The sequence below is a fragment of the Monodelphis domestica genome, chromosome 1 (assembly GCF_027887165.1).
Source record: "Monodelphis domestica isolate mMonDom1 chromosome 1, mMonDom1.pri, whole genome shotgun sequence".
NCBI classification, from domain to species: domain Eukaryota; kingdom Metazoa; phylum Chordata; class Mammalia; order Didelphimorphia; family Didelphidae; genus Monodelphis; species Monodelphis domestica.
The window spans coordinates 485,760,008-485,832,096 of record NC_077227.1 but is presented as its reverse complement, the minus strand read 5'-3'; the positions used below and the strand labels follow the sequence as shown (position 1 = coordinate 485,832,096).

At 38.0% G+C, this 72,089-nt stretch overlaps 3 protein-coding genes across 5 annotated transcripts in view; 2 read left to right on the top strand and 1 right to left on the bottom strand.

Moving 5' to 3' along the window:
• Positions 1-6,471, top strand: part of SS18L1 (SS18L1 subunit of BAF chromatin remodeling complex) — a 63,525-nt gene extending 57,054 nt beyond the window's left edge. Inside the window, exons 10-11 of the mRNA XM_001368306.4 lie at positions 139-266; positions 2,503-6,471. Coding sequence (XP_001368343.1) covers positions 139-266; positions 2,503-2,529 — 155 coding nt within the window. The 3' untranslated portion in view covers positions 2,530-6,471. The remainder of the gene's footprint in view (positions 1-138; positions 267-2,502) is intronic.
• Positions 6,472-14,786: 8,315 nt separating this feature from the next.
• LOC100026305 (creatine kinase B-type-like) lies at positions 14,787-26,932 on the bottom strand. Its single transcript, XM_056817229.1, is given in 4 exon segments — positions 14,787-14,896; positions 15,964-16,296; positions 16,299-16,476; positions 26,810-26,932. Coding segments are annotated over 4 exon segments (744 nt in total).
• Positions 26,933-39,233: 12,301 nt separating this feature from the next.
• Positions 39,234-49,659, top strand: MTG2 (mitochondrial ribosome associated GTPase 2). Of its 3 annotated transcripts, none has more exons than XM_056812879.1 (7): positions 39,234-39,412; positions 42,545-42,754; positions 45,421-45,568; positions 45,909-46,024; positions 47,390-47,612; positions 47,928-48,062; positions 49,123-49,659. In XM_056812879.1, the coding sequence occupies exons 2-7, from the start codon at positions 42,551-42,553 to the stop codon at positions 49,515-49,517; spliced, it is 1,221 nt and encodes a 406-aa protein (XP_056668857.1). In that variant the 5' UTR covers positions 39,234-39,412; positions 42,545-42,550; the 3' UTR covers positions 49,518-49,659. The 3 variants fall into 3 exon arrangements, with proteins under 3 accessions (XP_056668857.1, XP_056668860.1, XP_056668859.1); XM_056812882.1 differs by having other exon boundaries at positions 39,311-39,412; positions 47,390-47,608; positions 48,027-48,062; XM_056812881.1 differs by having other exon boundaries at positions 39,407-39,683.
• The last annotated feature ends 22,430 nt before the right edge of the window (positions 49,660-72,089 follow it).

The window sequence follows — 72,089 nt, the reverse complement described above, 5'->3', positions numbered from 1 at the left end:
GGGTTAAAGAAGTACAGATATTCTCTACAGAGGATAAAAGTAACTTGTATTTTATGAACATATATATATATATATACACATATATATTCATGTTGTATAATTTTTGTAATAATTCCCATTTCTCGGCTCTTTTCTCAGGTCCTGCACAGGGAGCTTCCTCACAGTATTCTAGCTACCAGCAGGGACAGGGGCAACAGTACGGAAGCTATCGAGCTTCTCAGACAGGACCGTCTGCCCAACAACAGAGGCCTTATGGTTATGAACAGGCAAGTTTTTCTGAAACTTTCCATTTTAATGATAGAGTTTGCAATTCTCTCAGTCCTCTGCTAACCACACCCAGAAAGCTGTTATAGAAATTTATCTTGATCAAAGTTAGTTTTTAAAGCATAGATACATGCAGAGGCAGTGTGACTTAGTGGAAAGAGAACAATCTTGAAAGCTGGGAAGACCTGGGTTCAAATTCTACAGTGGAGGGGTAAATCTCAGCAAATCACTTAACCTCTCAGGATTTTAGGCAACTCTTTAAAGGTCCTAGACTGGAGTGACCAAAATAGACAAAAAAATGTCCTTTGGCCACTAGTCAGCCTAAATGTTGTGTCCTTGGCATTAAAAAGTTTGTCGGTTCACTTCCTCAAACACAAGTAGTTCTGATGGAATCTGAAAAGAATAGTGGATTGTAACTGAATTTTGCCTTAAAATTTAAAACTAAGGGCTTCTGGTAGTAAATGAGTTTTGCAAACCAGAAGACATTTGCTATTGACTGGCAGCATGCTGACAAGTTAGAATGGAAAAACAGGACTCAAGTATCCAAATGACTTACTAATTTTTAATTATGGTAGAATGAATATACATGATTCAGATCAATTCAACATTAATTAAATAGCTGTTTAGTAAGAAACCCAATGTTTGAAATTGGGGATATGAAGCCCCAGGATAAAACAGTTTCAGATGTCAAGGAGCTTACATCCTTTTAAAAACTGCATTTTTTTAAACCCTTAACTTCCATCTTAGAATCAATGCTATGTGTTGGTTTTAAGGCAGAAGAGTGGTAAGGGCTAGGCAATGGGGGATCAAGTGACTTGCCCAGGGTCACCCAGCTAGAAAGTATCTGAGATTTGAACCCCGAACCTCCTGTCTCTAGGTCTGGCTCTCAATCTTCTGTGCTACCCAGCTGCCCTCAAAAAATTGGATTTTATTGTTTTAATCAACAAAAATTTTCTCCCCAAATGAAAAGAAAAACAAAATCCTTGTAACAAATATGCATATTTCTATTCCTAAACCTTCCATAGGATTATTACTAAAATTATATCAGAATTCCACAAGCTAATTTATTAACAAGTAAAACAATAGAAACAAACAGATTTTAAGGTAACCACCTGACATCCTATAAACATTAATTTAGTCTGTGTTTAAGAAATATGATTTTATTTTTTAAAGGGCAAAAGCATGGTTAAGAAAAAATCTAGAAAGCTGTTTTAGGCTTCAAGGATTGTTCTTATGTCTGTGTTGCAGGATCTGACATCTAGTTTTCAGTCAGCAAGCATTTATTTAGCACCTACTTTGTGCCAGACATTGTGCTAAAAATACAAGTTAAAAAAAAAAAAGCAAAAGGCAGTTCATAGTCTAAAGGAGGAGACAACATGCAAACAATTATATACAAATAAGACATTTCCAGAATTATTTGGAGATAATCAACAGAGGGAAGGCACTAATATTGAGGAGAATTAGGAAAGACTTCTTTTACAATGTTAGATTTTAGTTGAGACTTGAAAGAAGCCGTGAGGTAGACATGAAGAGAATTCCAAGCATAAAGGACAATTTCATTGGGTTTTTTCCAGGGTGACCCATCTCTAAAAGATTTACACCAAACAAATTCATAATATAATGATTTCTAAATCAGTGTCAATTAATGATTTAGAAAAGGAAAGTAATGGCTGTTCATTCAGGCCAACCCAGGAGAACAGTGGTACAAAATGCCTGGGAAACCTGATTTATCATTGGAAGGTGGTTTGGTGAATATACAATCTCGTTAAGAGTTAAGCGATCATAAGGGATATTTTCATCAAGTTGTGATAGCCTGGTAGGTATTCTTTTCTTCTAACCAGATAACTGAGTCAGTTCACGAGGGTACCATCTCCCTTGTATTCTACAGGGGACACCGGCCAGGTCTTATTCCCCATCACTCCTCTAGAACCCTCAAGGTACTCTTGCCTTTTCTCATTTCAGTATCCTTTCAGAAGAAACTACAGTTTCCAAGTTTGCAAAATAGTTTTAGGTCTCCAGCTTTCAAGTGTCACTTTAAACTCATTGGTAGCATAGCCATAAGCCACATCATAAGATGGATCATTTCTTGGAAGGGGATTTTTAATAACTAATTCATTCATATTATATGCTTTTGGTGGGCTTCAGTCAAAGACAATCTCGAATTCCATTGTAGTTAGGGACTTAGAACCCTCTTTTCACTGACCACAAAAATATAACCTCATTCCCATTCTCTTTTAGGGCCAGTATGGAAATTACCAGCAATAAGGGACAAGTGTCCTTGTTGGATTCATTTCAATACTACGTCCATCTTTGGAACTTGATGTACAGAAGGTTTTGACTACTTGTAATATGTCGGTTACCCCTTAGCACAAAGCAGCGTCTGTATGTGAACAGTGTTCATTTCATGCCGGTTATGAAGCAGTGCACTATACTGGTAAAAAGACAATGCTTTAATGGTTTGATATATTTGGTGCTGTGTATAGTATTGTATGTTGCTACAATGCAACTTTTTTTTTCTTTTCTCCTTCCTCTTCTTCCCATTCTTGATGTTTCTGAATAGCTTTAGGGGTCATTTTATCATCAGTTTTTTGTGCCCATTTACGGGAAACATCTAGGATATTCTGCAATCCATGTATTCATACAAACAGACCTTAGGTCTAATTTCTCTATTCATCCTAATGTAGTTTAGGAACTTCTGTTTAACTGAATGCAATGCAGCTTGTCCGTGATTTATGGTTGCCTCTCAAACGTATGCCTCTTAACTATACTGCTTTAGGGGCAGGGGCATTCTTTGTGGTATGTCCATTTCCATGCTACACAATGAAAAAGATAAATATTTCATTTACTGGAGATATTATAAACAATACTTTCCAGTGCTTACTAATTAGATACTCATGTCTCATTCTGGTTCAGTCTAGCTGAGAAGCTCTACATTTTTTTGTATTAAAAGGTAAAGAGGGATCAAGTATTCAAGAGTCTGAATCCATAGAGGTATCTTAGTGAACAATATAAATTGAGGAGTATGGTATGAAGGGAAAGAAAAGGGAATTCTTTGGGGATTGGTCCATTAGAAGTTAGTATTGCTTTTGTTCTGTGTTTATCTAATAAAACATTTCTGGCATTTGCATTTTTAATGTGCTAGATCTACATTTATAAATATTTTAAATATTAATGCCAAATTTTCCTGTCAAGTGGTTAGTTGTTTTTTTGTATATTATTTCTTCTAGTTCAGATCTCTAGGCAAATTTTGTAGTCATAATTAAAGATGTATTTCTGGGATAAGTTTATTTTGCCTCTTTTCCTACAGGGACTTATTTGGAATATAGATCAGGCTTTAAGAAAAGGAATAAATATTTCCCCTTTAACAATTCATGTTCTATTTTGGACAAATTAAAAAGTAGAAATTTGTGAAAGTTTGTTTAGTGAATTGTAGCTAATTTAATTTCTAAGTGAAAATTAAGACTGAGATCCTAAAATCTGTATAAACAATAGAGGAACTCATTTTGAACAACTTTATTAAAGGAAAAATTTGAATAAATGTCTAATATCATATGTTTGAGATGCGATCAAACTTTCCCTGGATAACAAAACTTTTGCTTAACAGGAAAAGAGAAATAACTGGGGAAAATTACTTCAACTAAACACAAATCTTTATAGTAGAACAAAATATAACCTGAAGGAAATGTCATCTTTTTTAATATGTGTTATTCTGGTGAAGATAGTCTTTTTTATTGTTGTTGTTATAGGTTTTATATTTTGAAAACTTGAGTAAAAAATAGATATGACATATTGAGGCATATACATTTGTTTTCCTAAAAAAAAAAAAAACCAGTGGATCAGAATCACAGAAATTTAGAACTAAAAGGGACCTTAGAGGACATCTACTCTACCCCTCTTATTTTACAAATAGAGAAACCGAGGCCCTCAAGAAGGGAAATGACCTGCCTTAGATCACATAGAAAATTCGTGGCAGAACAGGAAGGAGAAGCTTAGGTCTTCTGACTCCCAGACCAGTGCTTTTCCTTTTGTTCTTCATTGCCTCTCAATCCACCAACAGATACATCAATTGATAAAATTGATCAACAAGTAGTATTTAATTGCTTTGTAAACATGTGATGAAATGAAGAGAAGATTGTTTTTTTCCATCCCGAATCTCTTCATATCATCTTTGATGGATCTAGTGGCCAAAAAAAAAAATAGTTCTCTTCTTAAAAGGCCACACACTCTTGGTCTCTTTTCATTATACTCATTAGATTTTCCACTGGTAATACCTCCAGTTCTCCGTTGTGTTATCTCCCTAGTGTGGGATATACACAGTTGTATATAACTCAACTTAGTACAGTTAAAGTGATTTGTCAGTATAGACTATGACAAACAGATGTCATCAGCTTTGAGAACTATAAATCTTAAGGTATTAATTTACTGAGTTTATTTCAGCACTCCTCTGGGGCTAGCCTCTCGGCAGCTCAGGTTTAAAAGCTCTAACTTAGTATTTTAGTATCATATGACTTCGAATTAGAAGGGACTCCAAATCTGGGCTTCTCTGCTTCCAGTCATTACAGCCCAGAGCTACTTCACAGTACCAGGAGATCCTTTTGGGTTTGTAATAAAAGCCAGTACCTTGGACTTCTTTATCCATGCTCCTTGCCCATCTTAGCTGTCATTCTTAACGCTTCCATTTTACTTTCAAAGACTTTCCATGACCTTCCCCAAATCTCAGAAAAGGAACAGATCCCAGAGACTAACCTCCAACCAAAGCTGGGATCTTCTCTTCAGCCTCCTTGTCAGATAGTTATCTAACCCCTTCCTGAACACCTCCTGTGACAGGGAACTTATTCACCTCAAATTTCAATCCATTTCTTTCTTTAGGCAATTTGCTAGAAAGATATTTGCTCTTCCTTTATATGTTGCTTTTTGTTTGTTTTAACATTATCTGTATTAAATGTTACTTGAACTCTGCCATTGCTAAATTAGCAGTTCTTAATAGCTAAAAATTATATGAGCAGTTGAATTAAAGGGATCTATCCCCTCTGGTAGTGTCATTTCTTTCCCTTCATTACAATTCTAATACAACCAATTTGAAAATTCATTCAAGGAATTTGAAAATTCCCGTTGAAAATATTTAAAGTTTTAAATAGCAAAGAAGATGCAATTTATTTTGTTCCTTGCCAGAATGGAAATATGCCTCTTATGTACATTTTTAAAGTACTAAAACAATACTTTTGAGACAAAAAGGACATTTAAAAAACATTACCACTACTGTACCAATTTGAAATGTCTTACATTAAGAATTTCTTGAATGTTGTGTATATATTTAAAAGAGCACTTTGGAAAATAGTTTGTACATTTATTTCCTAATTTATACATGATTTTTTGGTGTTAATATTTCTAACTGTTAATAACAAAATGTTTATTTAATGTGTTGTCCATTTTTATGTATTTTTGTGGGAAGGAAAAGTAATGCCAGCAATTCTGACTTTTTCATCAATTGTATCACAACTTCTGTAATATTGAATGTTTTAAAAAGGCTTAGGCTAAAATGACTTGATCGTAGAGTGTGTTGATGGTACTTTTTTATAAACCAATGAAAGACTTGATTGAAGACCAGTGAAGAAGCAATTGGGGGCTTTGGGAAATGGATGCCCATACTCACCCCTTATTGTCTGACATATCATAATACATTTGAGAAATGGTGGTGACGTTTTTTCAGAATTGTTGAAAAAAAAAGAGACTGGTATGCAAAGATCATCATGCATCCTAGTTTTGTGTTGAACAGTGTCTTTTGATGATATAGCTTTAGAATTTTGCAAATATTATTAGGAACTCATTTCAAAAGCCATTGTTAAAGGTATCATGGTGGGAAAAGGTTTCCTAAAAGTTCAAAGGAAGCCTTCATATGTCTATATGGGTAGAGACTAAGTGAACCTCTGATTTTGTCAGATATTTTATAGAGACGAGTCTATAGCATCCATTCATGATTGTAAAAAGAGGAAAAGTGTTTTCATTTTCATTTGAAATTTACAGCCATTACTACATTCCTGTTTACTGAACAAATCCATTTAGTCTCTGTCAATTGTGAGTACAGTACATTTTTCAATAATCATCTTGACTGTTAATTTTTTTTCTGTCAGATTTGAGTTCAGTGTATAAATGAAGTTTATGCTTTTGATGTAACCTATTAATAAACTGGTTCTTCTAAAAATCATATTTAATGCCGTATTATGTGGTTTCTATGAACTTTGATAGTTTCAATTTAACTCTCAATATGTTGTTCATCAAATCACGTTCAGGCATCTGTTAGCCTTGTTTATTACTTCTCTGTCTACAGCAAACAATAATACTTCAATATACTTAATAATACTAAGACTTCCTTCACATTGTAAAATTGATCCTCATAGTATTCAAATCACTAGAAAGCAATTTTAACAACACAAATATAGAAAATACTTGGAACACTTAAGTATTAGTAATAATTGTTACCTGTATATATCTAGATGCCAAAACAATGCCTGATACTACCTTCATAGTTTAGAATTGCTAAGATTTGGCCCACAAATATTTTAAAATATTGATTTAGATAAAAGATACAAAAACTATAGTCTCAACAGGACAGTATCTTTATAAAGTCTACATGCTGTTTGGCTTTTAACTGGGATTGTTTAACTTGTTGGTTTTCCAATTCGATTTTAATTCAATTTGATAAACATTAACCATCTATGATGTGTTTAACACTGTACAAAGCACTGGAGATACAGATAAGAAAAAAGAAAGGCAGTACCTGTCCTCAACAAGCTTACAATCTAATGGGGGAAAATAACACACAAAAGAAAGGGGGTCAATAAAGGAATATCTGGTGAGACTATCATGTTCTATGGAGTTCAAGCCAAGCAGAGCTGAACAAGCAAAGTGGAGAGTTAGCTAGAAAGTTCAGATATAGGTTTCTTTAAAGGAAAGTTTTAGGAGGAATTTAATGCCCAACCTTCAGCCCTCCAATAAGAGGAAGAGGAGGCTGCAGGAATTGGAAAGGTAGCTGTATGAACAATTTGATCCGCTCTCTCTTATAATAAATACAAATTTTCCCCTAAGGACTACTTGGGCTGAATCCCCAAAATTTTTATATTTTGTCTCATTGTTGTCATTTTAAATGAAAATATAAAGTGTTTCTATGGTTTGTTTTTTGACATGCCCACACTTTAGGGTAGAGGTCCCCAAACTTTTTACACAGCAGGCCAGTTCACTGTCCCTCAGACTGTTGGAGGGCCAGACTATAAAAACCTAACCCTATCCCTAACGGGGCAGCAGTGTACACAGTGCGGAATCCCCTCCCCCAGATCGCTGCTCACCATGCTGACGTCTTCCATTGTGCAGCCACATAATCCTTTGCGCAGCACCTCATTCTAAGGTACCACACAAAGAATTATGTCACCAGAAGTAGTACTGTATGTGAGTGAAGCCGTGCTTTGAGGTGCTGCCACATACAGTGCTCCTCTCACTGACCACCAATGAAAGAGGTGCCCCTTCCAGAAGTGTAGTGGGGGCCGGATACATGGCCTCAGGGGACCACATGTGGGCCATAGTTTGGGGACCCCTGCTTTAGGGTATAAGTTATTTTGTCTCCAATTAATTTTGAATCTTTTCTTCAGTGTTCTTTGGTTGAATATATTTATTGCATTGTGATCAGTAAAGGATTTGTTTAATATTTCTGTTCTGCATTTATTTGTGACCTTTTTATGACACAATATATGGCCAGTTTTTTGAAGGTGCTGTGAACAGATGAAAATTAGTACTGATTTCTATTCCCATTCAGTAATCCCCAGAGGGATACTAGATCTAAATTTTCTAACATTCTATTCAAGTACTTTACTTCTTTTGTTTGTTTAAATTTATAGAAAAAAAGAAGAGTAAATTTGAGTTCCCTACTCTTATGGTTTCATTAAACATAAATGTACCAAATTTAATTAAATTTTTAATTAAATACATTTTTCCATTAAGTATCTAGATACTATGCCATTTGGTAAATATATGTTTAGTACTGTTATTCATTATCTATGGTAGTTTTCAGCTAATTGTAGTATCATTGATTATTTCTTTTAGTTACTGTTTTTGTTATTGCTTTGTCTGAGATCATGATTGCAACCCCTACCTTTTATGCTTCACTCGAAGCATAACAAATTTTGCCCTAACCCCTAATTTTAATTCTATGTGCATCTTTGTGTTTTGAGTATATTTCTTGTAAACAAAATAATGTTAGATTCTGCTTTTAAATCCATTCCGCTAACCTCTTTCATTTTAGGGGTGAATGCATCTCATTTGCAATTATGATTTTTAATTACATATTTCCCCCTATCACTTTCTCCTAAATGCTTCCTTCTGTTTACTAACTTAAAAAAAAAATAAAACCCTTACCTTCCATTTTAGAATCAATACTATGTTGTGAAGGCAGAAGAGTGGTAAGTAAGGGCAAGGCAATGAGGGTTAAGTGATTTACCCAGGATCTTACAGCTAGGAAATGTCTGAGGCCTGTCTTAAAAGCACTGAGCCACCCAGTTGCCCCATTAATTCCCTTCTCAGTTCTTTTTTTCATAGCTCCCATATCTTTTTCAATTTTTTCCTCTATGCTCTCATTTTATTTATAAAACCATTTTTGTTATAATGTTTTTTCCCCAATTTGTTGCTTCCCTTCTAATTTTGGTTATATTGGTTTTGTTTGTACAAAACTTTTTTAATTTAATGTAATCAAAATTATTTATTTTACATTTGGTAATATTTTCTATCTTGTTTGGTCTTAAAATCTTTCCTTTCCCATAGATCTGACAGGTAAACTATTCTATGTTCACCTGACTTACTTATAGTTTCCTTCATATAATTCATTCACCCATTCTGAATTTGCCTTGGTGTAGGGTATGAAATGTTGATTTAAACCTAATCCCATAAAACCATTTTTAAATAAAAAAAAGTTATCTTAATTGCTTTCAGGAATTCAGGTTGCCTTTGTGCCCAAGGTATGTTTTCCTTTGAGACTTTGTTTATAAAAGTTTTGGTATCATTCCCTACTTCTAGGGTTGCTCACTGATTGTCCCTGCCACCCTAATAGATCTTTATGGTGGAATTCTTTTTTTTAATTTCCTCATTCCTCATTTCATAGAGTCAGATTCTGAACATTTCTGGATCTGGGCTGAGAGTTTGTCCTGTTGGTTTCTTTAGTTGCTTTCTTGGCAGGTTTCTGGCCTGGGCTTGGGTCTGCCCAACATTCTTAGCTTGCCCCTAGTTGGAAGCCACAGAAAACTGCTGCTGGACTCAAACACTATCAGCTAGCTGGAAAGATTTGCAGGTTCATAGTGACAACTGCAACCTCCCCTTTAATCTAGATGACCTGCACTACTTATTCTGCTATAAATTTCAGACTGAGCTAGAGGCTGGAACTGAGAACCTGCTCAGGTCCTGCAGGAAGAGCCACATAAGCCACTATTTGCTTCTGAACGTTTTACTCAGTTACTACATAGCCTCGAGTCAGTACTCCCTCACCCTATACCACCGATCTTATGCATTTGTCCCCACCTCAGTCTGCCCTGCATCTATAACCAGGAGCTGGGTAGTGCATCACACTGTTGCTGGCTGGTCCTGATTCCTATGTCCTGCACAAGGTTGGGGTCCCCCTGGATGGATTATGGAGCCCTTCTTTCTCTGGTGAAAACCTCAGTCCTCTCTTATTTTTTGCCCACAGGAAAGCTCCTATGGTACAAGGCAGACTCTGCTTCCCAAATCCACAAACCTCTCTCTTTCCCCCTGCTGAAATATGACTGAAAACATTTTTTTCTTAGATTTCTTGATCAAAACTCTGTCTAGTATATTTTCTAGATTTTTTTTGGAGGTGGCCTGAAGGACAATAGAGAGCATAAGGTGAGAGTGAAGCATTTGCCACTAATGATTGACATGCAATAAAGCATGTTAAAGTTTATCAAGGACATGTATAAAACCAATGAGAAAATGGCTGGTCATGTAGTCAAAGAAAAGTAGTACAGATTGGGTCCCAAATTTTGTTATTTATATACATAAAACACTTTTAAAGTCCAGAGGTGTATAGGATAGTGACTAAAGAACTGGACCCAGTCAGGAAGAGATCTGGGTTCAAGATCTGCCTCAGACACATACTGTCTGTGACTATCCTAGGACTGTGTTGGGATTTCTTGGCTATTCTTCCTGTTACTTTGCCATTTTGGCTCTACCCCATGCTGTTTCCCACAGAGGAACCACAACAACTATCTTGAATATTTTCTGTAATCAATACATGCTTCCATAAAAATGTGAGTGCCAAATATGTACTTCTATAAGCATGAATGCCAATAGGAGGATGAGTTTTTTCACATACAATTCTTCATAGCAGACCACATCATCACAGACAAAGAATTAACTAAGAATGTTGGAGGTATAAGGTTCTGCTGTTTACAAATTTAATTTTTTCAAACTGTATTGAGTAAAATGTAACCTTAAGGACCTGCCTCCATTCGTATTTTAAGGATAAGAGAAAAGGAGACATGATCTCCCTGACTTTCTTTAAAGCCCAACTAAAATCCTACATTCTACAGGGAAGCTTCTCTAACTCCTTAATTCCAGTGCTCTCTGCTTTAAATTATTTCCTATTTAACCTGTATTCAGCTTTTATAAACATGTAAACTCCTTGAGGGCAGAAACTATCTTTCATTTGCTTCTTTTTCTATCTCCAGCACTTAGCCCGGTGCCTGACAAAGAGTAGACACTGAATAAATGTGCATTAAGCCAATGAATTAATTTTATTACTATAGGGAGGTCATAGAGGAGAAAGCCTTCTTTACCAGTGCAGATTGGCACTTTCTCTGGCACATATAATCTTAGAGAGTTGCCCAGAATACTAAGATATTAAGTAGCTAGTCTAGGGTCACATAGCGTGTGCCAGAGGTTGTTGGGACTGGCAAGGAAGGCTTTGGAATTCTACAGATTGACTGACAGGAGCTGGAGTGGCAGTTTGAACAACAAGGGATTCTGGGAGAGAACCATTGGCTGGGGGCATTCTGGAGAGTGCTAGGTCTTCCGTCCCAGGACTGAAAGGTGAAAGGTTCAGTTCCTGAGTGGCTGAAGGATCTCCCCCACCCCCCAAGCCAAAAGAGAAGACCCAGATTTCCTGCCTTTAATTCCTGAAGCTGTTTTCCCCAAAGAAACCCATCTACTTTTTCCTCCACCAGCTACCAAGAATCACAGACCCAGAGGTAGTGCTGACCAGGACTCTCTCTCAAAACTTAAGAGCCCAGTCCTCCTGGTTCCTCCTGGTCTCTCCTTGCCTTCCCTGAACTGATTTAAGATTTGGTCTTTAGGATATACTAGCATAGAGCTCATAAAGAGAGCAGTCAGTTGGGAAAGGGACTGAGGCGTTTGTGGGCTTGGGCATTGGCCTCTCCATCCAGCTGCTGTGGGAGTAACTTGACAAGGCAACCTCCTCCCATTTTCCTTCAACCTTATTTACCCTATTCCATCAATAAATCCTTAGTTCACAAGTCAGATTTGGTCTGGCCTATCTCTACAGCAGGAAGGGTGTAGGTGATTATGGACAGGTCTCAAAGCTTGAATCCAGACTCTGTGGCAAGGCCGGGCAAGGTCTGCCACACAGCTCCACTGAGGAAGGTAAATCATAAAGCTTCCTCAGAAGTGGCTGACGGGAATTGACATCTCATCCCTTCAGCTTTTGCTCTCATAGGGACTCAAAGGGTATAATCTGTTTGATATCCCTTGAGAAGAGAGAGAGGCATTCATCTTTCCTTCTCTCTGGAGTTTATTTCAAGCCCCTGCTCCTGTTCACCCTAGGGAGGGAGAGAGCCTGCCATTTTTCCCTCTCTCAACAGAGTTTACCTTATCCTGTTTTCCTGATCACTTGGTCCTCTCAACTTCTCCACTGATACTACATCCTAACCAGTGAAACCAACCATCAAACCCTTCAATAAAAAAAGAATCCCCCTTCTTTTTTACAAGGTGAAAAGTAAACCCATATTCCTGGTTTAGTGGCTAGTTCTCTATCCATTGTACCATGCTGTCTTTTCCCAAATATATTAAGATTCTACAAAATTCCTTGACAAAGTAATGCAAAGAAAACTGTCCAGTGATACTTAGGTTAGACATGACAGGAAGCTATATGCTCCCTGAAGGTGTTCATCAGTGTCATGGAGGATATCCTGTAAAAAGGCTCAATGGAAGAGGAATTCTCTATAGATGATAAAGTTCTCTAGATTCTATCTTTTGCAATGGACATTGATTTCATCAGAAGCCAGATCCATTCAAGAACCAAAAGGCCTCAGGGGGAGGGAGAAACTAAGATGGCAGAGAAGATACACAGACCCACCTGGTCTTTTCCAAATTATCCTCCAAAAAAAACTATGATATAACTCCTTAATACAAATCCTGGAGCAGCATAAGCAACAAAACTATGGGGAGAAATAATTTTTCAGCCAAAACAACTTAGAAGGCCCACACAAAATATCTATTGCACTGGAGTGGAAGTGGAACAAAAAGGAGCAGGTCAAGGTGGCCCCACCATGGCAACAAACCCTAGGGGTGGCTACATCAGCAGTAAAGGTTTCTGGACTTCTCAGTTACAAATGATAAGGGGGGGATGGGTTGGAGAACTTCTCAGAAGGAGAATACAAGGAGCCCTTTGCTTGTTCTGGGTGCAAGACTTGTTGCATTGCCCATTCACAAATCCAGGTCACAGTCCTAGGGTGAGGTCTCAGAATGAGGAAGAAGACTAATACCCCTCAGTGCTTGCAGTCACAGGGAAGTAGGGGACCCTGGTCACAGTTCCAAGGCAGAAGAAAATGCTTGTGATTATTCACAGACCAGGAGAATATTAAACACATCTCTCCTTACATCGTACCACTTTAGAAGAACTGAAAGCTTGTAGATCTCCAGAGCTATCTCTCAATACAGTAGCACAAAGAACCTGAAGTTTGGAATAGTACTTCCTTGACCCTACTTATAGAGCAAAAAAGAAACAACATAAAAGGTTCTTTTGGTGACAGGGAAGTCCAAAACACAAACTCAGAAGACAACAAAGTCAATACTGTTGCATCCAAAGCCTCCAAGAAAAAGAATTAATGGGGGAAATCTCAAAAAGGATTTTTAAAGTCAAGTAAAAGATTTTTTAAATCAAGTAGAAGGAAATTTGGGAAAATAAATGAGTGATAAAGGAAAACATGAAAAAAGAGTCAATAGCTTGGTAAAGGAGGCACTGAAAGCCATGATCAGGAGAAGAGCTTAGACGTTATCCTTCAAGAATTTGTCAAGGAAAACTGCCCTGATATTCTAGAACCAGAGAGTAAATAGAATTTGAAGGAATCTACTGGTCACCTCCTGAAAGAGATTCCAAAAGGATAACTCCCAATAATGTTATAGCCAAATTCCAGAACTTGCAAGTCAAGACAAAAATATTGCAAGCAGTCAAAAGGAAATAATTAAAATACAATGGAGTCAACAGTCAAGATAGCAAAAGATTTAGCAGATTCTACATTAAAGAATCAGAAGGCCTGGGATATAATATTCCAGAGGGCAAAGGAGCCAGTACTTTAAGCATGATCCATTCAGCAAAACTGAGCATAATTCTTCAGGGCAAAAAATGGGCATCCAATGAAATAGAAGACTTTCAAACATTCCTGATGAAAAGAGCAGAACTGAATGAAAAATGTGACTCTCTACAAAATACAAAACTCAAGAGAGGCATGAAAAGGTAAATAGGAAAGAGAAATCAAAAGACATTCTATAAAGTTAAACTGTATATACCTACATGGGAAGATGATTCTTGTAATCTCCTAAGAATTTTTATCATTATTGGGGTGTTTAGAAGGAGGATACATAAAAAGAGGGCAAGGGTTGGATGGGATGGGATGATATCTAAAAATAATAAAATTAAGGCATGGAGACAAGGAATGCATTGGGAGAAGGGGGGAGGGGAAAATATAATAGGTAGGTAATCTTAGAAGAGGCATAAAAGAACTTTTACAGGGCAGGGGAAAATGTAAACCTGAATCTCATCAGAATTAGCTCAGTGAGAACATACACAATTATTGGGGTATAAAAATCTATCTTATGCTATAGGAAAGTAGGAGGAGAAGGAAATAAGAGAAGGGTGTGGAGTTGATAGAAAATAGGGCAAATAGGTAGTGTGTTAGTCAAAAACTAAAGGGGAGAAATAGGTTGGAGAGTTATATATAGTAATCATAAAATTTAAAAAAATTTACAAGAAGTCTAATAAAGGTCTAATTTCTTAAATACATAGAGGAATTCTTTAAATATGTAAGAATACAAGTCATTCCCCAATTTAAAAATGGTCAAAGGATATGAGCATGTAATTCTCAAAGTAATTAAAGTCCTCATATCCTTCTCTACAGCATGATTAGGTGGACTATATCCAAAGCCCCCAGGGTGCCACAGGCAAGATAGGATGGTGGTTATTCATTTGTCTAACAAATTAGGAAGTGGCAGAATGAGGGGTTACTGATTGCTCATTTCTGGGCTGGCATGAAATCGTTGATGGACAGGCCCTGCTCCAAACACTTCTCCATCTCTATAAGCAATTTCATATCATCCACCACCTTCTGGACTAGCTCCAACTCTGAGAAGCCCAGTCAGCATTAGAGATATCAAAGACATCACCCACAGCTGCTGTGTTTGCACCCTCTGTTCCCCTTTTCTGCACCCTCAGCATCTTCAGCACTTCCCCAAACTTCTTATGCTTGTCCAGGTGGAGAAGTTTGATGTGGACACCAGCATATAAACCTGTGCACTGGTTAGGGTTTGAAATAGAAAGGGTGATCTGTGTGACACTATTTCTTGTTGCTGCAAAGACTGATGTACTCTAGCTTAGTGACTAGAGAGAGCTGCTAGTATGGGGACACACCTGAGGGTACTTAGTTACAATGGAGATAGAAGTACTTTGAAAGATACTGAGAGATAGAGAGAAAAATAAAGGAATACTGCCACAGGGGAATGCTCTGGTGTTTGTCTACTGATCCCTATTGATGGCTGATAGATCAATCTATTTCCTAACCTCCTCCTCCCTTCACTCCCTCCCTTCCCCAACCCTCTCCCTCCCAGTTTCTTCTTGAAGCCTTTGGCTTCCTCCCCCTTCCCCTTGGACTATGATATTTATGAGAAAAAACTTATTCCTTTCTTTTCTCAGGTAAGGGGTTTATTGGGATAACAGGACAAGGAAACTGAAGAAAGAGGGATGAGGGTTTCTCTATAATAAGAATTTGAGGGTTTGGGAAAGTAGTCCAGTAACAACTGTGACAGAGGGACAGTTAGAGAGATGGAGGACAACTGTTTAAAATCTTTTCTTCTTCACAAAGCCACCAAGGTCTCTCATCTTAACTCCAGAAGCACCCCCCCCCCGTCCCCCAGGGTCCTTCAGTCTGGGACAGAAACTAAATAAGATCAGTTCAGCTTCTTCTCTCTACAGCTAGGCTTGCCTCCTTTCTTGGTCAGTCACCCCCCCAGAGAGAGCAGAGATTTCTCCCTGGTCAGAGAGCCCAAAGCCAAGGTCTCCCCCTCACAAGCTTCAACTGCCTCTCCTAGGAACATTCCATTTGGAACCTTCTTCTTGATTGACAGACAGGTCCCCAGCCTTGGTTCTTGCATCTTGGCTTGTCCTGTAAAACCTCTCTCTCTTCATGTCTCTACCACAGGTTCCACATGAATTCATAGTCTTGAAAAGGTTTTCTGTCTTCTGCATGGAGATGATCCTCAGGTGATCCTCCTCATTGATCCACACCAGGAAGGTCTTCCTGTCATTGTGCCAGATGCCCCTGCCATCAGGCCAGTCTTGGGACATACCAGATGCCAAGAAGAGTGGGGAGACAGGCTTGTCAAAGAGAAAGTAGTCATCCATCAGTTGCTGCTGCTCCTGCTCAGTCATGTTCAAGGCAGAGTACTTCCCATTCAGGGCACCCTCTAGGCTAGTCAGAGTTTCCACAGAGAGCTTCTCTATGGCATGGTGCTCTCCTCATCTACGATGCCAGTTTGAACACAAGAACTCAACACATATTTAGGGTCCAGATCATCACCACCCTGTAGATAGTCAGAGTTGGGGTCAGTCTTATGCTTATTCAAAGGCTTGTAGCCTCCATGTCTGTCCTCGAGGATTGGATCAAATAGCAACTTGAACACATCATAGCTCTCTTCATCTCCAGCCCACTGTCATGATGAATGGTGTATTGATTTAGAATCTTGAGCCTTAGACTACATTTCCCACAATCCCTCTTTCCTTTTCTTGTTTGTGCTTCTCCTTACATGGATTGGGGTTTGGAGTTTCCATTTCTACCCATGTAGCTCTCTGGCTTATACCAGTGTGGAGAAGGGAATATTTTTTTTTTTATCATGGCTCTGTTTTTTTTTATTTCTTTCTGCTCTAAGTGGATTTTAATAAATAGTATTAAAATAATACTTGGAGTGTTGAATATTAATTTTAATCTTTACATTTTTGGTGACCCAGATGGGACTTTGGAACTATGAGCTGGCTCGCCAAACTGTTTGGATAGGATTTTGGATAAGGAAAACACAAGAGGAAAAAACATATTAAAATCTACTTAATTGTTTTGGAAGGGAAAGGAATAAGGGCTTAGGAATTTACTTATGCTTATTCTTATTTAAAAAACTAACTAACTATGCTAACTAGGTTACTAAACTAAAATTTAACCAAGTTCCCAAATCTTACTCAGCAGGGGTCCAAAAAAACAGTTTGAGCCAGGTTCTGTTGTTACATGTCCAAGCAAGTCCTGATGTCCAAGTGAGAATGAATGCTGCCAACAGCTAGATATAGGAAACTTTCCTCAGTTCAACATAGGGAAAATCCTCTTCAGACCTTCCTCTTGACTTCCTCAGGAGCCCAGAAGGAAAAGTCCATTGGGGCAAGATGGAGTCTTCCCAGATCCTCCAGCTCAGACTCCCATGTGACCCTTGGTCACATGCCACTGTCAATCATACCTAGGTTTGTACTTTTCAGTTCTTTCACAGTTTTGCAAATTGCAAACTTTTCCATCCTTTATCACAGAACTCAGAGCTGTTTTTTTAAAAGTCAGCAGTTTCTGCCCTGGCTGCACTACCAGAGTGCAGCTGCTTCCAGCAGCTGTTAGCAATTGGCACTAAAGCACCAGCTTGCCTAAATCCCCGACGGTTTAAAACTGCTACTGGTTTGCAACCAAAAGCTGATCTTCTGCTAGGAGTTTTCAAACTCTGACTCCAGCCATTCAGCTGCAGCTCATTCCTTTAGCTCTCCTTCCACCTTCTGAGCCTCCAGCAGCTGTGATATTTTCCACCTGGTCCTATTGGTAGCTCTCTTACTGCCCCAGCTGCCTGAATGTGTGGTATTTGGTGAAGAAGCCACTCCTCACCCATGGTCTGGAAAGCAGTGTGATTGGCTATTCCTGCCTACAGCTTGGTCAAACCCCAGCTAAGTGGCAGGCTCACTCCTCCCCCACTGCCTCAAACTGCTACCTCAACCATGGCACCCTGGGCCCACCCCAGTGCTGCTAATGCTCCTGTGTCTGCTGAAGCCTAGTCATGCCTGGCTTGGCCTCTCTTGTAGCTGGCACACCACCGAGCTTTCTGTCTCTTCTGCCGACCGGCTCCTGTTCTAGTTGGTGAGTATAATCTCTTTTCCCCAGCCCAGCCCAGAAGGGAAGCCCCCTTTCCCCACTGGGCACCTGGTTGCCTATTAGCCTCTACTAGACTTTTTGCCATGGCAAGGCAGGTCCTGGCCCTCTTTCAACAGCCTCAGCCCCCTCCTTGCTTTACCAAACCTGCCGTATTCTGTCTCTTTCAGACCCCACCCAATTTTGTAATCATATCATCTATTTTGTTTTCTGACAGTCCCTAATTATACCCCTTACTGTGAAACTCACCCCTAACCACACCCCTAACCCTTCCCAGTTGTAGTGCTGCCTCTTGACCACTAGAGGTCAATATTGAGCACTGTTTTTTTCCTCTTTTTTCCTCTTTTTTTTTCTCTTTTTTAAACCTTTTACCACTTAGCTACAGTGGTTGTTTGCTGCCACTAGAGGGCAGCAACAAATAAATAATTAAATTATTTTTCCCCTTTAGGAATAAAAATCCAATAAAATCATGAAAAAATAATAATAAGGGTTCAGCTGGTGTGGAAGAGGCATGAAGGAAGAGAGAATTTCACGCATGCAAGACAGAGAGTAAAGGACCTCAGATGTCAATCAAGAAAGAACTTTCCAAATAGAATGTTCCCAGGAAAGTCAGTTGGAGCCTGGCCAGAAGATAAACTGAGAGACTGTCTTGGCTTCTGACCAAGGGAAAGACTGGCTTGGCTTCTGACCAAGGGGAGATTGCCTTGGTTTCTGACCAAGGGAGAGACTGGTTTTTTTCCTGACCTAGGCTGAGGTTTTGGTGTAGCTGATGTTGGTGATTGATCGTTATATACTGGGCTGATTAGAAGAAGACAGAAGAAAATCACTTGTACTTCATATCTCCCTGACAGACTTTGGGTCACAGCTGTGACATGATTGACATTTCCCAAAATCTTCCTAACCCTCCTTATAGATTAGGGACAACCTTATCCTTCTCACCTCAATTTCCATCCTTGTCCTATTTTTCCCAATAAACCTCCTTAGTTGAGAAAGAGGGGAAAAGTATCTTCTCTAAATCTCACAGTTCACCTTTGAGTTACATAGAAAGGTGACTGACTAATAGGGGCATGGGTGGAAAACTGGGAGGTGAAGGGTGGAGGGTAGGAAATATCTTGATCTATTAGCCATCAGTAGTGATCAATAGGCAACCCCAGAATATCTCTCTCTAATAGTATTTCTCTATCTCTCAGAAGTATCTCTCTCTATTATAACAAGGCACTCACAGGTTCCCCCTAGTATCTCTCTAGTCAAGCCAGAGTATATCCTTCATTGTAACCAGAAATAGTTCCACAGATAATCTTTTCTATTACACTGGGTAGCTCAGAGACTGAAAGCCAGGTCTAGAGGCAGGAGGTCCTGGGTTCAAATCTGGCCTCAGACACTTCCCAGCTGTGTGACCCTGGGCAAGTCAGTTAACCCCCATTGTCTAGCCCTTAACACTCTTCTGCCTTAGAACAAATACATAGTATTAATTTCAAGATGGAAGGTAAGGGCTTTAATTAAAAAAAAAAGAATAAAATAAAAATAGTGAAATACCCTCCCTTACTCTACCCTACCCCTTATAATAATAATAATTTAAAAATAAATCAATTAAAAAGACATTATTTTTTACATTTTTGATCAAAATTCTAAGCAGCATAAATACTATCATGAATGAAAGCCTTCTGCTTTTTGCCCAATTGGAAGCATGTAAGATTCTGAATTCCCTCCTTCTCCTTGTACTCCTAGGAAATTTTATTTTTATGATCTTCAATATTAAGACAAAAATGCTACTATACAAGAGATTAAAGAAGAAATGTAGGCCAACAGGAAAATTCAATCAAAAAAATTTCAAACACATATATGATCTAATGAAAAATTCTGATCCCATCCAAAACAAGTCTGAATTTTGCGAGCCTGTTACTGAACCACAAATAGGACAATCCTCTTTCTCCTGAAATGGAGATGAGACACCCTTCTCTTATACATCAGGTACAGGTCCTTTGTTCTCATACTCTGCAACATCTCTCTCATGCTCTGCAATTCCTGGTTGATCTTACCTCCCCTAATCCTTCTTCTAATCCCCCATCCTCTTCTGTCCCTTCTCACACACCATGACCAGCCCCAACCCCAAAGAAATCTTGTCCTACTACAGTACCTGTTCCTACCCATGTTGCCTCAGTATCCCATAGTCAACCTCTAAGGGACCACAGCCATTGAATGATTTCTATGAAAACTATTTCCCCTTAAGGGAAGTGCCTGAAATAGGATGCAATGGGGATGTGGTGACCCTAAGACACCATATACCTTTCATTCCTCAAGAAATTAGAAAACTGAAATATAATATACCTAGTTTTGCATGTGAACCTCTTGTGGTGATCATGAAAATGGCTGATATTTTTTATCAATATGATCCATCCTGTAAGGATGTTGAGAATTTGCTCAATGTTTTTCTGAAGGAAAGTAAGAAAAATAAGATCATCTCTCATGTTAACAAGGTTTGGGGGCATGGTGCAGCACACTGGTCAGGTCAGGATACTGCATGAGATTATAACAGTCCCAAGGACTGGTTGCAATTAAATTGTTGTAGGGAAGCAATTATAATAGCTATGTGTGAATGCCCCAAGGATACAGAAGCATGGTCAAAATTTGAAAGCCTTAGACAATCCAATGATGAAACACCTCACAATTCATGGATAAGCTCATTGAGCTTGGGGGTCAGTACCTAGACCTTGATATTTCTAAAGACAAAGATATTAAGCAAATAAAGAGACATTTTGTCAACAGCTCTTGCAGGGTGGTCTATGATTATTTTAAGAAGCATTGCCCACGGTAGCCTCAGAACCTTGAAGAGTTGAGGAACACTGATGCTTATGTCTTTAAAGGCCAAAAAGAAAAACAGGAATAGGCTAACAATGTCATAGAAACCTTGAAAAAACAAATCAAATCTTTAAAGGATAGACTTGATAAACAAGACAAGGGGCATGATGCCCAACCAATGGCACTAACCCCTCTCCAAGAATCTAACTATCAGTCCCCTACCTGCCAATTCTGTCAGAGGAAGGGCCATGTAATTAAGGAATGTAGGACTTTGTTCCAGGCAGTAAGAAACAATATCTACTGGAAAAATTATCAAAGGAACAATTATAGAAATAATAATTACAATGGTAATTTCAGAAATCATAACTTTAGGACTGACATCAGTAATCCTAGGGACATAAATCAGGCACCTGACAACTCGTATCAAATGACCCCACAGCAGTAAATTTTGAGTGGAGCTCATTCCTGAACCATCCAGGGTGCTACTTCCCCTCAGCAGGGAGCCCAAGGTACTACCCAAAGATTATGAAGGTGTGTGTGTTTGGGGGGGTGCGTTGGGGCACAGGAATCAGAGGATACAACCTTTATTTTCCAGACACTGATGTCTCACTGCCCATTGTCCCTATCCACTGCCTCCCCCCCCCCCCCCACTGATGAGCCCCATGTAACATTAAAGTTTGGTAACACCTATTATGATTGTCTTTTAGACACTGTAGCTTCCCGGTCTGTATTGAAGAGTACACCTGATTTGGATTGCAGTTCCATTGCCTCAATAAATATTGTGGGGGTATCAGGGATACCCCTAAAATTCCCAAACTTTCTCCTAGAATAGTGTCTGTAGGACCTCTTAGTGTGGAACACTCTTTCCTCTTAATACCTGGCTCCCCTATAAATTTGCTGGGGAGAGATCTTTTATGCAAGCTTAGGGCCACAATAACTTATTCTCCAGATGTCTCTATGATACCAGAACTGCCTAAGGAATCCTTAAATTTACTCCCTGTACTTCTTTCAGATACTCATGAAATGAAGGAGACTCCTATTTTTGAGATCCCAACTGATATACCTGAGTCTCTCTGGGTCACATCATCTTCTGATATTGGCCTACTTAAATCGGCTGTCCCTGTCCAAATTCAAACAAAATCTAGCCCACCTCCTTCCATTCCTAAATACCCTCTTTTGAAGAAGGCAGTTGATGGCATTACACCTGTAATAAATTCATTGATTGACCAAGGTATCATAATTCCTTGCAAATCTGAATACAATGCACCCATCCTGCCTGTTAAAAAGCCAAAAATAGTGCCCAATGGCAAGCATCTCTATCAATTTGTCCAGGATCTGAGAGCTATGAACAATCACGTTATAAAGTGATATCCTGTAATTTCTAACATAAATACTGTTATTTCTTCTATTCCTAGTACAACTACAGACTTTGTAGTAGTAGACTTGTGCTCAGCTTTCTTTTCTATACCCACACATGAAAACTCCAGGCATATCTTTGCTTTCACCTGGAAGGGCTCGTAGTGGACATGAAATCATATGCCTCAGGGATTCATGGACAGCCCCATCCTGTTCACACAATTCTTAAGGGCTGATACAGATGCCATAAAATTTAAATATAGCCATTTAATTCAGTATATGGATGATTTACTCCTGGCTTCACCAAATGCTGAAGCATGCCAAGAGTATAGCAATCATCTCCTCTTAGAGCTACATAAGAGAGGCCACAATGTCTCCAAAGATAAAGTTCAGTGGTATCTCCCCAAGCTATAATATTTAGGCTTCATCCTGACTGCTGGTTCCTGTTTAATTTCTCCCAAGCATATTGAAAATATACAAAAGTTAAGTGCTCCTACCACTAAAAAGCAATTGAGGGCAATTCTTGGAGCAACAGGATTTTGTCAGCAGTGAATCCCTTGCTATGGGGAAATCACTAAGCCCCTTGTAGTACTCATGAAAAACTTGATCCCTGAACCACTTAAATTGGAAACAGAACACCTAATAGCTCTTTCAAATTTAAAACAAGCTGTATTGTCTGCCCCTTCTTTAGGCATACCAAGTTATGATAAACCATTTACCTCATATGTCCATGAACAAAAAGGGGTAACTTCAGGTGTTCTAACTCAACTTTTGGGACCTGCTCAATTCCCAGTAGTCTATTATTCAGTCCAGCTTGACCTAGTCATTGACAGAACATCATCATGCCTTAGAGGAGTGGCTGCCACAGATTTATTGGTAACCAAACCTGCTGATCTGGTATTGGGATGCCCTCTGACTATAATTTCCCACATGAGGTCAAGGCATTGTTATTAAGACATAGGACACAGGAATTTACTGACCAAAGGATTACTAGGTATGAGATAACCTTATTGAATAATGAACATATCACACTAAAATGCTATGGAGTTCTTAATCCTGCAACCTTGTTCCCTGATTTACCAATTTCTGGAGAATCTTTACACAATTGTACATCTTTAGTGTCCACTATTGATAAACCTTGTAATGATTTACTGGATACCCCTTTGGATAATTTGGATTTGATATTATTTACAGATGGTTCTTCATTTATGGGAGATGGCATGCACTATACAGGAGCTGCAGTAGTGACTGAATTTGATCCTCTGTGGGCAGCTTCCTTGCCCTCAAATGTAAGAGCACCACGTGCAGAACTCACAGCTTTGTAACATGCCTGTATCATTGCAAAAGATAAAAGAGTCTCAATTTACACAGACTCCCGCTATGTCTTTGGCATATATCATGCTATTGGCATGCTGTGGCTTCAGAGGGGATTCTTAACATCAGCTGGAAAATGTATTACCAAGGCAAACCTTATTACTGAACTTCTTTCTGCCATCCAGCTCCCGAAGCTATAGCTGTTGTTCACTGCTCTGCACACACAGGTGGCACTGACCCTGTCTCCAGGGAAAATAGCCAAGCAGATTTGGCAACCAAACTAGCAGCTTTAGAAGGACCTGAATTAATTATGCCACTAATAATTACTGATAAGATGGGTCTATCCCTTTCTTATAATGACAAGGAAGTAGAAAAATTGAAGCAGAGATTCAAAGCAAAACAGATTAATGGAGTATGGGTATAATCAGATGGCAAACCCTTGATCCCTAGAGCTTTCTATAACCAGATTTCTCTCTTCCTTCATTCATAAACATGGCCATTTTGTCATCCAAGGAATTGTAGACTCTCTTAAAAGAATATGGATAGCATCTGGAATAACTAAAATTGCCTCCAAAGTATGTACAGCTTGTCCTGCCTGCCAGGCCTTTAATCAACACACCTTTCAAGGAAAAGACTTTGGTGGATGTTCTCTTGCTTACACACTATTTGAGCATCTACAAATTGACTTTATCTTTATGCCAAAACCTGGACAGTATAAATTTTGCCTAGTCATAGTTGATCAACTGACCAGGCGGCCTGAAGCATTTTCTACTCCTCATGCCATAGTGGCTTTTGTTGCTAAAATCCTTTTGGAAGAAATTATTCTTTGTTTTGGCCTGCCAACACATATTGATTCAGATAAAGGAACTCATTTTACTGATTTGGTCTTATCTTAAATTTATTCATGTTTGGGGATAATTCCTAAATTTCATACACCATATTATCCCCAGAGCTCTGGCCAAGTTGAACAAATAAATAAAGAATTTAACACCATGACTGGCAAATTGTGCAGAGACTCATTTAAAGTGTCCTAACATTCTACCTCTGGCCCTATTTTATCTCAGAAGCAGACCCAGAGTTGATTTGCACATCTCATCTTTTGAGATCCTACTTGGACATCCACCTATTCAAGCACATCCATTACCCCTGCCTATACCTCACTGTTAGGAGGGGATACAACCTTTGCTATATATATAAGACAATTACAAACAAAACTGAAAGAACTGTATAACTCTGGAGCTGCTGTTCAAGCAGGCCCCATTGATTTCTCCCTTCGTGATTTAAATCCAGGTGAGAGTGTGTACATAAAGAATTTCAAACATACTGGGTCGACTGAATCTGCTTATGATGAACTAGGTCCTACTAACTACACCAACAGCCATAAAAATTGGAGAGACTCATGGATTCATTGTAGCCATGTAAAACAAGTACCTTCTGTTGATGATGAATAATTGCTTGCACTGATTGAATTTGACTATTGATTATGACTGGACTTCCTTGTTGCTGAATTTGTACTGTTTTGTTGCACAATTTGCCTTATAGGGCAATACATGTACTACAAAGAAAAAAATCTGTAGTAGTGACCTATATTGACCTGATGTGCCTTTTGTAATATTTTGGTGCTTTACTATTTTTTTTCTTGAATGTATTATTGCTTTATCTACTTCATTTACACTCACATTGCTTTATCCACCTCATTTGCACTCACATTGTTTTGTTTAACTTATTTGCACTTGCACTGCAGATCATGTTAAGTCTAAGAGGAAATTAACCTTTTTTTTTTTAAACTAGTCTATGCTATACCTCTGTAATTATGAAATATATATAATTTTAATATTTTGTTTTCTTCCTATGTGTCATAGAATATTTGATTTTTTCCCTTTCTTTTCCCTTTTTTGCTTTTGACAGACATCACTAGTATTGAAAAGGTTTTTTTAAACTATTTTTACTTTTTGCAATAGAATAAGCTAAGATGTCCATTTACCTAGCATATAAAAAGCATACCCAAAAAGCTTTGGACTATGGCAACCTGCCACTAGTTATTTAACTATTTAACTTTTACTCAATGACTATGTCTAATCCAAGGACAAACAGACCACAAAAGAGCACAGAACTTGACTTGCATAGTGCCAAGTGAGCACAAAAAGTTGAAAGAAACCAAGCCAGTCATACAGGGATTGATGACATTATGCACAAAAAGCACAATGACTTGATCATGTGTGAGACTCGAGGTTGCGGCTGTTTAACATGTGTTAAATGAAGGAATTTCTTGTACCGCACTCTATATCAAGAATATAACATTGATTGTTCTGGCTCCATTATCCCAAAAAAGCAAAGAAAAGGGTTGAACTGGGGAATTCTATTTCCCATTTGTCTTGAGATCTAGTCTCTTTTTCTATTTTCTCTCTGTTGTTGTATGCTTATGAGACATGGATCACTACAAGAACCTGTTGTAATTTATGATATTTTTTCTTTTTTAATTTTTTTTCCTTTGTTCCAGAATTTTTCAACTTTTCTTTTTATATTTTATATCTGACTCAGAGGTTATTTTTTAAAATTTCTTTGATTCCTTGAGGTTTTTGATACTTGGTTCATATGTCTTATGACTCAACCATGTATCCCTGTGAAATTCCTACATGTATCCCTGTATCTTCCTCAGGGGGGGAATGTATTATTATTTTCCTCAGGGAGGCCTATGTTATTCTTGTAAACTTTGACTTGAATTTGAGCCTAATTTAGAACAAGAGACTACCTCCCAGAATCTAGAAGGTGCCATGAAGATGCCTGCAGAGACCACACGCTGCATCAGAAGATCCAGATTGAACTTTGAGATATGGTGAATTTGATCTTGGGGGGGGGGTGTGAATGCTTTGGTTTTGAATGTACATTCTTGTGCCAAAGGGGACTTCCCCCTAATTGGCTTTTTGCCAATGCACCTATTATTGGTTTTGTTCCTTTTCACTTTTATTTTCCTCTTATCCCCACACTATTGTAATTTCCCTTTAAAAACTGTAATATTTGTATATACCTCTAGTTCAAATTATAAGTTAGTTATGTTTTCATGATCCATTGGGGAGACTGGTCTCCCAAAGAATCATGGGGGGATGTATTCATTTAGAATCTTGAACCCTAGACTACATTTCCCACAACCCACTTTTCTTTTCTTATTTGTGCATCTCCTTACATGGACTGGGGTTTTGAGTTTCCATTTCCGCACACGTGGCTCTCTGGCTTGTACTATCATGGAAAAGGGAGCGGTTTTTTATCCTGGATCTGTTTTTTTTTTAAATTTCTCTCTGCCCTAAGTGGGTTTTAATAAATAGTATTAAAATAATGCTTGGAGTATTGAATATTAATTTAAATCTTTACAGTGGGTGCCCTGGGTTGTCCACTCTGGTCTGGATGACCTCATCCAGGGTGAAACCACCAGGTGTGACCTTATCTGGTAGTTTTTCATAGAGCTCTGGAGTCAGTGCCTTAGTCCTGATTGTTGGGTGCTCAGAGGTTGGGGCATTCATTCTCAGCAGCATAGTGAGACTTCTGCATGTTGTGGCTATTGGAGAATGGCTTGATGGTGGGAGGCAAGGCTGCGACAGAAGTTGCAGAAAAGTGTAAATATCAGAGGATGCTGTGGTGGCAGTGATGGTAGCAGCTGCTGCTGCCTTCCCAGGCCACCTTCACCAGAGCTCAGTCACCTAGTCCAAATCAACCATTCTTGAGAGCAATTTGAACCTATGCCCAAAGGGTTAGACCCAGAAATAGCATTGCTAGGTTTGTATCCCTAGGAGATTAAAAAAAAAAAGATAAAGGACCTATATTTCAGAAATACTTAGAACAGTTCTTTTTAGGGGTCAAAAATTTGGAAAGTGAGGGAATGCCCATCAATTGGAGAATGGCTGAATAAGTTATACTTTATGATTGTAATGTGTAAACCTTAAAATTTCTTAGACTTATAAATGTTGGAAATTTCACCATTGGGAAATTTCATACTTGAAAAATTTCCTATTGATAGTGGGTCTTGGCTATTGGAATGTGAACCCCATTGGCATGGGAGGTTCCTCCTCCTCCCTTCTTAAGATTACTTTAGGACAGAAACCTTTTGCTGAACAATGGAAAGGACTTTGACCTATGCTTAAGCATAGAACAGGAATTTCTTTGAGTCATGATTGATTTTAGAATTGATACAATGGAGATACTTGGAATGACAGAACCAAGTCTTGGAAATTGCAATCTTCACCCTACTCAGTCCTAACAGGATTTAGGAAGGGCTGCAGCATAGATCAAAATTTAATTATTCCAATCTCTACCCTACTCAGGGTAACAGGATTTAGGAAGGGCTGTAGCAAAAGATCAGGATTTAATTATTTGAGAATATGACCTTCAACAGACATGTGCAAAGCCAGAGACCTCTGGGCGGTCCTGGGTTAAGCTAGAGCCACCATTGACACAGGGAAAATGATGGACAGTGATTGGTAGATGTGAGAACTGAGGGGAGGGAACTTGGATGGTTTCCTTAAAGATAGAGGGGTCTGAGGATTGGGGTGGTTGGTTGGAGAGTTTTGGCTCTGAGTGGTTGGAGAGGTGCTCTGAGAAACTTGCTCTGAAGGAAGCTGGAGGTGGAGGCCCCGGAGACTTTTTCTCCATTTTGGTCACGTGAGTAATAGGGACTGATCTCCTTTCTTTGCCCCAGCTATCTAAGGGCTTGGGCCTTTTGGCCCAGCCTAAACGGAAGGGGTATTTAAGCCCTATTCCCTTCTATCCCCTTTCTCTCTCTCTCTCTCTCTCTCTCTCTCTCTCTCTCTCTCTCTCTCTCTCTCTCTCTCTAATTCCTTTCTTCCTCCTGTTTGTAATTAAACTCTATAAAAGGCTGATGGCTGACTTGAGTTTTCATTTAGGAATTACATAGCTGAATTCCTTGGCGACCTTAAATTAATATATATCAGTCTTTTAAAGTGATTTCCTTGTCACAAATAGAATACTATTGTCCTGTAAGAAATAATGAGCAGGAGGAGCTCAGAAAATTTTGAAAGGACTTAACTGAGCTGAAGCAGAGTGAAATAAGCAGAACCAGGAGAACATTGCACCCAGTGACAGGAATATTGTACAATGAACAACTATTAATAACTTAGCTAGTCTCAGTTTACAATGATCCAAAATAATCCCAAAGAAGACATGATTTTAAAAAGCCAGCTGCTTCTAGAGAAAGAACTGATGGTTTCTGAATCCAGACCAAAACTAACCTTTTTCCTTTCTTGATTTTTTTTTTGGTTCAAGTTCCTTCCACAAAAGGATTGCCATGGAAAAAAAATTTTTTACATGATTGCACATTTAAAATTTTTATGAGATTGCTTACCATTTCAGCAGGGAACAGAGGGGAGAGAGGGAGCAAAAGAGATTTTGAAACAAAATTCTTTTTAAAATGTTGGAAACTTTTTACATGTAGTTGGAGAAAAATTAAATTAATTAAAAAATAATCAAATAACTCAAATAATCAAAATTTAGAAATTCAAGGAATCAAATCTATTATAAATTTCTCTGTCTACATGAGCAGCCCATTTTCTTCTTTGATTATACAAGTCCATGATGAAATCTTTTATTTGTTTTATTGAATGTTAGCCATTACTAGCAAATGTTGCAATTTACCCTGTGCTTTCTGTTGTCTTTCAAGTCACCTAACATTTTGATTTTTCTGAAATTGTGATATTCCATGATTTAAAACCACACAATGTCACTGGGATATTTTTTTCCATTTGTACTTTGGTATAGGGATCTCTCAGTGAGAAATTTTCCTTTACTAATGCAGACCTGTCATCAGCTTATAACTTCTAGAATGAGAAAATTAGATAAGCATACTGAGAGATTGCCTGACTTGGTCAGGATTACACAATAGGTAACAGGTGGAATTTGAATCTGCTTTTTTGACTCCAAGGCCAACTCTCTATACATTTATTCCATACTTCCTTGCTCACCAGAAGAATATTGATATTAACACTAGGATCAGATATATCAACTGATGCAAAATATTATAAATTTTTTGAAGTAAATTTTTTTTATCCTACCATCTTGTTTTTTCTTAAAATAAAAAAAAATGCACTGTCAATTAACATAGCTTGATCCCCCAGGTATTTGTAAATTCTGGTCCTGGTGTTAAAGAGTTGGCCATTAGTGTAAGGACCTGACTGGCATCTTTGAATGTGCTGAGCAACTTCTTACTCCAGCCTGAATTTATTCTGCTAGGTAATTTTGGCTCAGCTCATTATCTATCTTGCAGAACTGCCAAAAATGTGTTTATTTATAGACTAACTCAGTGAACATCCATATGACAATATCATAACCTGAGAAATAAGTTTGTATTTTTCATTCACTTGGTCTGTGTACATTGTGTAGAAAGTCTGGCTAGGAGCTGTATAACAGAGCATTGCAGCGCAAGAAGATGCTCTGAACCAGGACAAGAGGCTCTCATGCAGGGTAAGTGAACAGGCACCAAGACTGGCAACTTTTTCATTCATTATGTAGTTCTGGGTCACAGATTCATAGTGGGCTGAGGAAGAGACTTGTGCCCAGGTGTGGTACTTCATGGAAGAGAGTAAATACAGATTCTAGGTTGTGTACTAAGAAGAATAAGTTCAAAAGCAACAGCAGCATGCCTTGGACCCTAGGAGCCACCCAGGGTTTTAATTCTAACTTCTATTCCAATATGATGTCTGCAGAAGGGCAGGAATCCCAAACCAAAGGGAACTTGGGCTTTAAACACTAAGAAGCAGTAGAGTTCCTAGCTGCCTGATGGGATCTGAGTCTAGCAAAAATCTACTATTACTCGGACCCAAACCCAGGTCACTAATTTGCAGAATTCAGAACAGGCAGGGGCAGGAGAGGGAGGGAAAGAAATAATTAGACTGCCCAGAATTAGAGCACTGAAAGCTTGCAGGTCCTTGCCGGAGTTGTCCCTGAGAACACAGTTAAAACATTATACTCAATATCTCAAGAGAGCAACAGTAGGACCAGTCTAGATTTTCCCTCCAGAAGTGTGTGGAGTCTGGCTCTAACAAAATCCCCAATCAGAATACTGGGAGAAGTAGGAAACAACAACAACAAAAAAGTATCCCATTATCAAAAACTATTATGGTCATAGGGATAATCAAGTCAAAACCCAGAAGAGAATGACTCTAAAACATCTATAATAAAAGCTTCAAAGACAATCTTAATTTGGTTCATAGAAACCTCTGAAAAAGGTTTAATTACCCAAATGTATAAAGAGCTAAATCAATTGTACAAAAAATCAAGTCATTCTCCAATTGATAAATGGGCAAGGGACATGGATAGGCAGTTCTCAGATAAAGAAATCAAAACTATTAATAAGCACATGAAGAAGTGTTCTAAATCTCTTATAATCAGAGAGATGCAAATCAAAACAACTCTGAGGTATTACCTCACACCTAGCAGATTGGCTAACATAACAGCAAAGGAAAGTAATGAATGCTGGAGGGGATGTGACAAAGTAGGGACATTAATTCATTGTTGGTGGAGTTGTGAACTGATCCAACCATTCTGGAGGGCAATTTGGAACTATGCCCAAAGGGCGACAAAAGAATATCTACCCTTTGATCCAGCCATAGCACTGCTGGGTCTGTACCCCAAAGATATAATGGACAAAAAGACTTGTACAAAAATATTCATAGCTGCGCTCTTTGTGGTGGCCAAAAATTGGAAAACGAGGGGATGCCCATCAATTGGGGAATGGCTAAGCAAATTGTGGTATATGTTGGTGATGGAATACTATTGTGCTACAAGGAATAATAAAGTGGAGGAATTCCATGGAGACTGGAACAACCTCCAGGAAGTGATGCAGAGTGAGAGGAGCAGAACCAGGAGAACATTGTACACAGAGACTGATACACTGTGGTATAATCGAATGTAATGGACTTCTCCATTAGTGGCGGTGTAATGTCCCTGAACAATCTGCAGGGATCTAGGAGAAAAAACACTATTCATAAGCAGAGGATAAACTGTGGGAGTAGAAACACCGAGGAAAAGCAACTGCCTGAATACAGAGGTTGAGGGGACATGACAGAGGAAAGACTCTAAAGGAAACTCTAATGCAAATATTAACAACATGGCAATGGGTTCGAATCAAGAACACATATGATACCCAGTGGAATCATGCGTCGGCTATGGGGGGTGGGGGGGAGGAAAAGAAAATGATCTTTGTCTTTAACGAATAATGCTTGGAAATGATCAAATAAAATATTATAAAATTTAAAAAAATTTAAAAAAAAAGAAAATCTTAATTTGGGTACAGATTTGACTGAAACTAGAGAACTAAAGAAAAAAACTGGAAAAGAAATGAGAGCTATGAAAGAAAGAATTAGAAAGGGTAATTAACTTCCTTCCACAATAAGTTCAACGGCTGAGATGGCGATTCAGCAAGGCACTGTGGAGTGCTTAGGGCGTGTTGGAGCACAAAGGACAACACAGCCATCCAATACAGCTGAGGAAGTCTCCAGGTGTAGCAATTTTTTGTGCCAATGGACCCAGGCTTCCAACGCCGAGAGAGTGGAACTGTCTCTGTGCATTGACTTTTCCACTTAAATCTTCATGCACAAGTGTCTTTGTGCACAAAAACACACAAAGACAATTGTCATCCTCGGTTACCGAGAGACTACTACTACTACTACTACTACAAGAAGTACAAAACAGCCTGACCAATAAACTCCCTGAAAATTAAAAGGACTAAGTCAAAGACAATGACTCCATGACAGTAAGAAATATTAAAACAAACTTTAAAAAACTAAAAAAAATACAAGAAAATGAAAGGTATCTCATAGGAAAAAACCACTGATCTGGAAAACAGATTGAGGAAAGGTAACTTAAAAATCACTGAACTACCTCAAAGCCATGACCAAAAAAGAATCTAGACACAGTATTTCAAGAAAACTTCCTCAGATCTCTTATAATCAGAGGGCAAAGTGGAAGGAGAAAGAACTGGCTGGCCAACACTCAAAATAATTTTCAAAATGAAAATTCCCAAAAATGTTATGACCAAAACCTAAAGCTCTCGAATCAAAGAAAACATTGCAAGCAGCCAAAATAGAAGAATTAAAGTACTAAGAATCTGTATTCAGGATCACACAAGATTTAGCAACCATCCTATAATAGAAAGAGAGGGGGACTATGAAGAAGTAGAGAGATTCTTGCAACAAATTCTAGAAAGTAAAGGATATTGGTGTCACAACTGAAATTCAGGTAAACTGAAGCATAAAATTCCAAGCATGTTCAATGTATTGGAAAGTGTAAGGATAATTTTAGTGTTGTGACTTAAAATCTAAACAAGTGGTTGCCATGGGAAATTCCCAAATATGAAAATACCCAAGTCAGCTGGGGATTTATGGAGATTTTAATTAATAAAGAGAGATGGAATTAAGGGAAGGTGGGAGAGAGAGAGAGAGAGAGAGAGAGAGAGAGAGAGAGAGAGAGAGAGAGAGAGAGAGAGAGAGAGAGAGAGAGAGAGAGAGAGAGAATTAATTTAAACTGCTCTGGCTCAGGCTGAGCCAAGAAGCTGTTAAAGGCCTAGGCCAAAGTGGTCTCCCTGAGCCTAAGGGAGAGGGAGTCAGTCTTATCACTCACCACAGGACCATCTCCAAGCAAGCTCCAGTCCTCCACTGAATCTCCTGAACTGAGTTCAGGATCTAACTAAATTCAAGTCTGAACTCAATTGCTCCACTGACTTTTTACCCCTTTCTTTTAAAGAATTTTTCTCTTATGTCACCTCCCCTAAATTTTCATGTCTACCAATCACAGTAGACGCTTTTTTCCAGGACTGCCCATTCTTAGTTCTCATCTTCTTTGGTTCTCACCTTCTCTGGTTAGATTATATCTTCTGAGTACTTCACACCTCTTTGTCAAGGTTGTCTTTTGTAAGTTACTTTACCTTTTTGTGATTAATTTAACCTTTACAGGTACTTAACACCTTTTTGTATTAGATCTAAAAATAGACTTGGTTTAAGTTCTAGCTTCACTATAAGGTATGAGTTAAGTACCTTCATTGTTCAATCAGGAGTTTACAACTTTAGCTTCCCCTAAAGTATGTCTAATTAGGGTGGAGTAATTTTAAAAGTACCCAATACATTCCTGATTCTTGTAAGACCAAGTATCTCCATTGTTACAATAAGGGAATAGCTAAACCAAATCTTCTAAGGTACAGTCTGAGTAGTTTTTAAGATTCACAAAAGGCTAGCAATTAAGAACAAATTTTTCTTTTTGGCTTCTCAATAAGCTAAGAGACCACAAGATATGATCTCAAGATCATACACAAGAAATATATTCAATTGTTATCATCATCATCAAGTATGGGGAGACTACTGGGAGACTTCAGTGTGAAGATTAATGGAGAATATTCAGATTCAGATTCATATATGTAAATCTGTCAGGACTTTTTTACCAAAGCTCCAAAAATATTGAGATCACAATAGTATTTAATGTCACAGAAACCCTCTGGCTACCTACATGGGCAGAACATGCATTGCGCCTGTCCTTAGGACCTTCTTCCCAATATACCAACAGCTTGCAATTATTTTAGGCATGGAACAGAATCAGCTCCAAAGTAAACAATCAGATGCCCTTTCTTTCATCCACTCGGAACATGGAATTAATTTTGAAAGTCATTCTCATCTTTTCCTTTTCCTCCCTCTAAACAAGGAAGTAGTTCCAAAGGAGGAAAGACTCATGTCTTTCCTCCCTTGTACTCCTTATTATTTCATACGAATCTAATGAACAATACATATTGCAATGTCTTAAAAACATATGATCATGACAATATTTTAAGGCTCAATTACAGACTGGACTGGGGTAGGAGAATTCATGATTTCAGAGAAGTCTGAAAATGCTTCCTCTTCATGATTATATAACTTGTCCCTTTAGATTTTAACACTAGAAAAAAACTAAAGACAAGATGACAATAAAATAAAATTTAAATGAGACAACAAATTTACTAGAAACCCTTTTTTTTGGGTGAACAATAGAATTATAGAAACTGCAACACAGCAATCCCAAGTAATTGAGTAGTTTTTATTACCCAATTTTTATTACCCAATTTAAAAAATTGTTATATGATTTGCAAACAAATGTGACACATTTGAAGGATATAAGTCAGAGGGAAAACCTAAGAAGTATCAGACTGTGAAACAAAATATGAGGAAAGAATCCCTTATTGCTATATTTCATGAAATGCTATAAACAAATTTTCCAGAAATATTAGAAGTAAGAGATGAATTTCGGTTTGACAGAATTCACAGGACATTAATAGGTATGAATCCTAGATTCTACTTGCCCAAATACTTTATCATCAGATGTCAAAACTAAAATGGCAAGGAATTTATTTTACAAGAAGCTAAGAAAAAAATAGCCAATTAAAAACCACTAATTTCTAGTTATTTAGGAAAAATAAATCATGGGGGACAAAATAATGTAATTATATTAAAAAGGGTCTTTTGAACAATGTTAAAAACAGCTTCAATATCACATGCTGGGAGAGCTATAAATTTGTGTCATCTTTTTGGAAAGTAATGTGGAATAATAAAATAAGAGCCACAAAACTTCCTATCCTTTGATCTAGTGACCGCATTATAATTACAATGACCTATAGATGTTATTGATGGAAGGAGAAAAGTCAAAGTTAGAAAAGAGTTTCTAAAAATTATTCCACTAATAACTGAAGTTTACAGTTTTATGTATAATAATTTTGTTTTGTCCTTGTTTGTGTGCTCACATATTTCTTTACCTCTTCATACTATGCAACAGATGTTGACCCCTAAGCTGCAATTATTTTCATGGTAATCTCTTTGCAAATGTTTATCATGAGTTCAGCATTATGAGGTGACCAAATGTTCCATGAAATGCTGTTTTTTTGTTGCCTTGATAAAATGATAAAACTAACTCTGCCAATTCTTTCATTTTTCTCTCCAAGAATAACTTTTGAGCCATCCTTCCATTTGGCTACAACTTCCTTTTGTCTTCTTGTTTCATTTATTGTAAAAATGTTAAAAATGATACTATTCAATTCCTCCTCAAAAGCATGTCTCCTCTCTGTGATTGATGAATATAAAAGGTTAGATCATAAAAAAATTAAAGAATGGAAGCCTTTATCTTTCATAAGTTTATTTAAGAGATTTCATATTAGACAGAGAACTATATATAAAAAGTTAATTTATAAACTTCAGTGCTGTAAGGAAGATACCTAAATTTTCTATTGAAATCTTTTGTGCAGTTCTGTGTAAGAGAAAGGTTTCTATTCACTGTTTCCCTCCCCCCTTCAAGTAATAGAATCATAGAAAGTAGAGGCACCTCAACTACATCAATCAACAGGCATTGATGAGGTTTTAATGTGTAAATAAAATGTACCTTTCAGGTGCAAATACCTCTTTGATTGAATCATAACATAAATCAATAGGAGGTAGAGGTACAAATTTTCCTACAAAGGTAGGAATGTTTTTATTCAGAGGATTATTGGGATTTGGCCTTGGGAGAAAGGCAGATGATACCATGCACAAAAATACTTGTGATTGGCTGAAACAATTGGAAATAGCCCTGGGTTTACATATAAAAACAATAATCAGTCCAATGTCAAAGCAGTCCATTGACTGTCATCACTGAGGCTGAACTAGCAACAGCTGAGATCAGAAAGACTAGATCAATGAGAAATAATGTTCATAACTAGAAGTAGAAAGTCATGGAGAACAAGGAAAGCTCTGAAGGGAAAATGGACTTCCTGTAATAGGAATTGCTGAGGAAAGGCCACTTCATGACATATGACTCTGTGGATAACAGAAGTGCCAGCTTTGGATTCTAAAAAGGCAAAGATCCTTAGATCCCAGGAAAGAGCTATGCCTAGGAGAGTTTCATGAGGCTTCCATGAATGGAGAAAAAAAAGACTTCCCACTAGAATCTGTCAATTACCTCCTTGCCAAATGAGTCTTACTACCATTGTACTCTAAATAAGAGTCTACTTTTTTCATGGAGACTGGAAGCCAGGTTTATGGAAAGAATGGTTGTAGTAACTGTTCTTACTATCTCACTTTACTAAAAGTAAATGCTTTTCTAAAAGCTATGTTAGCCTACTTGTTGACTGCTGATGGGAAGTATACTGATAAGAGCTTCTGAGCCACAGTATTAGCAGTAGCCACCCAAAGAATCACCTTAGAATCCTCTGGAGACCCAACCCAAAAGAACAAGTTGAAGGAGTAACACTGATAGGAGCGCTGAAAAAATAAATTGGGTATGAAGGGAAGGAATTCAATTCAATTCAATTAGTATTGATTAGGTGCTGTTCAAGATGTTTGGGATGCAAAGATAAAACTGAAATAACACCTGCTCTCAAGGAACCTACATTTTATTGGGGAGAAAAAGGTATACATAGATAAAGACAAAATAATATAGGAGGAAGAGCATGAGTTGGAGAGTCAGAGAAGGCTTATGTAGGAGATACTCTTTGAGCTGAGCTTTTCAAATGTGAGAGAATTTGTTTACTGTAGACAATGGATAGTATGCCATGCATGAAGGACAAAGGTATATACAAAGATAGGAAGGTGGGAAATGAAATGTCATGTGTGAGAAATAGGAGGTAGGTTAGCATAACAGGCGCATAGAATGGATGAGGAGAAGTGAAATATCTGGAAAGATAGATTGGAGTCAGATTATGAAAGGCTTTAAATGACAAAAAGAGGAGTTTGAATTTTATCCTAGAAATAATAGGGAGCCATGGAACTGGAAGGTGATGTAGGCCTAGAGTCAAGAAGACTCATCTTCCTGAGTTCAAATCAAGCCTCAGACACTTAACTAGCTGTGTGACCCTGGCAAGTAAGTTACTTAACTCTGTTTGCCTCAGTTACCTCATCTGTAAATGAGTTAGAGAAGGAAATGGCTCACCCCAAATGGGGTTACCAAGAGTGGGACACAACTGAAATGATTGAACAACAACAGGGAGCCAAAGAAGCTTCTTAAGCAGAAGAATTACATGCTCAGAACTGTGCCTTAGAAATAACAATTAAGATATATGGAAGATAGATGAGAAAGGGGAAGGAATAGATTAAGGGAGACTAATTAGAAGATAATTGCAATAGTTCACATGAAAAGTGATGGGAGTTGAGCTAAGGTCCCCAATATTCCATTTTTTCCTGTGGATATATCTTCTCACTTTCATGAATTTTATTCTTATTATTTTCTTTTCACATATGGGTCTTGTCTACCTATCTTTGAGTATATATAATTTACTATTAAAGTTAAGGAGAATTTCCTAATGTAAAAGTCATCAATTGATTGAGCTCATTTTTCAGTTTGTTGAGAAATGATGATTAACACATTCATTTGTGAATTTACTACCTATTTGACCCCTCTCTTTCCTGATGGCTGATGAGCCCAGATTCATTTGGAAGGCTTGTTTGGAAGAGTTACAGGTTTAAAATAGTAGAAGCAAGGAATTATAAGAAGTGCATACTAATTTGGTTGATATATAGTATAAAGGAGAAAAGCCTACTGACTTTCTTCTCAAAGTAGAGAATCATCTACAGAGACTACAACTGAGAAGATGTGGTAGAATCTAAGAAAGATTTACTTAGCCTAAAGGAGGTATTATTCAGATGTATAACACAATCCAGATCTGTCCAGAATTATCTCTATTCCAAATGGAAGCCATTGCACTCATCACAAGTGGCTTCATTTCACACCCAGCTGCACTCCTCTGGACTTTAAGCTCTAGGAACCACATCATTCCACAAGATCACTTCAACCCGGACCTCCTACCCTGAGGTCCTTCCCTCTGATAGTAAAGGATGAAGATGGAGAGCTTCTTCAAGGACTTTCTTTTAAGGAGGGTTACCAAGCCATCCTTTTCATTTTTCGCCTTGTTATACTTCCCTGGACTTTGCCATCATGCCCCAAGTGCTGTATGCCTTTACTCCCTTCTTTTTGTGTATTATTTTTCCTCATTGGATTTTAAGGTCCATGAGGGAAAAAACTGTTTTTTTTTTTACTTAAAAATATTCCAAGTATTTAGCATAGTGTCTGGCATATTACTGTGTATTGGCTGACTGAGATCAGTTCCTTCTAAGCATAGAGCCTATGTTCTGGTAAGGATTCTTGGCCATGGGCAATAGAAACAAAGCAAGAACAGTAGCATGCTTTTGGTGAGAAGACCCCATAAAAATTCTTGCCTTGCTTCCCAGCAAGTGTCATCACACATTTCCAGAAGCAGACTCCCTAAGGATTAACATGGAATTCCAGGACTGGGAGCTCATGTATCACACAAAACACAGTTCCTTCAAGGAGCTTCCATTCTAATGGGGTGGGGGGGGAGCAGCAGCATGTGAGTTTGGCACATTTGATTTAAATCCGTGTTTTTTTTTTATTCTTACCTTCCATCTTGGAATCAATACTGTGTATTGGTTCCAAGGCAGAAGAATGATAAGGGCTAGGCAAGGGGGGGGGGGGGGGGTGTCAAGTGACTTGCCCAGAGTCACACAGCTAGGAAGTGTCTGAGGCTAGATTTGAACCTAGGACCTCTCATCTCTAGGCCTGGCTCTCAATCCCCTGAGCTACCCAGCTGCCCTATCAAAGTCCGTTTTTCATTATTAAAGAAAAGGAGGGCTTGAAGCCTACAGCCTGAGGGAAGTGAAAGAGCTGGCTAAGATACACTGACACATGAAGGAGACAGAGACACAGACTCACACAAATACGCACACATTTACACACACATAAACATACACCGAGACAGACACAGATCTGTACGCACAGAGGAGCAGCGGAGGAAAATAAGAGTGAGAGAAAAGAAGAGAGAGAGGATTCAAGACTTCGCGCAGGCTCATTGGGAACGGGGTTTAGGTGTGGCCAGGGGGCAGGAGTCCGTGGGGCCGAGCCGGTAAGGAGGGCGGGGTTGGGGTAGATCCCGGAAGGCCAGAGCGGGGGCGGGGCCCGCGGCTGAGAAAGCCGGAAGTGGTGCCGGAAGTTCCCTACGAAGCAAAGTAAGTGTTTTTCTTGCTGGGAAGCAAAGGCACCTTTTGCTGGGGGGGGTTGATGTTGTCTGAGGGGAGGTAGCGCTCTGGGATGCAGCGAGGTTGGCCATCCCCAAAAAGGCAGGTCTAGGTGGGGACCTTTGGAGAAATGGCCTGGGTCTGTGGCATTTGATGGCAAGGCTTTCCAGCGTCGCATCCTGGGCCCCGACCTTGGCCGGCGGGAGGGGTCAGCGTGAGGGAATCATTACGAGCAGGGCCTTATGCCAAGGATATCCAAAAGGTATCCAAAGACTGTCCTGACCCCAGGCACATCCCAGGTTTGGGGGAGGCATGTGGAAAGGTACCTACCCTGGATGGTGGGCTAAGTGATTAGCGGATAGAATCGGAGTTTCAGAACAATTCGTTTTACAAATAGAGAAACAGGCCCAGAGAAGGTAATTGATTTTACAGGTCCTAGTTAGAGCTGGGCCTTGAAAACAGTTATCTATTCGACCAACCCCCCTTTTTTATATATACGGTGCATGTTTTGAATGGGATTATAATACAGTAAACTGTTTATGCTGTGTCATCAGGCAGAGTCCAGATGAGGAAGTGGTTTGAAAAAAGCGTACTTACAGGCTTTCTGCAACCTGCCTTAGAGCATGTCGATGAATTCAACTAGTATTTTATTCAGAAAGCCCTTTGTTTAATTTTATTTTGTGCAGTCAAGCTTTTATTAAATATTGTGCCTGGCACTGTGCTAAGCCTTGGGGAGATAAAGAAAAACAAAAGCAGCGTCTCCTAGAGTGTTATAATAGGAGACACAATATGCAAATTATCTGTGTACATACAATATATATTTGGTATAAAAAAAATACTCTGAGGGAAGGCAGTAAGTTGGGAGGAGGAGAATGAGAGAGACCGGGATAGGTCACCTGAAGGAAATGGGATTTAAGAATTGATTTCATTGATTGAGACTCCTTTCACAGGATTGAATGCACAGGAACCCAAGTCTTCTGGTGCCTATTCCAATGTGCTTCTGCTCCCCTTTCTCATATACCCTCACTCTCACCTTCTTACTTTTACTTAAAAATTTGGTTATATTCCAGAGCACCCAAATTTTTCACTTCTTAATCTTTTAATTTATAAAGTATATAGCCTATTGGTAGTCTCATTACCCAGATCCAGCAGCTGTTTCTATATACCTTTTTTGAAACAATGTAACTAGCACCTGCAAATAAAGACACCTGCCTAAGTAAATTGAGAAAAGATGTTTACAATTAAGCTTAACTAAAAACATGCTAATGATTCCTTAGGCTGGATAACTTACACATTCAGCATCCATATGTGCAAGGGATTTTGCTTTTAGTTTTGAAATATTAGTGACTTGAAGATGCAAGCTATTCTAATTCACTGCTATAAAGACAGGAGGGTTAACTAGTGGCGGACACATACATTTTACTAAGTTATATCAATGGGCTGAATTTTATAAGATCCATTTATAAGCCTTTAACACCATATTACAGTCTTGGCAAAGGCTTGGAATCCGGGTTCCATAGCCAGCAACTTTCTGAACTGAACAAGACATGGACCTCTCCCACTTACTAGCCTGTCTTATATCACTATCAGAGAACAGGCACAAGTCTGAGACTCTTCTCTTTGCTCTCTAGACCAACAAAGTAAACCCAACTTCTGACCCAAAAGACTTGGAATATCAAAAGAAAGAGTCTTTTTGTTTGAGTCCTTGCTCTAACTTGTTATTTGTAGGCACTTAAGCAACTCACAACCTCTTTCGGCTGCAGTTTAATTCAATTCAGTTTAGTTCCCACCTGGGAACTAAAGGTGCTAGGCTAGATGAGATCTAAGTAATTTTCCAACATCCTAGTTTCAGTTAATTCTAAGCTCTGTTAAAAAAAAAATATCAATGATTAGGGTGGAGAAAGTCATGGGCAGGTTGGCAGTTTGTAGGTTTTAGTGGACTTTTGGTTCAGTGCATCTTGGTTCTTCTTTGGTTCATCTTAGACTGCATTCATAGAAGTATAATGTCCAGAATGAGGGTTGTGATAGTCCTGCTGAATATTGTGTTCAGTTCTAGGTACCATGTTTTAGGAAGGAAATTGACAACTACAGCATATCCAGAGGAAGGCAAATAGAATGGTTTTGTGGTAAAGTGGAAGGAGCCCTAGAATTTGAAGATTTGAGTTTAAATCTTGCCTGTGATACTTGTATCACAATAGTAGTAGTAGTAGCAGTAGACACAGGAGAGTCATTTAATCTCCCTGAGCCTCAGTTTTCTCATCGTTAAAGTGAGGGTTGGCCTCTTAGGCCTCTTCTAATTTTAAATAAGATGATGAGATGACTAAAAAGAAAATCATACCATGAGTGGATGGGTTGAAGAAACTAAAATTTTTTAGCATGGAGAAGAGAAGAGACTTCGGAGGGACTTAAATGTTGACCTCAGGTATTTTGATGTGGTGAAGGAACTGGGTTTTTGTTTTTTGGTATGGCTCCAAAGGACAAAACTCTGAGCAATAAATTTCAGAGAAGCAGATTCTGATTCAGTGTAATGAATTCGTGACAATTAGCTGTCCAGCTAACATTGTATTATGACGATGAATTACCTATCCTTGGTCTTTCAGCGGTAGCCATAATTTCCACTTGTAGAATATAGTGTTCAGCATTTCTGTTCAAGTATAGTTTGGACTAGATGACCTTTGAAGTCCTTTCAAACTATTAAATTCTGTATGTAATATATAGAATTACTTTTAAGAAAAGTAAAGTCAGGAATGCCCCTTGATTAGGAAGCCATGTGACTAGAATGGTTGGGAATCTGGAGACTTTCTAGTCCCAGATCTATCACTAACTGACAACTTGATCTTAGACAAACCACTTCACATCTGGGCCCTATTTTCCTCATCCATCAATTTTGGGGAGTTTCAGGGAAGGAGGATACCATGTTATTTCTGAAGCCCTCTAGTTCTAAAATTCTAATGAGGGACTACTGATGGATATTTTTATATCCTAGACATCAAAGAATTTCAGAATTGGAAGGGATTGGTTTGAGACATCATAAATTTATATCCTTAATATTTTGGGTTTACTATTTGGATGGCTGATCCCAAGACAAACTAAAGATTTAATTTATAAAATTAACTCATTTAGGTGAGCATGCTACCTTCAAGGCTGGTCTCGACATTAACAAGAGCTATATTGGAAGGCAGGTGGCCTTGGATTCCAGCTGCAAGCACTCTTCTTGATCCTGGCTATCTATTTCAGCAACAGGTTTCTCCACGGCCTCTCTTCCTTAGCTGTGCAAAATGTGCAAACCATCAGAAACCTAAACAGAAAAGAAACCTTTCAGAGAAAAAGTTGGTAAGAACTAAACATAAAATTTATTACCCCTTTCCAAAGGGTATAATATTTAATACTATTTTTAGACTTCATATTTAATGTTGCCATTAGCTGTTGTAGAAGCTAAGAAGTGCTGTTTTGGTGGAGTTTTTCTGAATTGTCTTGCTCTTCTGGTTCTGATTATAGTAACATGGTCACAGTTATTCAGGGAAATATTTGTTTATTTTAATTACAAGTTTTCCAAAGTTATATGATCCATATTGTCTCCCTTCCTTCCTTTTTCCCCTAACTCTCCTGGAGCTGACAAGCAACTTAATCCCAGTTATACATGTATTATTATGCAAAATATATTGCTATATTATTCATTTTTATAAGTGAATAGTCTTATAGAAACAAAACCCCCAAACATATACCCAGATAAATAAGTGATAAATCATATGTTTTCATCTACATAAGTCCCTCAGAAATGTCCTGGATCCTTATATTGCTATTAATAACAAAGCCTATATCACATTTGATTGTTCCATAGTATTGTAGTTGCCATGTATAATGTTCTCCTGGTTCTGCTTATTTCATTCTGCATCAGTTCACGTAGGCCTTTCCAGCCCTTTCTGAAGTATTCCTGTTCATCATTCCTTATAGTACAATAGTATTCCATCACCATCATATACCACAATTTGTTCAGCCATTCTGCAATTGAGGGACATCCCTTTGGTTTCCAATTCTTTGCCACCACAAAAAAAGCAGCTATAAATATTTTTGCATAAACAAGTTCTTTCTACTTTTATTTTTAAATCTCTTTGGGATAGTGATATTACTGGATCAAATGGTATGCATTCTTTTCTAGCCCTTTGGGCACAATTCCAATTTGTCCTCTAGAATGGTTGTATCAGTTCACAACTCCACCAGCAATGCATTAGTGTCCCAATTTTACCACATCCCCTCCAGCATTTATCATTTTCCTTTACTGTCATATTGGCCAATCTGAGAAGTGTGAGGTGGTACCTCAGAGTTGTTTTTTCTAATCAAGAGGATTTAAAACATTTTTTCATATGATTATTGATAGCTTTGATTTCTTCATCTGAAAACCACCTATTCATGTCCTTTGACCATTTATCAATTGGGGAATGACTTAGATTCTTATAAATTTGACTTCGTTCTTTATATATTTGAGAAATGAGACCTTTATCAGAGAAACTTATAAAATTTTTTCAAGGAAAATATTTTTGAAGCTAATGAAAATAATTGATTTTATAGAGAAACTTTGGAAAATAATAAAAGAAAGATCTGTACATTTGTGATATATGGTTATACATTTCCCTCTTTAAAAAGTATCAAGCAAATTTATTTTTTCTAGCTCTCTAATTCCTACTTAAATCTTTTGGGGTATAAACTCATTAACAGGTTTCCTTATGTTTTGTTTTCTGCTAAGTGGGGAGATTATAGATTAAAATTACTAGGGTAACCAATTTGATTTGAAAATAGGATATTTACTATCCATTTAAACTAAAATCTAGCCCAATTTCTGCATGGTTCCCACCACTTTGTCACATGCATTTTAAATCTGAGTTATTATGGAGGAAATTGCATAATCTGTACATAGATACTGCTAGCCAATTAAATTCTTTTTCTGAACAAATTATTAATCAGTGTTGATTGAACTGAAAATATATGTTGATTCTTATAGCAGTAATTCGCAGTTTTTCCATGTGGTGGTGCCAAAGAAATTTAAAAGGCTTTTTAAAAAAAATTCCATTTGTGAAAAAAGTGAACACATTGATGAAGAGGCTTTCAGTCTATTATAGAAAGGATTTTTATGATGGTCAAGATTAATAGCAAATTATTGTGTGCACACTGTATAGAGCTAGATTTTTTTCAGCTCAAAGACAGTTGATCTGAAATCTTTTTGTGTGTGTGGCAGTTTGGTATCCTTAAAAGTTGATGACCACAATTTATTGTGAGATTGACCTTAAATGCTAACAAAAACTAAATGTCACCTTCATTTGTTCCAAATTATTAGATAACTTTCCTTATTTAATCTCCCTTTCTAGAAAAAGCCATTAGTAGAAAAGAGATTTAAATATATCACTGAATTTTTTTTAAATCTGATTTTCCAGTCAGATGGTATACTGTTCTTAAAATGTCCCTCCTGCTTATGGGAAAGAGACTGGCTTTTTTAAAAAAAAAAAATTCATTTATTCATTTGATTAATTTAGAATATTTTTCCGTGGTTACATGATTCATGTTCTTTCCCTCCCCTCCCTGCTCCCATAGCCAACAAGCAATTCCCCTGGGTTTTACAAGTATCCTTCATCAAGACCTATTTCCATTTATTAATATTTGCAGTTGAGTGATCATTTAGAGTCTGCATAAGACTTACTTCTGAAGAACTTTATCTCACTCTTTTTGTCTTAGAATCATAATTTTGTTATGTTGGTAGAGACCTGTTTTTCGAAGATTATATTCTTAAATAAATAAGTGATATATTTATATATTACTTTATAGTTTGTAAAGCAGTTTCCTCACAAAATCTTCTGAGGTAGTACAAGTGTTATTTTCACTTTACACATGAGGAAACTGAAGGCAAAGAAGTTTCATGACTCACCCAATAGTTACACAGCTGGTAAGGATTAGAATTTGGATTCAAGACCATGTATTATTAATGGAAAATGGCCTTTGCTTTGTAGAAACGCTATTTTGTGGATCGTCGAAGAGTGTTTGTAACTGGAGGCAATGGAGGCAACGGGATAAGCTGTTTTCATAGTGAACCCAGAAAAGAATTTGGTGGACCTGATGGAGGAGATGGGGGAGATGGTGGCCATGTCATTCTGAAAGGTAAATTGTTCTTTATTGTTGGGAAGGATTCCTTGTTTCTGTAAAGAGTTAATAACTATTACTTTTGATATATTTTATTAAATCTATAGATATGACTACAAAGAAAAACTGCACTCATAGATTAAATGAAGATAATTTTTTTTCTTCAGACATATTGTTAATTTAGTAACTTCTAATAGACTTGTACTGAAGATTTATGTTTGTCATACATCATTCCATTTATCTAAATGCAGTTTTAGTTCTGTTTTGTTTTTGACTAGACCACAGAAAATTTATGGAGCCTATTTATTTTTTTAAATTAAGTCTCAAATGATTTAATAAATCTTGGTTTAATTTTTAGTTGACAAGCACATCAGATCATTATCTTCAGTCCTTTCAGTGTATCATGGATTTGATGGAGAGCCTGGTGGAAACAAAAATTGTTTTGGGCGTAACGGAGATTGCCTGTACATTAGAGTAAGTCATACTACTGAGGTTTTGCTGTATAATCCATACATAGTATAATTTAGTATAGTTTAGGTTCCTCTCTTAATTTGAATTTTATACATGAAATCTTGGAACAGAAGAGGCCAAAAATATATCTGCTATTCAGACCAAAAAAGAAAAGTTCAATATTAAAAGGTGGCTTTAAAAAAAATCTTCTATTCCCCCAACCCTCCAATGTTTCTCTTTACATTTATCTCAAACCATTGAGTCCCTAGGCATTAGGAAATTTCATTTGCATCTATATGTATGTGGCAGCACACTTGTTTTTTTCTCTCATTTTTCCTTTGTTTTTTCTTTCCTATTACTTCCATTTGTTATTTTACTACATCATAAAGTTTTTAACATCTTAAAAAGTTATTTTTTGTATTTCAAACAGTCTTTCACAACTTCTAATTTCAGTTCTTTGAGGACAGGGACTGTTTCAATACATTGTGGGAGAAACACACCCAAGTTTATAGCAGGCACACCAAGAGGGGAGACTCAAACTCCTTTCAGTCCAGAAGTAAGAAAAGAATTTGAAGAAGAGGTTTATGGTGGTATGACAGCCTAATAGCTGAAGGAATAGTCTGGGTGCTAATCAGGTAGCCTTAGGACTGATGGATAAGCCCAAATACTGGAGTAGTCTCTCTGGAGGTTAGCATATTTATTGAGGGTCTGGGAGCTTCCATAGAAATCTTCACTTTTCTCCAAAACCCTGGAAAATGGATATGGCCAAATTCAGGTGGCAGTGTGGTTTGGTGTTTGACACATATGTCATAGGGAATAAGGAGCATGTACATGTTTGAGGGATTCTTCTAGAATTTCAGAATCCCTAGTGTGCAAGTCCCTTGTTCGTCATTGTCTACCTTGCCATCATTTGTCCATGTGGGAGGTGCTTGGGGAATGCAGTACTTTGGAGGACCACTATAGGTAATTAATTATGCCTAACAGTTCATAACTAAAGTAAATATAGAACAATATGAATAATTAATAAAACAAATTATGCAAAAGTTGGTAATACAGATCCAGTGTAGGTAATTGATGTTACAGAATGGGTAAATGATCAATCTGCAATTCATGCTTGACTAATGCAGTTGATGTTTAACTAGTGCTAACTGATGAGTATTATAGGATTTTAGAGTATGAGAATCTCGTTCCTATTACTACCCATTGCCTGTCTCCATTAAAAACTTTATGAATCTGCATTGCTAAGTTTAACAAAAGCATTGCAGAATTTAATAAGCATAAAACTTTTGTCCCTTTTTGGCTTTGTCTCTTTGCCTATAGAATAAATTAAGAATAACCTAATAGTTGTAAACAGGATATAGATCTATGAATCTTTTCTTTGTTTTTAAGGTTCCTCCAGGCACTCTAGTTAAAGAGGAAAATGAAATTGTAGCTGATCTTGCTCAGCCAGGTGATGAATATATTGCAGCTTTGGGAGGAGCTGGAGGAAAAGGCAATCGATTTTTTCTGGCTAATGACAATCGAGCTCCAATGACTTGTACCCCTGGACAACAGGGTCAAGAAAGAGTACTCCATTTGGAACTAAAGACTATGGCTCATGCAGGAATGGTAGGTACCAATTCCTTCATCTTATTTTGCCTCAAGTTCATTATGTTTCCTTTATTGGGGCAAAGAATTATATTTTAAAAACAACATTTTATTGGAATGAATTAATAAGGACTTCTTAATTTTCCAGAAGTAATAGAAAATTGAGGCTTTAGTTTTTCAATCCTTGTGTTGTTGAGTTTAATATAGCTCATATCATCCATCAATATTAGTTTCTATTCTAGAAATTCTTCTTTTAATCCTGATTAGTTTCAGTAGTTTAAAAGTGTGAAGAAGTTTTCATAGAATCATGTGACTATTTAAACATTTTTCTTCTAGGTAGGTTTCCCCAATGCTGGAAAATCATCACTTCTTCGAGTGATTTCCAATGCAAAACCTGCTGTGGCTTCTTATCCATTTACTACTTTAAATCCCCATGTAGGTATTGTTCACTATGAAGGCTACCAACAAGTGGCAGGTAAGTTTTCTAACACACTTGAAATTAGGGTGATTTTTTAAATAATGGCTAATTAAGGAAAATGTAGTTGAGATATCCAGTTGGATTCAATTGAATTTAGCTCCCTATTTAAAATGTTAAAAAAAGTGTTTTTCACTCAAAATGTTTTAATAATGCTATCTTTATACATTCTTTTTTTTGGAAGGAGGTTTTTATTATTATTAACTGGTAACTGTGAAGAAAATTTTAGTTTAAATTTCAATGATGAAGTATTTTCCACTACTTTCATTTTTTGTGCTTTGTTTTTCACAGTAACATCAGTCATGTGGACCACATGTGATTTAAAAAACTTCTTATGCCATTTAAGAAGGGGAAAAATTTTTATTTTAGGAGATGATGTACTTGTTAAAATTACCAGTAAACCTGCTGGTAATGTTATTTGTGTAGCTCTTTGTATTTCCAAAGTGCTTTGCAATAATTCTTAAGTTATTTATAGTCTATAGAAAGCTATTTTTCTCTTTTAAATAATTTTGTAGACTAGAATGTCAGGTATCGGTTTGATATTTTCTCCCAGTATAAGTTGCCCCCCAACTTAAAAAAATAAAATTTTCTCTTTTGTGTTTAGATTGCCTATATTTTCTGGTATATCCTTCCCCTCACAATAAAGAATAAAAGGGGGGGGGGGGAAGAGTTCAGGAAAACTAATCTGGAAAATATTGATGTCATATACAGTGTTCCACACTCCTTGTCCCCCCTTCCCCCATTGCAAAGAAACAGGTAGAATTGCATTCTCATAATTTTTTTTCACCCAGATATTTCAAAGCGTTTTTCAAAAAGGAAAATAGATTTATGTCCACATTGACCAACTGAAATATTGAAGTATTAAAGGAACCTATTCAAATTCAAGTAGTGAGTTGAATGAGGAAGTTATAATAAAACCCAGTATTTTTGACTACCACTATTGCTATATATGATCATGTTTTCACTCAACCAGAAAGTTTTCACAGATGAACTGGAGGCGAATCTTAATCACATATGGTGTTCACTGATTATACTTTTTTGCCTTTTTTTTACATTGTAGTAGCTGACATTCCTGGTTTAATAAAAGGAGCTCATCAAAACAGAGGCTTAGGTTTTGCTTTTCTGAGACACATCGAGCGGTGTCGATTTCTGTTATTTGTGGTGGATCTCTCAGTAGCAGAACCATGGACTCAACTTGAGGATTTAAAATATGAACTAGAGAAATATGAAGAAGGTTTGTCAGAAAGACCGCATGCAATCATTGGAAATAAGATTGACCTTCCTCAATCTAAAGTCAATTTTCCCCAACTTCAGGCTCGATTAGAACAAAAGGTCATCCCCTTGTCAGCATTGACTGGAGAGAACCTAGAGGAATTGCTGTTACATTTGAAAGAAATGTATGATGATTATGTAGAGACTGAGTGCAAACAGGGACGGGAGCCACTGAATTGGTAGTGATTGAAGCTAAACAAGCATTACTCCTTGAAGGAAAAGAATCCCAAAACTGTTGAAAAGTTGGAAGTGAAAATAAGAGTGAGCATCAAGGACAGTGAAAGTGAAGACTACTACTGCATCAATAAAATGTAATTAATTTGTTGTTTATGTGTAATCTTTGTGTGAAAGTACTTTATAAATCATTTAATTTAGTAGGTTTTTCCCCATCACTGGTCAGGAAGGGGCTTTATTCTCAAGTGATACATGATCCCTTAATGATCCTTATACCTTCTGGCCTAGGAAGTGCCGAATCTGCACTAGCCTTCCTTTTGTGACAGCATATTGCCCTGCCAGCCTGCTTACCAATGCTTAATGCATCAATCAGCCTTGTTGGTTAATTTGCTGAGATTGAACTCATTTGTGTTAATTAACAGCTGTAATTAGCAGGAGGAGACACATTGCTGATTGATGTTATAAAATGCTGCTTGAGAATGTAAATGTTCACTATTGAGCTTGAAACATACATTCTCCTGTTTTGCACTTTTTTTTCTATTTATTTTGATACTTAACCACAAGAGTAGCCTTTTTACAAAGGCCATTGGAATAGCCTGTGCCCAATTTGCTTGTCTGCTTTCAGTGTTGAATGAAGAAGCTTCAGATTAGAGAGATGCTAAAAATTTTCAACAGAATGTTCTAAATGTCTCACTGGAATGGTAGGAGTCAGGAGCATTTTTGCATACATGCTGTTCTAATGTAATTTAGTGTAGAAAATATAAATTGCAGGATGATTTTTTCATACTTAAAACTGAAAAATTTAGTAGTAAACCAATCTATATCCTATCTGTTTACAAAACAGCCTGCTGTGTCCTTTTGAGCTGAACACTTCAAAAGAATCAAGAAATATGCTTTTTGAATGAGTGCATCCTGAGATGTTTCCTTCTAAGAGCTTTTTTTGCTTCAAGCAGAGTATTCAGTAGTTATTGTAATATTAGATAATGTACTTTCAGACTTCATTTCCATAATGTGAATATGGCTAAGTAAGAAGGCTATATAGTCTTCATTGTATGTGAAGAATACATTCCTATTCATAAATGTTTTGCTGAAAATTGTGAAAATCTTAGTTACATCTTCCAGGGATCATGAGCTTATCAAAGTTTGCCTGAATTTAAAAGCAGAAAACTATAATTTTTTCATAGGTGATGACCCAAGGTCAATTTCTATTCCCTCCCTGCTGGATTAATAACTGATAGAATCTTCCACTTATATAATACTATATGAAGGCAAGTGTTATCTAAAACAACTCTTCAATGTTTTGGTGGCTTAGTTACTCCATATTTACAGATAAAATTAGCTCCCAAATATTTTACCATGAATCAAACCCAGTCAATTCTTAGTGGCAACAAGTTGCTGATTGTTGTAGAAACAAGACATGAAGTTGTCCCTCAGATGGAGACTGGTAGCTCCTGAAAGTGCAGAAGGCTCACAAAGAAGTTTGTAAAGCCATGAGACTGGGACCTGCAGAGCAGAAAGCAAAAGCTAATGTGAAATCACGAGGGAAAGGAATAGATTATTTCAGAAAAAAAGGCATACCATAGATGAAGGGAAATATATATATATATATATTTTTTTTTTAAAGTGTAAAGGGGTTGCAATTTAATGAAATGGGATCCCTGATGGTTAAGGAAATAACTGTAGTTGCTTTTGTGCATACTTACTGATAAATTTGCCTTGAATGATAAGTCAGCTTCAAGAGTCTACAGAAATGATTTTGTTTTTGATCTATAGCTCCATCCATGACTAGGAGACAGTCTCAGAGTTTTATTTTAATGCCTTATAATTTCAAAGGTTCCTCTGTTTTAGAAGCTAAGAGATGGGTTTTTATATCCATTTACTTTCTCTTCCTAGGTACCACAAAGGATTTTCTTAGAGTAAAATAAAATATGAGCTTATGTTAATTAACATTTGCCTTTCATCTTTACAGAATAGGGCCACGGTCTGCATTTGTAATTTGGGAAGAAAAATAGAGCCACCCAAGATATCTCTGTCTCTCTTCTCGCCTGAATGAATGTGACTTTACTTCCAGTGTTTAAAATATCTGGTTTACACCCCCCCCCAAAAAAAAGTGTTGGTCTATTCCAGATTCATTTGATATGCTTTGGATTTTGTTACATAATTTGCCAATTATCCTTTAATGAAATTTCACTTAGTCTCTTTTAACTTTAGACAGTGACTTCAAATGGTTTTCTTGTTAACTCATGTTCTCTAATGATCAGTATTAGTGTTGAAAAATGATTTTTTTCTTTCTTCTTTCAATAGAACACAAACATGCCACACTTAGAAGAGAGGTCCATACCTTCCTATGATGCTACTAAATGATTTTACACTTAATAGTCACACATCAAAGCAATGGTTGGACATTTCTAAAGGAGTGTCAGTAGCGATGGCAGTAGTCAAATAAAGCAGCAATTTCCAGAAGGCACTTTATATACTGTGGTCAAGCACATAGTTTATAGGAACAATTACATTGTGCTTTAGTAAAGCTTGTTCTTAGTTCAGAAGAGTCAGAAATTGGTGCTTTACTGTAGTATGGAAAATTCCAGGCAATCTTATTTACTAATCTTTACGAAACTTTTCTACATCACTGAATCATTTTTCACAATTTTAAAAATTGCTTTTTTCCACGAGCTACCCTTGTTTAGAAACCTAAAGCTGAAATCAATTTCCTTATATAATTTCTGATTTTCTCCTCTTTTTAAATAAATGGGTTTTTCCCCACAAATGTTAGGACACAGTTCTCTATATGTTGACACTTTTATTGTACGGATTCCTGAAAGTTCACCAGGGCACCTCAGAAATTGACTATGTTCAGTAAAGACTTTTAAGGTAATCCTTTTGCAAGGTATGATGCCTTAACTTCTAATACTTTTCAAAGAAACCCATGCAGGGGGCAACTAAGTGGCTCAGTGGACTGAGAGGCCTAGAGATGAAAGTCCTGGGTTCAAATCTGATCTCAGATGTTTCCTTCCTGTGTGACCCTGGTCAAGTCAACCTCCATTGTCCAGCCCTTACTACTCTTCTGTCTTGGAACCAATAGAATAGATAGTATTGGTTCCAAGACAGAAGGTAAGGATTTTTTTTTTTTATTTTAGATGTTTTAGAATATTTCTCCATGGTTACAAGACTCATGCTCTTTCCCTCCCCACTTCCTTCCCATATCCAATGCACGATTCCACTGATTTAATGTGTCATTGATCAAGACCCAGTTCCATATTATTAATATTTGCACTAGGGTGATCATTTATAGAGTCTACTTTCCCAGTCATAGCCCCATCAACCAATGTGATCAAGCAGTTGTTTTTCTTCTGTGTTTCTTTTCCCACAGTTCTTCCTCTGGATGTGGATAGCATTCTTTCTCATATGTCACTCCGAATAGTTCTGGATCACTGCATTGCTACTAAGTAGAGAAGTCCATTACATTTGATTTTACCACAGTGTATCAGTCTCTGTGTACAATGTGCTCCTGGTTCTACTCCTCTCACTTTGCATCAATTCCTGGAGGTTGTTCCAGTTCCCATGGAATACCTCCAGTTCATTGTTTCTTTGAGCACAATAGTATTCCATCACCAACAGATACCACAATTTGTTCAGCCATTTCCCAATTGAAGGGTATCCCCTTATTTTCCAATTTTTTTGCTACCTCAAAGTGCAGCTATGAATATTTTTGTACCAGTATTTTTCCTTATTATCTCTTTGGGGTACAAACCCAGCAGTGCTATGGCTAGATCAAAGGGCAGGCAGTCTTTTAAAGCCCTTTGGGCATAGTTCCAAATTGCCTTCCAGAATGGTTGGATCAACTCACAACTCCACCAGCAGTGCATTAATGTCCCAATTTTGCCACATCCCCTCCAACATTCATTACTCTCCTTTGCTGTCATGGTAGCCAATCTGCTAGGTGTGAGGTGATAACTCAGATTTGTTTTGATTTGAATTTCTCTGATTATAAGAGATTTAGAACATTTTTTCATGTTCTTATTAAGGGTTTTTTTTTCCAAACAAGACCCATATCCTCTTTTGCTTATATAGGCAGTGATTAGATTTTAGGCTTCAGGTGGGAGTGGGGGGATAAAACTAAATAGATATGGCCCACTATACTTTCATTAATGTTTAATAAGTCAATAATAAAATCAACCATTTATTAACTGTATCCTATTTGCAGACGAGACCATTGTGCTAGGAATCAGAAAAGTTATAAGGTTTAGATATAAGATCTCCACACAATTTTGCAGTTGAGGGGTGGTGGGATTTGATGTGAAGAAAATATGTGAATGGTAGAGAAGGGAAGATTAGTTACTTAGAGGAATCATGGAAGGTTATGGAGAAGATGATCTTTAAGTTAAGCTCTAAGGGGTGACTAAGATTTTAGAAAGGAAAGGAGGAAGGTAGAATAATATAGGAACAGCATGAACACAGGTGACCTAAATAGGGAAAGACAGAAGGTGTATGTTGCATAGCAAATCCTCTGGCTAGAAGGGTAGAGTATATAGAAACAATATGAGATGAGCATAGAAAGGTAGGACTGTGGTAAATTATGATAAAGTACTTTGAAAACCACAGGCAAATTTGAACTCAATAGACTAAATGGAGACAAGATTATTTCTGAAAGTCATTACTCTGTTACCTTAAATTGCCAAATAATTTAGAAAACAAAACATATTTGGCTTAGCTTTTTCAAATATAATATAACAATAACAGATAAAAAAATCTTTCAAGTAAAGTGAAATGATAAAGTTGTTCTCAACATTGGTCTCATTCCCATTCCTGTCTATGAGCTTCCCCAGACCATTCTCATGACTTTTTCCCTATAAGGACTTATTTTTTTTAATTTTTTAAAAATTAAATTTATTTAAAATATTTTTCCATGGTTATATGATTCATGGTTTTTTTCTCTCCCCCTCCTGGAGCTGACAAGCAGTTCCCCTGGGTTATATATGTATCATTATTCAAAACCTATTTCCATGTTATTCATATTTGCAGTAGAAAAATCCTTTAATGCCAAAACCCTAATCATATCCATATCAAGCTACGTGTTTTTCTTCTGCATTTCTGTTTCCACAGTTCTTCCTCTGGATGTGGATAGTGTTCTTTCTCATAAGTTCCTCTGGATTGTCCTGAATCATTGCATTGTTGCTAGTAGAAAAGTCCTTTACATTTGATTGTGCCACAGTGTATCAGTCTCTGTGTACAATGTTCTCTTGGTTCTGCTCCTTTCACTTTGCATCAGTTCTTAGAGGTTGTTCCAGTTCATATAGAAATTCTCCAGTTCATTCCTTTCAGCACAATAGGATTCCATCACCATCAGATACCACAATTTGTCCAGCCATTCCCCAATCAACAGACACCCCTCATTTTCCAGTTTTTTTTGCCACTACAAAAAGCGCAGCTATGAATATTTTTGTACAAGTCTTTTTCCTTATTACTTGATCTGATTTTTTGAGCTGTCATGTATCCTAAAGGGATATATGTTGTTGTGTCTGCTCCATTGCTGTTTCTAAGCCTGTTCTCTCAGCATGTTACCAACTTATTTTATAACCTGACCTAAAGGAAGCAGACCATTTTGCAACCAAACCCACTTAAAACGGGTTAAACATAAGGTAGCCAAAGTACTATAATGAGGATTGTTAGATAATTTTATCTCTGTGATTGCACTTATCAAGGATTCTTATGATCATGACATACAAAATCAGAGAATGTCTTGCATGGAGCCCAAAGGAAAGGTTCTTGTTTTCCAAGATATGATGATTAATTCAAGCCCCAGAGGGCCTCAAAAAATTCACAACTAGCCAATGAAGACCAGTCTAATAGTCCACACAGTAAGAAATCAAATGAATGAGGAATACCTATTGCCCAGACTGTGATATACTCTTAGGTGGGCATCCCCTTAAGGTAATTTATTAGTAAACATATCTTGAGTGGGTACTGCATATAGACAAAGAGCTAAAACTAGAATTGAACAGCAGAAAGATAGTGGGCTGGAAGACATTTGGCAAATTGTATAGCCATTTCAACAATCCTCAGCTACTTCCTAACAGAAGCATGTCACCAAGTCATGGAATACTAAAGTCCCCAAAGAATCAAAAGTTGTAGATGACACAAAGACAGTGGAGAGGTGTATGGTGGTGGGTGATTGTAACTCAGTACCAGTGAGAATGTGTATGAGTAGGTAAAAAGTATCATAAAGGAATATATATCAAAAAAGATTGGCTTGTCATGTAGTAAGGTCCAAATATGACATGAATTTTTCCATGGTTACGATGGTGTCCATGGAATGTTAAAAACACCTAGAAGACAATCTCCAGCATTTTGAGTAGAACCAAAAGTGAGGATATATTGAAGGACACAAGAATCTCAAGTTTCTGAAGTCATGGTTAGGTCTAGATCTTTCCCAAAGGAAGAGAATACTCACATGGATAAAATCCAAGATAGCTAGCACCAGCTTACAGACGGTCTCTGCCCTAGCTGCCAATTTGAGGAGTAGGTTCTTTCCGGGGAATCTCTTCTGTCCCTTCCCTGGCTCCTCTCAGCACCAACTCTCCTGGCAGGAGATGTCATCCCCTCCAACATTTGGTAGCTGTTAGATCCTTCTCCCCAAGTCTTTTTCCTTAGGTGGAACAAATATTTAGAGTCAAAGGATTCGAGTTTGAATTTTCTCTACCATTTATTAGTTGTGATATCAGGCAAGGTTCTTCACCTCTGGGTCTGTTCCCTCATCTTTAAATGAAAGGAGTGAACTAGGTGAGCTCCAAGGTCCTGTCTAGCTCTAAATCCATGATAGGTGCAATTCTTTCAGCTTCTTTCTATCTTATGGCTCTTACTGACACCTAGCTTTGTTCTGGAGTTATCACATCTCTTGGCACCCTCTCCAGTACAGTTTCCTCTCTTCATATCCCCCAATACACAGGGTTAGGCATATTCCTTGTTTCTCATTATCATATCTAGATTATCCCTTTTCCACCATCACTCAGCAATTAACATTCTTCCTTCAAAATTCTCCTTTCAGGTCCTTGTTGCTATCATCTATGTACCTCCAGTTAACTTTCTTTCCTCCCCAATTAGGTTCAAAACCTAGCTCATACTCCTCCTCCCTAGGCCTTGCCCTTTTGAAACTCTTGACTTCAACTTCCTTAACCTCCTGAACTCCATGACCAGGGTCTCTAATTTCCCATGCATACCATACAGACCCTACGTTAACTAAATTTGCTATAGATGTATGAATTCCTAGTTTCTGTTTTGTACTGAAATGTTGAAGTATAGGTAAAAGTGAATTAATCAGAAGAGAGTTTGGTCAGTTGGATGAATTCCCCAAACAAGCAGATGAGATTATGAAGTATATTATGGAGTAGTATTGTTTGGAGGCATCTGAAAGGTACCTCCCAGTGGAGTGTGGGCATGCACATTGGAGCCTTGCTGATAAGAGACAGGGATCACCAAGATAATTGTTTTTGAGCCCCCACTGGTATGCTTCAAATTAGCAATCAAACTAGATAACAATTATCTCTAAGTAAAAGATGGTATAAGTAACAACCATAGCTAGAAAACATTCCCACCAAAAACCTAAGACAGATTCCCTTGCAAATACAGCATCTGTGGGGAGAGTAGAACTGAAATTTCAGTGCCTCACAGAAGAAACACATATGGCCAAAGCAAATCATAGCTTTAGAATTTTAGACCCTCAATGTTTTTCCTTTTCTTATGGAATTGTCTCTGAAATTCAATTCTCAATGTCCAGAGGTGGCTCTCTCCTAACTTTATATCAGGATAGTGTATGTCTGTGCATGATTAATAGCTCTTGTCTGGACTCTCCAGAATTATGAACTTTCAAAGAGCTGGATTATGTGTCTCCTTCTTGGCAAATAGCTCTGATAGTAGATTCTATGGCTGATAGAAAGACAACCAAAGGTGAAGAGCTTGAATTTACCTGGATTACTGACTGCTTCCCACCCAGATTGCCTCTTGAAAATGCCAGGACTGTATCTATAAAGGCTGATTTGGAGCATGGCCAACTAACATTCACCAATGATGTTGTTCCCTTATGATTCAGAGGCAGGTGTTAATGTTTCCTAAATGGAACTATTGACACCTTGTCAATACATTACCACCTCATTATCTATAATTCTATCCTGTGGGCACAAAAGGAAGCTGGAAGGTGGGTTGAGAAGGGGAACCAAATTTCACCTAACATATGAACTGTAAAATTCCATAAATAAAAATAATACTCACCTAAACCAGATTTTTTCCCACATAAATAATTAAAGAAAGAAAACAACTAATTCTTCTTCAAAACAATACCATGAACCCACAAATCCTAAAAGAAAAAGTTAGGTCAAATAAGCTGCATTTGCAAGGGAAAACACTAGTTGCTCTCCCTTTCAGCTCCAATATTCTATGGTTCTGTGACTTTATGAAAATAGCAGCAACTGGGGAATCATTTTCTGGTGGCACAGTGAATAATAAGAGGTGAAGTTAAGGAAGCTTGTCAATATGTGTCAAGTTATGGAAGGCATCAATAAACATTACCTTCCCTGATGGGAGCAAAGGTTCACAGGATGAACTAGATGAACACATCAGGTTTCAGTCAAGCCTTGAAACTCTGCCCCAAGGGTTTTGAGCTAGATTGAAACTGTGAGAGATTTAAGTAGTTTGTCAATAAGCACCCAGATGTGGTGGAGTGATGGATCAGGAGACCTGGTTCAAAGCTTTACTCTGCTACTAGCTGGCTGAGTAGTTTTGGGAAAATCACTGTGCTTCTCTGGGTCTTGTTCTTTTGAGGTGGAAATTGGATTAGATGATCTTTAAGGCCATTTCTAGCACTGATTTATGTTTTATGGTCCCTTCAGTTCTAAGATTCTAAGAGAACTTGATTTGGTTTATTATTCAGGAATCAGTTAAACATCTAAATGAGATCATCTTTCTAAATATCTCTTTGGGGAAAGGGTTTATTTCCTTGTTCAGGGGTAAATGATTGCTTTGATTTTTGTTGTTGTTATTGCTTCCAAAAAATGATATGATTTCTTCCCTTCTAAGAGTGATCATCTGGGGAAGGATATTCAGATTTGGATAACCAATTAGAGTCAGTTAACTCCTGATTGGTCAGTTAGGGCTAGAAAAGGATCAAAAACTGTTATGCCCTGGCAAGGGTGGGTGTGGTGTGGGTAGATTTTTTATTTCTGTCTATTGCTTTAATATAAATGGAGTGTATTCCAGCTATCCAGATATGGCAACCAAAATGAGGACTTTTCCCTCAGATCTCTAGTAACCAATCATTCTTCCAGCACTTGTCTTGTTGCAAGAATATGATTGCAGCTTGCCCTAACTCCCCTTGCTTTGATCAGTGATATAACCAAATCCATTGTCTGGTTTTAACTGTATTTGTGATGCATAGTTGCTAGGGTTGAAAAGAACCTGCTTAATTTGTCACATAATTTCCTGTCAAGCTTCGTGGTACCAAGACCTATAAGAAATTTCTTACAAGCACAAGGCTAAGTGCCTCATGTACTTGAACTGTGTGGTATGTGATGACTAAAGGACTCTAGAAAGTTGGAGTTCGTGTTAAAAGGAATAGTTGGTCTTGGATGGTCATCTCAGGCTACATGGAACTGGTAAAGGCTATATGGACTTATAACCAATTATTAGCACCAATAATTAGCAATTATTCTTTTCCCCTTTACTCCTCCTCTTACTGCTTTGCATAGATTTTTATATTGACTTATCTCTATGTAATGGGTAAAGACCCAGTTCTTTGAGGAAGTGCAATATTCCCGGTCTGCTTCTAATCCATGTGGTAGTTTAATGAACCTGCTTCCAGGTATGCACAATGGAGAGTCCTTTCCTCCCACTTCAGAGTATCCATAGATATCCACTGTTTGCTATTAGCTTATTTCTTGGTGATGAAACACCTTTGGACTGACTACTAATCAGGAATTGAGTGTGCATGCAAAAGGTTTGAGCAGATAATCTCTTGCTCTCTTCTCTATCACTTTTTTGAATGAGGTGAAAGAACTATTATGAGCTGCCAGAGACAGGGAAGGGTGGTTGCCTGTTTTATCTCCATCTGACTGGGACATTTGAAATATCAGTGAAGCCAACAGAGGTTCAACAACTCAAACAGGTAAGAGTCAGTAGCTGAAGCAGTTGAGTCCAGTGGAGAATCTGGTGGATAGCCTGTGCTATTAAGCTCAAGGACCTGCTTGATCTAGCCAGCAAGGATCCAACTCGGCCAGAGGAGGGTTCTTTCTCCCAGAAATGCATATGATGGGAACTCCACCAAAGGATAAAAGGACTCTCAGGGCTACGAGGTGCCCTTTGGTCCAACATGTTCCTACACGTGTACAAGCAAGGGTTGGGAAAAAGGTAACCAAGACCCTACTTCACAACCTTAAGGATCACACAGGATTGTTCCTAGGACATAAGCTGCCAAGTCCTAGCCACATTTTGACTTCAACCTTCCCCATCTCACAACTTTATTTTTTTTTAAATTTAGTATCTGTATTTTATTTTATTTTTAAATTTTTATTTAAAATATTTTCCCATGGTTACATGAGTCATGATCCCCCCTCCCTTCCTTTTCAAAACACAACTTTAAGCATTCTCCCAGTCTTGAAGAATACGCTAGAAGACCTCATTCCTCTTCCAGCTGTAATAAAGATAAGGCAATTTTCTCCTAGGTAGCTAGTTGGCATAGTGAGCCAGAAGTCAAGAAGACCTGAGTTCAAATCCTTTCTTACGATTTTTACTAGCTGTGTGACTCCCTGAACAAGCCACTTACCCTTTGTTTGCTTTATTTAATTTCCTCAGCTGTAAAGTGGGGATGATACCAGCATCTACCTGCTAGAAGTGTTATGAGGATCAATGAGATAATATTTGTAAAGCACCTAGTGCATAGCAGGTGGCACATAAATGCTTATTTCCTTCCCCTTTCTTTCTCCTTTCTGAATGGTTTCAAAACCAGTGACCACCAAAGTTTATCACGTGTTAAATGTCACCTGTAAAAGAAATAGTTCTGGGAGCTTTCAAAATTTACATAGCCCGAAGAAAATGAAACCCTTGGAATTTCCATGCAGTGGCACAAAAAAGTCACAATTCTCAGAGGCCTAGATTTTTCCTCCACTTTAAACACAGAGCTGCAATCTGCTGAGGCAGGAATCTGCAGTCATCAGTGAAACACCACGGTAAAAAGAATAACTTTTCATAAGCATATGTGGCAGTGGGTATCTTTGGGTTCACTTTAGAATTTGTTTAAAACTCTCCTGATTTATTGTATTGTTTCCCCAAAAGAGAGATCACCACCTATGGAGTTTTTATGACAACAGCTTGCAGGGACAACATTCCTTTAAGGTTTGCAAAAATAATTTACACATATACTCTCATTTGATGCTCATAATGAACCCTTTAAGGTAGGGACTGCTATTATCCTCATTTTTCAGATGAGGAAACAGGCTGAGGGAGGTCAGGCAACTTATCCAGGATCACACAACTACTAAGGGTATGGGGTGGGGGTTTGAACCCACCTCATTTTTACTCCTAGCCCTTGATCCATTATACCTCACTGCCTCTATGCTTATAAGCCTTAGAGACCTGAGTGTCAGTATGCCAAATAACTATTTGGGGGTGGCAGCAGTACAATCCATTAAATATAGCCTCCTCTTCTAAGCTGTCATTGTTGCTCTCCTGTCTGCCTTGGCTGATCTCCTTCCCACCCACAAGCCCCCATCTTGTTCAACAAACATTCCATTCAACTTTTATTGAGCACCTAATAGAAGCAAATCCCTTGGCTCCTTATTATTACTATCATCACCTTCTTCCCCACCCACTCTTTCTTGTTAGCATCTTTTCCTGGGGAAACAGAAGAAAGCTATAACAATTACTTTCCTCAAAAGCATAAAAAGACCACTTCCATTTTGATACAGAAAGAATATTGTAAAGGTCATGAAGAATCTCAAAAATATTTTTAATAAAGATAGTAGAAACCTGTTCTGACAGCAAAGGTACCCTGCTATTGGCTGTTTTATCAGAGGGCATTCATGGGTTTTCCCTGTGTTAATGATGAGATCAAGTATGCTGGCATTCCTTTAAAAAAAAAATAAAACCCTTGCCTTTTATCTTAGAATCAATACTGTATATTGATTCCAAGGCAGAAGAGTGTCAAGGGCTAGGCAATGGGGGTGAAGTGACTTGCCCAGGGTCACACAGCTAGGAAGTGTCTGAAGCCATATTCAAACCCAAGACTTCTCTAGGTCTGACTCTTAATCTACTGAGCCATCTAATTGTCCCCTGGCATTCCTTTCTAATGTATTTAGCATCTCATAGGAATGTTTCCTCACTGACTGCTTCAGCCCAGAGAACTCAAACCTAAGGAAAAGTCCCACCTCAAGAGAAAATCATTGAATATGGTTCATGCCTATGGCTAATAATCGGGAAGCGATAACCAAACTCACTGTTTGAGAAGGGACAGAGGTAGAAGGTGGAAGGTAGCTTTGGATGTGCGACTGCTTGGAGTCAAAATTCATACAATTAATCAGAAAGAAACATCATGCTTTCTTTTGGCTATTTTGGTAGTTCATTTAGCCCAAACCTACTCAAAATCTGGTGAGAATTGTAGCTCGGAGGGGTCCCTCATTCTGATTAAATGAGAAGGAAAGAATAATGGGGAAGTTCCAGTCCAGGAAGAGGTTGGGTGGATGTAGCAATACTAGAACAGGGCTGATAGGCCAAAGTGCTGAAAGGAGAAACATGGTCAGTCATGGAAGCAGGATCCAAATCAGAGATCCCCAAGATCTAGGAGGTCGATTGGAAAGAGGCAAGTTTGGGTCTTAAGCTGCTAGAATCTGGTGTTACAAGACAGTTAACTAGATAAGAACATGGATTTAATTTGTCACTCTCAAAGGCTGTATTGGGAAATGCAAATGTGAAGGTCAGCTTTGTGCTGACCAGCCACATTCTCCCAACTTGCCAAAACCCTGATCATAAGGAGAACTCCTTATGCTGTCGTCTCTTTCATTAGACTGCCTACAATCTATGGGGCAGTGGGCTCATTCATACTCCTTTCAGCTAAATGATGACATGTCCATGACATCTTTGCCTTCATTAACTTCTGTGGAATTTATAGGACAGCAGATAGCCATTATGACATATTGCTATATAAGAAGCCATAAGGCCGCCCATCTTTCAACCACTGAAATGTGTGCCCTTAAAGTCAAAAGTTGCTCATAAATAATTTTCATAGAAATGTCGCTTTTGCTGATTCTGACTTACCCCCATTCTTCCCCAATCCCATAATCTTTCCCTTTAGGAATAAATATGACAGTTCCCAGGCCGGCCACCATAGACAGACAGACAGACAGACAGACACACAGACACACAGACACACAGACACACAGACACACACACACACACACACAAACACACATTTCATTGGAACAGGTAGCACAACTACAAGTGATGCCAATAGTGAAGGATTGGTTTCAAATAAGCTTTCATGAAGATGTTGTTAGTAATGATGTCAAAGATGCTGAGGAGGGGAGAAGAGGGAGCTATCAGTCAATGATCTTGGTTTTTCAGTAAAAATTGAGCACCTATACTGCAGTGGGGGGGTGTAATGAGACATCTGAGGAAAGAAGAGAACATTTAGAACAGCTATTGTGGAGAAGGGGTCAGAGAATCGAATAGGGAGGAGTAACAGTGTTGCCTGGATGCACTGAGGTTCTAATTGAGATGAGGTAACAGATTTGCAGCAGATCCATTTATCCTGGTTGTGCCCTTATTGACACCCAAAGACATTTAATGGAATTCAGAGAATGGGAGGACTATAAGGCAGTGTGACTTCAAGGCTACCCAAGGGCTAAGTAGAATGCACAGATGGACTAGAAACTAAATGAGTGATGAAAAGTGTTTGCTGCTTGATTTAATTGCTTGTTATTTAACTTTCATTGTATTTAGCAAAAGCCCTTTGTCTCATTATGATGGTATGCTTTATTTTGCTGTGATTGGAGACATTCACTGAAATTTGGTGCTCACAAGTTTCAGTTTGAGATAGATGATCACCCCCACTGAATTCCATGAATCTGAGAGCAGCCCTTGCCTGCATGCTGACCTGCATTCCATCTCTAGCCTCCATGTCTTTGCATAGACTTGATCTCAGTTTCTAGAAGGCACTACTTCCTTACCTCCACGAAGAATCCTTAGATTCCTTAAAAGCATGATCCAGGCTTTCCTGATCCAACCCTGGGATCTCTTTCCCTCTTCAAATTATTTTGCATTACCTTATTCTTACTTTGCATTTCCTTATTTGTCCTCTTGTGTTTCTTTAGCAGTATACAAGTTTTTATAGTGCAAGAAAAGTCTCAGTCTTCCATTTTTATGTCTCTGGTGACTAGCTAATGGAGTTATTATGTATTTGTTGAATAAATTGAATTATTCAACTGGGAGCATCTTTGGAGGACCCTTGGTGCTCCATTTGCAATGGAATTGGACTTGAGGCTGATGTAAATAAACTTAGACCTAGGTGGAGGGCTAACTGGGATGAAAGCAATGGGGTAGATAAAAGGATAAAGGGTATCTCTGTATGCTCACAAGCAGTATTGAATGTTATATAGATTCTTGCAAGCATTAATAAAGCTGAAGTGGATTTGTAACACTCAAATGTTCAGTCTGTCAATTGAACATGAAATGGCAAATATGAATGTTCGAGCATTTAATTATTCCGCATCATGGGGACAACTGTATGAGAAGAATGAAAACTACCCACAATCTAATACCTGGAGAATTAAGACTTGTCCAGGGGTCAGAAAACTAGTTAGTGGCAGAGCCAAAACCTGAGCCTAGAACTTCTGGCTCTCAATCTAACAGTCTCTCCACTATACCACAGAATTTGAAGTCAGAAGACCTGGTTCCAGATCCTGCCTCTGCCACTTACTGACTATGTGACCCCATCTCCTTGACCCTCAGTTTCTTTATCTTTCAAAAGGAGGAATGTTGTAACAAATTGGCAAACATGAAAAAAGAAAATAGTTTATTTTGGGGAGGCTATGGAAAGACAGACCTTCTAATATACTGCTGGTAGAGCTGTGAATTGGTCCAATCATTTAGGAAAGGAATTTTAGAATGATTTCAATATAGTGACTAAGATGTCCTTACCTTCTGATGCAGAGAGCCTATAACTAAGCACAGACCCCAAGAAAGTCAAAGGCAGAAAGAATGTTTTCACATAGACAAAAATATTAATGTGAACACTTTTGTAATAGCAAAGGACTAGAAACAAAGCAGAAGCCCATCAACTGGGAATGGCTAAATAAATTGCAATTCAAAAATGTAATGTGCTATAAGAAAAGATGATTATAAAGAATTCAGAGAAGCATAAGAAGATGTTAATTAATGCAAAGTGAAGTAAGCCGAACCAGGAAAACAACATTCATAATGATTACAACAATATAAATGGAAAGAACAAAGAAAATCATCATACTGAATTCTGTGTAATTATGATGACTGAGCTTAGCCAAAGAGAAGAGATGAGAAAATGCCCATCCCTGCCTTCTTTGCAGAAATGGGGGACCATGGACATAAAACATTGTCAGACTTCGTTGCTATTTTTATAAAATTACTCTTTTTCCTTTTTTCTTTTTGATTCTGTGTTGCTGGGGATAGTTTTCTCAGTAGTGGAAAGGGGGAATATAACAGGAAATTGTGAATCTTAAAAACTACTCAGACTGTACTTTAGAAGATTTGATTTAGCTATTTCCTTATTGTAACAATGGAGATATTTGGTCTAACAAGAATCAGGAATGTCTTGGGAACTTTACATTACTCCACCCATACTTAGACATACTTTAGGGGAAGATAAAGTTGTAAACTCCTGATTGAACAATGAAGTTACTTAACTCATACCTTATAGTGAAGCTAGAACTTAAACTAAGTCTATTTTTAGATCTAATACAAAAAGGTTTTAAGTACCTGTAAAGGTTAAATTAATCACAAAAAGGTCAAGTAACTCACAAAAGGTAAGCTTAACAAAGAAGTGTGAAGTACCTCAGAAGATATAATCTAACCAGAGAAGGTGAGAACTAAAGAGTGGTGAGAACTAAGAATGGGCAGTCCTGGAAAAAAGCGTCTACTGTGATTGGTAGATGTGAAAATTTAGGGGAGGTGATTCTTTAAAAGGAGGGGTAAAAAGTCAGTTCAGGCAATTCAGTTCGGAATGGAATGGGATTCTGAACTCAGTTCAGGAGATGAGTTCAGTGGAGGACTGGAACCCAGCTTGGAGATGGTCTTGTGGTAAGTGATAAGACTGACTCCCTTTCCTTTAGACTCAGGAAGGCCACTTTGGCCAAGTCCTTTGCCTTTAACTACTGGCTGGCTCAGCCTGAGCCAGAGCAGTTTAAATTAATTATTAATTCTCTCTCTCTCTCTCTCTCTCTCTCTCTCTCTCTCTCTCTCTCTCTCTCTCTCTCTCTGTCCTTTCCTTAATGCCTTCTCTCTATATTAATTAAAATCTCCATAATTCCCAGCTGACTTGGGTATTTTATTATTTGGGAATCATCCCTGGTGATCAATTATTAAGATTTAAGTCAAAACACTAAAATTATCCTTACAAAATGAAGATTATCATTAATTGATAACAAAATATCAATAAAAAATGTTTTAAACTAGGGATAGGACTTGATGACCACTAAGACTTATTTTAACTTTGAGGCATTTCAGTATTTTCTCCTTGAAATTGAACCTCTTTTGACATTGATTTTGCTCTGTGAGGTAGTTTTTATTTGTTCATTTTTATTTAGGCTTATTGTGGTGGGGAGGGCTGTGCTTTGGCCAAGAGGCAGGACTGGTATGGGGATGAGTTCTCAGGCAAGCAGAATGGGGCCATCTAAGGACTCAGAGTTAGACACCAGGGCAGAAGGTTTGTCTGGCTGGAGGGGAAGCACAGGGCAGATTCAAGCTGGTGATAAGAGCAAACAAGAAAATCCAGAACAGGAATCTCTTGGAAGCTCACAATCAGATCAGTTCTCCTTTGAGTCAAGAGGCAATTGACAGCCAGTTTTAAGAGGGGTCTGTGTGGTCAGAACAGGCCTGGAGGAATGTTTGCATGAGGCATGACGTTTGATCTATCTGGTAGTTCTCTGGAGCTTGTATTCCTTGCAATTCTAAGGCAGGTCTCTGATCATTGCTATAATGATAGACTGCCACAGAGCTACTGCTGCTAAGTGCCTGGGTACCGGATCCAGGCTCCATAGTACAGCCAGCCTCAGGCTGAAGGTGTGCAATTAGGCTTCAACAGTCTACATCTAGCTCTGGCTTTTAGGGCCATTTCACCTCCTGGTGACTTCTTGGAAAGCCAAAGGGGCTCTGGAGACAGCCTTTAAAATATTACTTTGTTATTTTTCCAAGATTAACTGGCAATGACACAACCAAAACACTTCTTTCTTCCTTATCTATCAAAAGGAGGGGTGCTGTAGCAAATTGGCAACCATGACAAAAGATAGGAAATAGTTCATTTTGGGGTGACTATGGAAAGACAGGCCTGCTAATACACTGTAGGCGGAGCTGTGAATTGGTTTCAATCATTTCAGAAAAGCAGTTTTGGAATTATTTCTTCCTATAAATCTCTTGCTCAGAACTTTCAGTGTTTCTTCTGAGAATGAAGGCTAGACCAGAAGGTGTTCTGGACTTCCAGAATCTGGCCTCACCTTTTCATTCCAAACTCACAGGATCAAAGATTCCATCTGGGATGTAACCTTGAGATTATCCAGTTCAACTCCCTCACTTTTCAAGTTGGGAAACAGGTCCAGAAAGGAGCTGTCCAAAGTCTTGATAAGTTTTGACACTGAGTTAGTTGGTTAGTTAGTTAGACCTCTAAGTCCAGAGTGTTTCCCATTATTTTCTCCATCCTTCTTCCCCAGGTGGGACAGGGGAAGTAAAAAGTGGATATCACTGTGTAAATGTGAGATATCTGAATCCTTCCCTGCAAACTCTAGTGTTGCCAGATGCAGATCAGTGGCTAATAAGAGTGGGCCAATTTATTGGCCTGAATCTAGATTAAAACCAAGCTAACGACCCAGTATAGAAAATGCCGGTGAGCAGCAAACCCTATTTGCATGAGGTAATGTAATTGCTGAAGCATTACTTGTCAGGGAGACATCTGGGATATTACTGCTGAAATACTCTTGTTTTGATTATCTTATTCATGAAAATCATACTGTTATGCCACTGACTATTTCCTGCTGTTTCCCCCAGATTATCAATCAGAAAACACATCTGGCTGGCTAGTCTGCCTTGTCCAGGAAAGGCAGCACTTTATCTTGTTTAGAAGGATAGGCAGTGACATATGATTGTGCCTAATAGCAAGCTCATTTCCCTGGGTACCACCACACCAGGCCAGGCACTTTTAGAGGAGTCTAGGGAGCGGGAGGACCATCAGAGCCCATCCCTGATGCCCCACATTCATGGTAATTAACGTGCTGGGCAAGGAGGACAAGGGCATTCATCATAGCATCTTGCCAATCTAGGAGGCAAGGCTGATTTAGTTTATCTAATCACTATCCCCCAAAGGCCTTTGCAGTCTCCCAGCCCTTTCTCTAAGAGGAAGGGGGGCCTTGAGGAAAATAACTCTACTGGAAAATGCAATGGCATATTCATCTTGAGCTGAAATAAAGGAAGGGAAAAAAGGTGTTCTCTCACATGATTCCTTGCTATCAAATTAAATCTAATATTTGAACTTATCAATACCTATTATGATCCAAATCCTTATTCCCTAAGCACAATGAGCAAAAGAATATCTTCACTAAACTACGCAAAAGAAAATGACTTATCATGTCACCCTTCTCAAATAAAACATGAGTAAGTTTCTTGGGTGCTTATGGAGACATAATGATTGTCCCCTAAAGAAGGGACGGTAATGGTGGAATTGCAGGCATCAGGCTAGTCAGTGAAGACTCATGTGTGGCCTGAGGGGATTGTATTACCCTCTAAGTCACTGCCCCTAAGTATCTGCCTTTTCCTCCTATGTGGAGCTGGTTATGATGCAATCAGAGCTTAAACACTGCCTGCAGTTTGGGTATCAAGCAGTCAGGCAAGTTAGTGTTTGGAAAGCCTATTATTGCTGTGTCTGAAAGAAGGAAACAAAGGGAGGAAGTACCCAGGTTGTGTTGCCAAGGCTGCCACCATTAGCTGCTGCATTTTGGCTTTTCACTGCCCAGTTATCTACCCAGTAGCCTGAGGAACCTGTACAAAAGGGATGGATGATCCTTGGATTGGATCCTTCAATTCCCATTCGTGTTGGTTATTTGGTACTGGGCACATGCCCATCCAGGTGAAATCATGGTAGACTCTGAGAGTTTAATATTCTTTTTTTGTTTGCAATGGTCCAAGAAGCCCAAGTTCTATTTAAAATAAAAACCAAGGGAGGCAGCTGGGTATCTCAGTGTATTGAGAACCAGACCTAGAGATGGGAGGTCCTAGGTTCAAATTTGGCCTCAGACACTTCCCAGCTGTGTGACCCTGGGCAAGTCATTTGATGCCCATTGCCTAGCCCTTACTACTCTTGTGCCTTGGAACCAATACACAGTATTGATTCCAAGATGGAAGGTAAGGGTTAAAATAAAATAAAATAAAATAAAAATCAAGGGGGAAGAAAGGAAAGAGGAATGAAAATCACATTCAGAAGTATTTGTCCAAATTCACTTATTTCATGAAGCCCTACCTGGCTCATAGTGATCTCTGCCTTCTCAGAACTTCATGAATTACTGTCTGATCTTATTCAACAATATCAAATTATCTGATAGTATTGGTTGGGGGGGGGGCTATATTTATATAAGTTTGTCTCCCCAGTTAGATTTTGAGCACCTAAGGGTAGTTCTCTCTTTTATTTCTTTGTACTTCCTTACTCCTTCCCATCATCCTTTTTTATTTTTTTCCCACCATCCTTCTTGAAACATTTATTATCAAACTCTTACTTTGTGAAGAGATAGAGGATAGAGAGAGAAAGAGAATTTAGATAAAATGTGGTTTTCCTGTCCTCATGGAAAGTCTTATTTATTTATTTATTTATTTGTTTATTTATTTGTCTATCTATCTATCTATTTATTTATTTAACAAACATTTCCTTGTGCACCATTTATGTGTTGGGACTTATGCTTAAGCAGTGAGGGATACAGATTGGTATTATTATTGATAATTATAACAATGCATACAATACTTTCCTCACACCAACACTGAGAGGTGGGTAGCACAATTATTATTTCCATTATATAAATGATTTGACCAAAGTTATGTAGGTTAGTATCGAAGCAGGGATTTTTAACCAGGATCTCCTCTCTGCATGTCTAGTTCTTTTCTCCTGATTTCTTTCCTGAGGAAGCTTGAAAGGGACTCACACAGCTAGAGTACAGTGCAGAAAAGGAGGAGGATTATATTTTTTAAAGTGTATTAGGAACTCAATCTTTTTCTGCATCAACCTCAGTTTAGTTAGTATTCTGTAAGCCATATCCCTCAGTTCCTTTAGGATGCAAGAATCCTTCTGCAAAGTGGAAGGTGAGTCCTACCCTAGAGTGGCCACTGTAGATGCCCAGGAACAACAAGGGCCCCAGGGAAAATCAGACCTTGAACAAGAATGTCAGAATCTAGGAGGAAAAAACCAGACAGTCCTGTTAACAGTCATTTATTTTTAAACCTCAACTTCAGATCAGAATTTGACGGGGTTTTTTCAAGCCCCAGAAGGGATTATACAATACTGTCAAGTTTGTCATATTGCAATTTTGAAATTAAAGAGCTGTTGGGCTCAAATAAATGCATTTTCAAGGAAAAAAAAAAACCCAGCACAGTTCAGAGTATGTTCTCCGCCCTCCAACTTAAATTTAAAATGAATTTTCTTGAATTTACAAGTAACTTTACCTCCTCTCCCTTCCTTCTTTTCCTTCTCTATTTCTGTCTTTATTATCTATCTATCTATCTATCTATCTATCTATCTATCTATCTAACTGTCTATCTATCGATCTATCGTGCCATACATATATTTACAGATCTATCTGTCTGTCTGTCTCTCTATCTGTTTTTCTCTTCTTTTCAAGAATAATTCCTTTCTCACATTCTCATACTTCTCTGGAATATCACACAAAGATGGAAAAGTTCTTCTCCTGGGATTTGGGAAAATAACTCGGAGTAGAAAATCTTAGTGCTTATAATGTTTTGGGTATGGAACCAGGGTTAAAAGTTTTGTATTGCTGCCACATCTTCATCTTAATTTAATTCAACAAACACTTAATATGAATTCTTTTCTGTCAAGACAGTTAACCTCCATTGAGAACAAGCAGCATCTCCATAGAAGTGTCACAGAGGATGTGACAGGCAACATGGGGTCATGAAAAGAGCACTGGAGGTAGAATTAAAGGACATGGATTTAAATCTTTCCTTCACCATTTACTACCTGCCTGACCAGGAACATACCACTTCCTCCTTTTTTACCTTAATCTTCTCTTCTATAAAAATAAGGAAGTTGGGCTAGATGACTATTCAAGTTCCTTCCATTTCAAAATTTTCTGATCCCAGGATCCTATCTTCATGATCTCAGATCCTAAGGGAGCCAGGAATCTGGAGTTTCCAGTGGAAGTTTTCACACACAAAATCCTACTTTGACCTTCCTCTGCCCCAGAATCAATGAGCAACTCTGGGATAATCCTAATAATGATATTCATTTGGAACTGGTATTGGCAGCAAAGGAAGCCTTGTGATTTGGGTAAGAACTATCCTAGAGTCACCTCCTTGCAACCACTTTGTCACTCTCATTCTTATGCCCCAACACATGCCCTGATGGAGAGGGGAAGAGTAATAATATTAGTGTTAAATGGATCTTCATATAGACCTTTATACACATTGTCTCGAACACAATTAGAAGGTTGAGTTTGTTTGGAGTCAGAAAGTCTTGCCTTTGTCATATCTAGATGTGTGAATGTGGGCAAGTAAGTCACTTAACTTTTTAGTGCTTCAGACAGCTCTCTCAGATTATAAATTGCAAAAGAGTTGTTCATTTGCATCTATGGAGAGCATTTCCACACTGGGAATTATCTATGCTGATAAAATCACATATTTGAATATCAACTCCACTTCACCCTACTCAAAAACATCCAAAAAAAGGTTTTCTCATTGGAAAGAAAGAGGAATAAAAAGAGAAAGACTTAAAACAATTTGTAGGTGCTTTGGAAACTGCTACGAAAATACCAATAATGCAACTGGGTGGTGCAATAGCTAGAGTGCCAGGCCTGGAGTCATGAAGATTCATCTTCCAGAGTTCACATCTGACCTCAGACTCTTACTTAGCTATATGACCAGATCTAAGCAAGTCACCTCTTCCTGTTTGCCTCAGTTTCCTTATTTCTCAAATGAACTGGAGAAGGAAAATGGCAAACCACTCCAATGTCTTTGTCAAGAAATCCCAAATGGAATGTAGACTCTAAGTGATCATCCTAACACAAATATTAATAATATGGAAAAAGGTCTTGATCAGTGATACAAGTAAAACTCAGTAGAATTGCTTGTTGGCTCCAGGGGGAG

Coding starts and splice junctions, on each gene's coding strand:
- MTG2 (XM_056812879.1), top strand. CDS start 42,551: ATGCTACCTTCAAGGCTGGTCTCGACATTAACAAGAGCTATATTGGAA. Junction 42,755..45,420: donor ACCTTTCAGAGAAAAAGTTG/GTAAGAACTAAA, acceptor TTTGCTTTGTAG/AAACGCTATTTTGTGGATCG. Junction 46,025..47,389: donor GAGATTGCCTGTACATTAGA/GTAAGTCATACT, acceptor TTTGTTTTTAAG/GTTCCTCCAGGCACTCTAGT.